The sequence below is a fragment of the Pristiophorus japonicus genome, chromosome 19, assembly GCF_044704955.1.
Source record: "Pristiophorus japonicus isolate sPriJap1 chromosome 19, sPriJap1.hap1, whole genome shotgun sequence".
NCBI classification, from domain to species: domain Eukaryota; kingdom Metazoa; phylum Chordata; class Chondrichthyes; family Pristiophoridae; genus Pristiophorus; species Pristiophorus japonicus.
In genome coordinates, this window is record NC_091995.1 from 41,372,309 (window position 1) to 41,444,397 (window position 72,089).

Below are 72,089 nucleotides of genomic sequence, written 5' to 3' on the forward strand. Positions count from 1 at the left end.
ATACCATCACTGACCGCTCATATCCCATGGAATACCATCACTGACCGCTCATATACCATGGAATACCATCACTGACCGCTCATATACCATGGAGACCATTACTGACCGCTGATATACCATGGAATAACATCACTGACCACTCATATACCAGGGATACCATCACTGACCGCTCATATACCAGAGAATACCATCACTGACCACTCATATACCGGGGAATACCATCTCGGACCTCTCATATACCAGGGAATACCATCACTGACCATTCATATACCGGGGAATACCATCACTGACCGCTCATATACCGGGGAATACCATCACTGACCATTCATATACCATGGAATACCATCACTGACCACTCATATACCGGGGAATACCATCACTTATCACTCATATACCATGGAATACCATCACTGACCACTCATATACCATGGAATACCATCACTGACCGTTGATATACCATGCAATACCATCACTGACCGCTCATATACCATGGAATACCATCACTGACCACTCATATACCACGGAATACCTTCACTGACTGCTCATATACCGGGGAATACGGTCACTGACCGCTCATATACCATGAAATACCATCTCTGACCACTGATATAACATGGAATACCATCACTGACCACTCATATACCGGGGAATACCATCACTGACTGCACATATACCGGGGAATACCATCACTGACCGCTCATATACCGGGGAATACCATCACTGACCGCTCATATACCATGGAATTGCATCAATGACCACTCATATACCGGGGAATACCATTACTGACCACTCATATACCGTGGAATACCATCACTGACCGCTCATATACCATGGAATACCATCACTGACTGCTCATATACCAGAACGAGGCCATTCAGCCCATCATGCCTGTGCCAGATCTTTGAAAGAGCTACCCACTGCCCTGCTTTTTCTCCTTAGCCCAACAAATATTCCCTTTTCAAGTATTTTTCCCATTTCCTTTTGAAAGTTGCTGTTGAATCTGTTTCCATTGCCCTTTCAGACAGTGCGTTCCAGATCATAACGACACGGTACGTTAAAATAAGTTCTCCTTGTCTCCCCTTTGTTTCTTTTGTCACTGATCTTAAATCTGTGTCCTCTGGTTACCGACCCTCCCTGCCAGTGGAAATGGTTTATCTCTAACTACTCTATCAAAATTCCTCATGATTTTGAAACTGAACCCCCGGTTGCATGCAGTTTTTCTGCGTTAGTGTGAGTTTACCAGGGTGAGAGGCCTCATATTGTGCTGGGGCTTGTGCGCAAAGGCCTGTCGGCCCGTGTGCTAAACCACACACTGTGGTGCTTTTTAGCAAGAGATCAGATATCCTGCTCGCACCCTTCTGACATTGTGATGTCAGTTCGAAAAAAGAAAGACTTGCATTTATATAGCGCCTTTCACAACCACCAGACATCACAAAGCACTTTACGGCCAATTAAGTATTTTTGAAGTGTAGTCACTGTTGTAATGTAGGAAACGCGGCAGCCAATTTGCGCTCAGCAAGCTCCCACAAACAGCAACGTGATAATGACCAGATAATCTGTTTTGTGTTCTGTTGATTGAGGGATAAATATTGGCCCCAGGACACCGTGGATAACTCTCCTGTTCTTCTTTGAAATAGTGCCATGGGATCTTTTACGTCCATCTGAGAGAGCGATGGGGCCTCGGTTTAACGTCTTATCTGAAAGATAGCTCCTCCAACAGTACAGCGCTCCCACAGCACTGCACTGGGAGCGTCAGCCTAGATTTATGCGCTCAAGTCTCTGGAGCGGAACTTGAACCCACAAGCTTCTGATGCAGAGGTGAGTGTGCTGTCCACTGAGCCACGGCTGACACTGGAGTCTGGCATACCCTGCTCCCATTGGCCACAATATGACATGTCTTCCGTAGTATGTCTTGTAGTGTCGGCTGAGCTAAGCAGTCTACAGACCGGCAACACGGGACAACAGTGGCCAAAGAGAAAAATGTATTCAAAGAAAAATTCAAGTAAGAGGTTTCTCTTTGGGGGATCTCCACTGCGCGCTGTGTTTAATGAAATCATAAACCTATTTATCAAGCGAGAACAGGATAATTTTACTGCACGTAACTACACAGGAATCCTTCTCCTCTGTTCCCTCTAGCGGGAATATCATTGTTGACAGGACTCACTCATAAAAGATCTGGATGTAAAAGATCCCAGGCCACTTTTTCAAAGAAGAGCTGGGGAATTCTCCCCAGTGTCCTGGGGACCAACATTTATCCCTCAATCAACATCACTAAAAAAGAACATATTATCTGGTCATTATCACATTGCAGTTTGTGGGAGCTTGCTGTGCGCAAATTGGCTGCCGCGTTTCCTACATTACAACAGTGACTGCACTCCAAAAGCACATCATTGGCTGTAAAGTGCTTTGCGGCGTCCTGAGGTCACGGAAGGTGCTATAGAAATGCAAGTCCTTTCTTTTCTTTCATACAATCTTCTTTGAAAGAAAGGATACAGCAGATGTGATTATTACATAGAACGCAGCACAGAAACAGGCCATTGGGCCCCAACAGGTCCGTGCCGGTGTTTATGCTCCACACGAACCTCCTCCCACCCTACTTCATCTCAGCCTATCGGCATTCCCTTCTATTCCTTTCTCCCACCTGTTTATCAAGCCTCCCTTTAAATACATCTATACTATTCGCCTCAACCACTCCCTGTGGTAGCGAGTTCCACATTCTCACCACTCACTGGATAAAGAAATTTCCCCTGAATTCCCTATTGGATCTATTAGTGACTTTCTTTTACTTATGGCCCCTGAGTTCTGGTCTCCCCCACAAGTGGAAATATCTTCTCTACATCTGCCCTATCAAACCCTTTCATAATTTTAAAGCCCTCAATCAGGTCACTCCTCAGTCTTCTCCTTTATAGAGAAATGAGCCCCAGACTGTTCAGTCTTTCCTGATCGATGTAACCTCTCCGTGCTGGTATAACTCTTGTGAATCTTTTTTTCACCTTCTCCAGTGCCTCCATAGCCTTTTTGTAATATGGAGCCCAGAACTGTGCAAACTTACTCCAAGTGTGGTCCGACCAAGGTTTTATACAAAAGACTTGCATTTATATAGCGCCTTTCACAATCACCGGATGTCTCAAAGCGCTTTACAGTACTTTTAGAGTGCAGTCACTGTTGTAATGTAGCCAACAGCAGCCTACTTGCGCACAGCAAGCTCCCACAAACAGCAATGTGATAATGACCAGATAATCTGTTTTTTTGTTTGTTGATTGAGGGATAAATATTGGCCCCAGGACACCGGGGATAACTCCCCTGCTCTTCTTTGAAATAGTGCCATGGGATCGTTTACATCCGCCTGAGAGAGCAGACAGATAAGTTTAACATAACTCCTCTGCTTTTCAATTCTATCTCTCTAGAAATGAGCCTCAGTGCCTTTGTTTGCTTATTTTTATGGCCTTATTAACCTACGTCACTCATTTAAATGATTTGTGTATCTGTATCACTAGAGCCCTCTGCTCCTCTTCCCCATTTAGATTCTTATTTCCCAGGGTCGAAATGGCCTCTTTATTCTTCCAACCAAATCATCGGCACATTACTCATCGCAGGATATATATATATTTGCCTCCCTTCACTAATCCTAGCGTGCAGCTCACGCCAGTGAACAGAGGAAGACTTGGCTCTCATGTCGTCCGACTGCCTCTGCTCACACCCCGTTGTGAAGTGTCAGTGGCCCCTTTAAGGATGCCAACGAGCCTCCTGTCAGTTGGAGCCCGCACAAAGCGTGCACTCTTGCGAAAGTGTCAGCACTCAGAGTGACCCTTCCCTCCCCTTAAGGACAGCGGTTCCTGGGAGTGGGCGGGAGGTCAGTACTACACACCCGCTGTCAGTGACCCGTGTAAAGGACTGCATTGCATCCCCTGCCTACGGGGTCTTTGTGTCGTCTCGCTCCTCCCTCTGTCTCGGTGTCGCAGCGTCAAGGACCATTTCGCAGCCAGGAGGATGGATGGCCGTGAAGGTGACCTGGTCCCACACTTCTGCCAGTGACATGTTTAGTTGATTCCTGCCCCACGCAGTTTTCTTCCTTCTTCTCATCTGCTGAAGACAGCTGATGTACTGGCTGGGGGAATCGTTTCATCGCCTCGGAGTTCCTTCAACACCTTTGTGTGAGGCTGGGGAGTGAGTATTTAACGAAAAACAACTTGTATTTATTCAGCACCTTTCACAACCTCAGGATGCCCCAAAGCGCTTTACAACCAATAAAGTACTTTTGAAGTGCAGTCACCGTTGTAATGTGGGGAAACGTGCAGCCAATATGCGCACAGCAAGCTCCCACGAATAGCACTGTGACAACGCCCCAGATATTCTGTTTAAGTCATGGTGCCTGTGGGATAAATATTGGTCCCGGGACACCGGGCAGAGCTCCTTTGCTCTTCTTCGAAATAGTGCCGTGGGATCTTTCATCCCCACCCGAGAAGGCAGACTCGGTTTATTGTCTCACCCGAAAGACAGCAGCTCCGACAGTGCGGCGCTCCCTCAGTGCTGCACTGAGAGTGCCGGCTCAGATTGTGTGCTCAAGTCTCTGGAGCAAGCTGTTCAACTGTGGTGGGCGCACATCCAACCCCAATTCTTGCCTCGCATGCACTTTCAGCAGCGGCTGCTGGATCGTGATCAGTCGCAGGAAGGCTGATCAATGCCACGTTCCCAACCCCGGCGCGCTGAAGCTAATTACTGTGCTCTTGCTCCTGCCCCAGGTGAGATCATTTAACTGAGTACAGATCAGGGATGTGAATATGGTTTCCATGGCTCAGAGATAGGAGACTTTGTGGGAAGAGATTGGGTGCACTTGCGCCTCTCGTTAGCGCCCCTAGGTGGTGCTAACGGGGCGCAACTGTGTTAAGGACCGGGAGCGGTGCTGTTAACAACTCCCACCATATTGGGCGGGAGTTTAGCGGGGGCGCTACAGTTCTCCTGCGTCCGGAGAGCGTGAGGTCATCGCCGTGCACATGGCCCCGGCCCTAAAATGGACTTTCTTCCTCCGCAGCCGCGCCGGGCGATAACAGCGGCAGCTGCAGGGGGAGGTGTGTCGGGCGGTCGGCCATTACCGGGGCGGAAATTAACGGCGAGGTGTCCGATGGAAATTGAAAAATAAATGACCTTCTTGCTTCTCCTGATGCAGTTTCTTGGCCGGGATCTGGCCGCGATCGCTCAGCCCGGAGCTCTGCTCGAGTGTCGGGCTGATGGCGTGGGTCTGTCGCTCCATGGTGGTCCAGCTAGGTCACTTTTTCATTTGCAGAGTTGGCAACATGGGCCCTTCCCTTTAAGTGAGACAGGGGCCCGCTGACACGGCAGTGCTATACGGCCCAGTGACCACCCCGTTAGAGCCCCAGGAAGGACGTGGAATGCTTGGTTTCGTGCTCCACTTCCTTCCGGGGCCTGTCACCCAAATTTCTGGAGAGGGCCGAGACTTCAGCGCCTGGGGCTAAGTCTCGCGTCTCCCGACTGGTACCGCACCTCAAAGGGGCAACACCGAATTTCTCCCTCTTTACCTCTGAGCCATTGCGACGGCTGTAATAATGGTTTTAATGGAGCCGCCGGTAGGTGAACGCCAGTGGACCACGGCAGCTCAACCTTCAAATCGGCATCATTCCCGCGGAGAGTCGACAGCGCAGAGCAACAGCAGACCGGGAATACAATGCAGAGGAAGTGCAGCTTATGAATACTGGGCCAAAGTAACGGCAAGTTTAATGGCGCTTGCCATTATTAATGTGTAAATCGTCCTGCTACTTGTGGCGAGGAAGAGATCCCGTGTGAATTGTAAATCGCCTCAAATTGCCGGCTGATTTGCACTCTCCACCGTTAGCCTCGTGAAAATGGCAGCTTATTTTCAGTTTCAAGAAGTTGCTGCATTGGCGCATTAATTGCCAATTAAACTCGCCGCAGAAAGTTAGGACTGGTAATTAACAGCGTAAGTACCTTTTTGATGACGAGATTTATGTTCCACAACAATAACTTACATTTATATAATGTCTTTCAACGTAGTAAAACGTCCCAAGGTGCTTCACGGGAATAATTATTAAACAGATTCTGACACTGAGCCACATAAGGAAAAATTAGGACAGGTTGACCAACAGCTTGGACAAAGGGGTAGGTTTTAAGAAGCGTCTTAAAGGAGGAGAGAGAGGCAGAGAGGCTGAGGCTTGGGGAGGGAATTCCAGATTTCAGGGCCTCGACATCTGAAAGCACGGCCTCCAATGGTGGAGCGATTAAAATAGGGGCTGCGCAAGAGGCCAGAATCGGAGCAATCCAAAGATCTCGGGGTGTTGTAGGCCTGAAGAAGATTAGAGACAGGGAGGGGCGAGGCCATGACACAATTTGAAAACAAGGATGAGAATTTTGAAATCCAGGCGTTGCTTAACTGGGAGCCAATATAGGTCAGTGAGCACAGGGGTGACAGGTGAGCTGGACTTGGTGCGAGTTAGGACACAGGCAGCCGAGTTTTGGATCAGCTCTAGTTTACGTAGGGTAGAATGTGTGAGGCCAGCCAGGAGTGTATTAGAATAGTCAAGTCTAGCGATAACAAAGGCATGGATGAGGGCTTCAGCAGTGGATGAGCTGAGGTAGGGGTGGAGTCAGACGATGTTACTGAGGTAGCATTCAAAACTGCACACAAGATTCTAACTACTGCGTGACCAATGATTTGCATAGGTTTAGAACTACCTCTTCACTTTGTAGTCGATACCTCTATTTAAAAAATGCCTTGGATCCAAACTGCTTTTTTGTAACTCAACTTGTTAACCTACTTATGTGTATGTGTCTTCAAGTCCCCGCTTCAGAGACTTAAGCATATAAATCTAGGCTGACACTCCAGGGCAGTGCTGAGGGAGCGCTGCACTGTCGGAGGTGCCGTCTTTCAGATGAGAAGTTAAACCGAGGCCCTGCCTGCCCTCTCAGATGAACGTAAAAGATCCCACAGCCACTATTTCAAAGAAGAGCAATGGAGTTCTCCCCAGTGTCCTGGCCAATATTCATCTCTCAATCAACATCATTAAAACAGATTAACTGGTCATTATCGCATTGCTATGAGCTTGCTGTGCGCAAATTGGCTGCCCCGTTTCCTACATCACAACAATGATTGGAGTACAAAAGTAATTCATTGGCTGTAAAGCACTTGGAGACTATTGTGTTCCTCACACAGAAGAGGCTGCACACAGGGAAGTTAAAGTAACAGTGACCTCAGTCTTTAATAAGACACTCCAGAGTGAGGAACAGTCCTTAGGGGCTGGCTTAGATACAGTGCTCCCAAGGGATGAGCTCCCTGGTGGCAGAACATGGGAGTGCATGCTTTACAGCTACACAAGAGACGTCCGGTGGTCGTGAAAGGCGCTATATAAATGCAAGTCCTTTTTAAAAAAAAAGTACAATTGCAGCCAAAACATCCACTGAGCCCATTTCAAAAGAGTCAGCTGAACATAAATACGCGTCACCCTATTTGTCAGTGCGGGAGCAAGAATCCCTCAGACAGCGAACTGAACACCCCAGAAACTATCAAAACCCAGATCGCAAAAACAAAAATCACGATCGGGGATTTAAAGGTGTGCACCATTAAATCGAAGAACTGGTTATTGTTTTTTTTAAAAAGGCAGGGGATTACATTTAACAAAATACGTTTCCAAGTGGTCAGTAGTGAACATTAACACACACTGTAGTTGTAGCAGTATTAGCAAAGGTTTAACAATCACACCACGCATCACCAGTTCAACTATTTTAGTTGTGCACTTTAAACAAATGCCCTCTCGTCGTCATCAACATAGGCAGCCCCTCGGAATCGAGGAGGACTTGCTTCCACTCCCAAAGTGAGTTCTTTGAAGGCTGAACAGTGCGATATGAGCCAAAGGAGGGCAGTGGAAACGTTATCAGGCCCCTACAAAGGGGAAGTGGGGGGGGCACACTCCATCTTTTTCCAGTGTCCCTTTTTTTGGGGTGGGGGAGAGGAAGGTTTAGGGCACTAAAAACAGAAATTATATAAAAGGGAGTGGGGGGAACTAAAACCGGCAAATTAAACTTAAATGATCAACTCCCACCCCGACTTTTGCGGGGCAGGTGCCGCTTTAAGGTTGTGGCCCAGGCCACGTGACGGAGCGGCCACCCGAGCCGGAAGTGGAAGTGACGCTGTTGGGGAAAAGTAGGGGGGGTGGGGGGAGCGGGAGAGAAAGGGTCTGTTTGTCGTTGTTGTGGCTGCGCCAGAGGAGAGCAGAGGGGGTGGGGGGGAAGGAAATAATAAAGCGAGCGAAGAAAAACAAGAAGGAGGCGGAATAAAACTAAGGTGAGGAAGGGCAAGAGGGAGAGGCGTGGACTAACAGACGGTAAGAGCCGGCGGCGCTGCGTGAGAGAGAGAGAGAGATATATATATAAACGATATATTTGAAAGAACAGCGGGGAGTGCGAGGACGGGAGAAGCCTGGGGCCTAGCAACCTGAGGGCAGGTGAGCAGCTCGAGCTGCCAGCCGGAGCGAGCCTGCCTGCGTGCGTGCGCGTGCGAGATAATGGGATTTTGGGGGGGGGGGGGGGGGAAGAGCGCCGCGTGACCAGGTAACAATGGTGCGTGCGCTCGCTCGCGGCGCCTTGATCGAAGCCATCCCTGTGTAAACATAAGGTGAGGAGAGAAAGCAGAGTGCGCCTGCGCGACTTGACCAGGTAACAATGGAGCGCCCTGCCCGCCCGTATTGTCTCGATTGACGCGCGATCCCTGTGTAAACATAAGGGGGTTGAAGAGTGCGCTTGCGCCGCGTGACCAGGTAACAATGGCGCGCCCGCCCGCGTTGCCTCGATTGACCCGGGATCCCTGTGTAAACATAAGGGGGAGTGAGGAGTGCGCCTGCGCCGCTTGACCAGGTAACAGTGATTGACTGAAGCGACCCGTGTGCACATCAGAAATTATTTTGGCGCTGCCTCCGCAAGGTCCTTGCAAATCCACTGGTAGGATAGACACACCAACGTCAAGTGTTCTTGCTCAGGCCAACATTATCATCACAGGCAGTCCCTCGAAAACATAGAAAATAGGTGCAGGAGCAGGCCATTCGGCCCTTCGAGCCTGCACCACCATTCAATATGATCATGGCTGATCATTCACCTCAGTATCCCTTATCGACTCTAAAAGTGAGTTCTCTGTGACTGAAAAGTCCAATACAGGAATTACAGTCTCTGTCATAGGTGGGACAGACAGTGGTTGAAGGAAAGGGTGGGTGGAGAGTCTGGTTTGTTGCATGCTCCTTCCGCTGCCTGCGCTTGTTTTCTGCATGCTCTCGGCGATGAGACTCGAGGTGCTCAGCGCCCTCCCGGATGCATCCCCAGCATCGAAGCGCTGACCACGCTCGACCAGCTCCGTTGGGTGGGCCGCATCGTCCGCATGCCCGACATGAGACATCCCAAAGCAAGCGCTCTACTCGGAACTCCTAAACGGCAAGTGAGCCCCAGGGGGACAGAGGAAACGTTTCAAGGGCACCCGCAAAGCCTCCTTGATAAAATGCAACATCTCCACTGACACCTGGGAGTCTCTGGCCAAAGACTGCCCTAAGTGGAAGAGCATCCGGGAGGGCGCTGAGCACCTCAAGTCTCGTCGCCGAGAGCATGCAGAAACCAAGCGCAGGCAGCGGAAGGAGCGTACGGCAAACCAGACTCCCCACCCACCCTTTCCTTTAACCACTGTCTGTCCCACCTGTGACCGAGACTGTGATTCCCGTATTGGACTGCACATTCACCTGAGAACTCACTGTTAGAGTGGAAGCAAGTCTTCCTCGATTTCGAGGGACTGCCTATGATGATGACGTCAGAAAGACTCACTTGCATTTATATAGCGCCTTTCACGACCTCGGGACATCCCAGAGTACTTTGCAGCCAAATGAAGCACTTTTTTCGGAAGATGTAGTCTCTGTGACTCAGTGGGCAGCACACTCGCCTCTGATTTAGAAGGTTGTGGGTTCAAGTCCCACTCCAGGGACTTGAGCAAAAAAATCTAGGCTGACACTCCCAGTGCAGTGCTGAAAGAGTGCTGCACTGTCAGATGCCGTTTTTCGGATGAGATGTTAAACCGAGATCCCGTCTGCTCAAGTGGACGTAAAAAATCCCACGGCACTATTTCGAAGATGAGCAGGAGAGTTATCCCTGGTGTCCTGGGGCCAATATTTATCCTCAATTAACATAACAAAAACAGATCATCTGGCCATCATCACATTGCTGTTTGTGGGAGCTTGCTGTGCACAATTACCGTGGTGCTTACATTACAATAGTGACTACACTCGCAAAAGTACTTAATTGGCTGTGAAGCACTTTTTTGAAGTGTATTCTCTGTGTGTCAGCCAGTGGCTCAGTGGGCAGCACTCTTGTCTCTGGAGTCAGAAGGTCGTGGGTTCAAGCCTCACTGCAGAGACTTGAGCACATAAATCTAGGCTGACACTCCAGCTGTTGGTGCCAGCCTGCTGTTTGCAAATTGGCTGACTCGTTTCCTACATTACAAGAAAGAAAAGAAAACTTGCATTTGTATCGCGCCTTTGACGACCACCGGACATCCCAAAGCGCTTTAAACCAGTGAAGTATTTTTGAAGTGTTGTCGCTGTTGTAATGTAAGAAATGCGGCAGCCAATTTGCGCACAGCTAGCCCCCACAAACAGCAATTTAATAATGATCAGATAATCTGTTTTAATTATGTTGATTAAGGGCCCAGGACTGTGGATAATTCCTCTGCTCTTCTTCGAAATAGTGCCATGAGATCTTTTACGTCTACCTGAGAGCAGGCGGGGCGTCGGTTTAATGGAACGGGTAGCAATGGTGCTTGCCCGTAGTGCCTGATTGAAGTGATCCTGTGTAAACATAATGGGGAAGGGGCAGAGTGCGCCTGCACTGTGCCAACAGGTAACAACGGTGCGCACACACCGTGTCTGATTGAAGCAATCCTGTGTAAACGTATCAGGGTGGGGGAGGAAAGAGTGCACCTGTGTCGCTTGAACAGGTAACCATGGTGTGTGCAGTGTCTGATTGAAGCGGGAGCGATCTCGTGTACAGCCAATGAAGTACGTGTTTTGAAATGTAGGAAATGCAGCAGTCTGTTTGCATGCAGCAATAATGACCCAGATAATCTTTTTAGTGATGATTGAGGGATAAATATAAACTCCTCTGCTCTTCAAAATAGTGGTCACAGGATCTTTCACTTTTTTTTGTTAGAACAGGGAATATTAAGGAGTGATCTGATAACTGATTTAAAATTCTGAAGAGGTGCGACAGAGTGTGAAGAAAGAGACTGTTTACAGTGACTGAGGGGGTCTGTAATGAGGGGACATTGATACAACATTAAATGCAATAGATTTAAGAGAGCAGGATAAACTTTTTTTACATAGAGGGTGGTGATTGATTGAAGCAGAGACCGTGTTAACATTTAAAAATGGGTTGGATCGGTGGTTGACGGGGATTAGGACTACTGGAGGATAAACAGCAACTCGGACTGGTTAGAATGAATGGCCTGTTTCCATGTTGTAATTTCTGTGTAACTGGATGAAAACCTTTCCATTTGCTGAAGGAGTGAGGTGTATATCAGTTAACTGTTATTGACCCACCACACCCTGGCAAGAAGTACGTTAATACCCATCATTTATTCTATATGGTGCCAGCACATTCGATAATGATAGGTAAGTGTGTGTCTATCAAAGTGCAGATAATTTTCTGCAATGCAGATGAGTTGAAGGGCATCTATTAATACTTGCCTGGAGTTATGGGAGGAGAGAGGAGGTCTGTGCATCTATTGGACCAGAGTTACTCAACACCCTCAGCGCACAATATAGATGTAAAAATACAGAATATAAACTGGAACAGAAAGCTTGTAAGGGATGTATGTGATGGGGTGGGGGAAGGCTGAAAACAAACTGTGGTTTAAGCAAAAAAAAAATAGGAACTCTGTAATACAACTAGAAATGCAGAAAGAACTGAATAACAAGATCAGATACTGGTAATTGGGATCTAGCAAATGTACAGTGTCACTGGGCTTCATTAGTGTTTTGATATTTGGAAGCTATAATCTTTCAACCTATACTTCAGTTTTGTCTGATGTTTGCTCTCATCACTGACAGACCTGTAATCATCAGTACTTTATGTTGGTGTCGTTCAGCTCAAAATGATCGCTCCTGGTAAATTGCTGGGTGTTTTGCAGTTTGTGTGGTCTTAAGTAGAAGGATTTCATGCACCCAAAATTGTACTTGGGCTGGAATCCTTGTGGAAATGTTTTTTAAAAAAATGCCCGTTTAACTGAAAATGTCTTGCACTTACCATTTTTTTTACTGAAATTTTAGTGGCATCACAATAGTACAATGTATTTAATGCAACTAGAAATGTGGGCGGGAGGACACTGAGGGGTTTACAACCAAGGAGCAGCTAACTTGGGCAAAAAGTAAAACATTCATTAATGTAGACTGTGGTAAAATGGGTTAGACACTGTTCCTTGGATGTGCCTAGCCCCAGTTGATGGGAAGAAAGCTATCTCACCTGGCATTAAGGGCCTTGTGTGAAATAAATTGATTCCAAAGCATGCAGCTGAAAAGTGCCCATAGTTTGGTATTAATTGGCAGTCTTGTTCAGAGAAGCCACAGGGTGACTGTTGTGGGAAATAACACATATTGGGTCTAGTAGCAGGAGTTCAATTTAAAACAAAGGGTTGTGAATCTAGAATACACTGGCCCAGAAGGTCAGAGATGCAAAGTTAACTGAGATATTTCATAAGAATGAAGAGCTGAGGGAGGCCATTTGGCCTCTCGAGCCTGCTCCGCCATTCAATAAGATCATGGCTGATCATCTACCTCAACTCTCTTTTCCTGCACAATCCCCATATCCCTTGATTCCCTTAATAATCAAAAATCTATTGGTCTCTGTCTTGAATATACTCAAAGACTGAGCATCTGCATCCCTCTGGGGTAGAGAATTCCAAAGATTCACCACCCTCTGCATGAAGTGCGGGTGGTGGGTCCGGATTTCGGATGATCTTCCCCCCCCCCCCCCCCCCCCAATGGATCGGTCCAGATTCCGGAATATTCAGAATCGGGATTTCAGGCGCTCAACCTGTACAGGCTATTTCCTAACTTCGCTCCTGCAAGGCCTGACTCTAATTTTTAGACTATTTCCCCTAGTCCAAGACTCCCCAACCAGCGGAAATAGTTTCTGTCTACCCTATTGGTTCTCAATATCTTAAATGTCAATCAAATCATCCCTTAATTTTCTAAATGCCAGTGAATGCAACCTTACAATAGGATATACAGCACAGAAACAGGCCATTTGGCCCAGCCAGTCCATGTCGGTGTTTATGCTCCACTCGAGCCTCCTCCTGTCTTTCCTCATCTAAATCTTATCAGCATAACCCTCTATTCCCTTCTCCCTCATATAGTTGTCTAACCTCCCCTTAAATACATCTATACTATTCAATTCAACCACTCCCTGTGGCAGCGAGTTCCACATTCTCACCACTCTCTGGGTAAAGAAGTTTCTTCTGAATTCCCTATTGGATTTCTTGGTGACTATCTTATTATGATGGCCTCTAGTTATGCTCTTCCCCACAAGTGGAAACATTCTGTATAATTTTAAAAACCTCTATTAGGTCACCCCTCAGTATTTTTTCAAGAGGAAAGAGACCCAGCCTGTTCATCCTTTCCTGATCATGTATACCCTCGCATTTCTGGTATCATCCTTGTAAATCGTTTCCGCACCCTCTCCAGTGCCTCTATATCCTTTTTATAATATGGGGACCAGAACTGTACGCAGTACTCCCAGTGTGGTCTAACCAAGGTTCGATACAGGTTTAGCATAAGTTCCCTACTTTTCAATTCTGACCTCTAGAAATAAACGCTCGTGCTTCGTTTTCTTTATAGCCCCAACTTTGTGATTTGTGTACTTGTACTGCGAGATCCCTTTGTTGCTACAAGCAACAATGAAGAAATGTTTTAAACATGGCATACAAAGAGATCTGATAGGAATAAAAGAGATATCTACAGGGAATACAGAGAGATTGTATAGCAGAGGGGATGTGTACGGGAAGTGTAGAAAGATCTATAGAGTGATCTGATTTGAAGGAATCAGTACAGGGAGTATAGTGAAATCAGATAGAACTGTACAGGAATTACAAAGATGTAATGAAACATGGCTATCTGGTAGAATAGAGAATTTGTAGAGAGGACAAAGAATGGAATTTGATGGAACTTGTGAGCTGTGTGAGTAGCAAAGAGGGAAAGATCTTGTAAGGTATCTTTAAAGAGGACTACAGAAAGAGACTAGTGAGCATCACCTGCCGATTGAGATCAAGCACACACTGTTGGGGCCATGGGGATTTCACATTGTACCAGCCACCGCCTGTATTCGAGCATTATATGTGGCCTTGGCCTGCACAATGTAGAATGATGGCAAGATTACAATCATGCACATTATGGCGCACACATTATGCCTGGTAAATATTTCTGCTTGGCCTAACTATCTTGGAATATGGTTTTCTGGTTTGTGCACAGGGTACACAGGAAGGAAATGATTACCTGGCCTCCTTCACTTCATTATATGTTTGTTTGCCATATATACACTGAAAGCTCAGCTATTTCACATTGCAGGTTCCTAGAACTTTTAGCTCATTCATTTCAGAAAGGTTAACTCCTCTTTCTATGGGATATCTTTAAGGTGACGGCTTCGCTCTTTTTAATCTTGAGGCATACCATACTTGTTACCTGTTGCTATTGCAGCAGGATTCTTCTCACTGTATTGGCTGAGCAGTGTATGCTGCTGGACAATGTAGACCACAACTTCCATTGCAATCACTGACTGGTGGCTTTCTTTATACCAAATCTTTTCTATGCTATCTTAATGGCTCTCCTGGTTTTGGAATCAGCACTTCCTTCCGATAGAGTTGGCGAGCCCCAGTTATTGTGTAACCCACTGAACCTGATATTTTCAGCTGTCGGCACTTCATTTGCATGCACACCTGTAGAGTGGTCAGTAAATGTGCAATAGCCACCATCACTACTGTTCCTCTGGTCTCCACGACTGTTTCATTGGCTGCAGCCACTATTACCATGAATAGTAGGGCTATTAAGACCTAACTAGATACCGAACATCCCCTGCACTGATATTCCCCGCCTTGACCTGCACAAGGAGTTAAATTAAGATCCTGTGGAGAACTCCCGGACTGCATTGGCACTTGCTAATTATTTGCCTATTGGTGACATCAGCAGCATCACTACCAGGAGGAGGGCAGGAGTTCATGCTGAATAGAATAGAAGGTCTATATGGGAGGGGAAGAGATGAGCATAAAGTCATCTGACCGAATAGGGGAAGTATAGAAAAAAGATCTTGCAGGCTATGTGTGCGAAAAACGCAGAGATGTGAGGTAATCTGAAGAGTATAGGAGATGGAATAGAGGATCTGTATGAGGAGTACAGAGATGGACTTCTGGTAGAATAGGGGAACTGCTTGTAAGATTAAATTAATAAAATCTGATGTTCCTGTTGGAGTATTGTCATTGAGGAATTCGAACATTAGACTACAAATTAGCTTATGTGCCCAGAATTATCTTTCCGCATGGCTGTATATTAATGTGATGCAATTGGTCAGGGTTGAATAATGTGGATGGCGGTGGTGTATTGACATGTTTGAGTTTTTAAATTACATATTTTAAGAGGGCTCCTGACATCGATATATCGCGCAGAATTTTCTGAATCCACCAGCTGCCCATTGCCATTAATGGTTGGAAAGTCGCGGACCATATACTCACGATTTTCCAATAAGCCAACTGCTGCATCTGGGACCTTGGAGAATTCAACCCATTTTTTTTCCCCACTGTCTAGTGGTGTCTCCTCTTTTGGTGCTGCTAACCTATGCTGATTTATGGTTAGAAACATAGAAAATAGGTGCAGGAGTAGGCCATTCGGCCCTTCGAGCCCGCACCGCCATTCAACAAGATCATGGCTGATCATCCACTCAGTACTCCTTGCCTGCCTTCTTTCCATACCACTTGATCCCCTTAGCCGTAAGGGCCATATCTAACTCCCTCTTGAACACATCCAACAAACTGGCATCAACAACTCTCTGCGGCAGGGAATTCCACAGGTTAACAACTCGCTGAGTGAAGAAGTTTCTCCTCATCTCAGTCCTTAATGGCCTACCCCTTATCCTAAAACTATGTCCCCTGGTTCTGGACTTCCCCAACATCAGGAACATTCTTCCTGCATTTAACCTGTCCAGTCCTGTCAGAATCTTATACGTTTCTATGAGATCCCCTCTCATCCTTCTAAACTTCAGTGAATAAAGGCCCAGTTGATCCAGTCTCTCCTCATATGACAGTCCAGCCATCCCTGGAATCAGTCTGGTGAACCTTCGCTGCACTCCCTCAATATCAAGAACGTCCTTCCTCAGATTAGGAGACCAAAACTAACACAATATTCCAGGTGAGGCCTCACTAAGGCCCTGTACAACTGCAGTAAGACCTTCCTGCTCCTGTATTCAAATCCCCTAGCTATGAAGGCCAACTTTCATTTGCCGCCTTCACCACCTGCTGTACCTGCATGCCCACTTTCAGTGACTGATGAACCATGACCCCCAGGTCTCGTTGCACCTCCCCTGTTCTTAATCTGCCGCCATTCAGATAATATTCAGCCTTCGTGTTTTTGCCACCAAAGTGGATAACCTCACATTTATCCACATACTACATCTGCCATGTATTTGCCCACTTGCCGAACCTGTCCAATTCATCCTGCACCCTCTTAGTGTCCTCCTCACAGCTCAAACTGCCACCCAGCTTAGTGTCATCTGCAAACTTGGAGATATTACACTCAATTTCATCATCTAATATACATCATTAATATATATTGTAAAGAGCTGGGGTCCCAGCACTGAGCCCTGCGGCACTCCACTAGTCACTGCCTGCCATTCTGAAAAGGACCCGTTTATCCCGACTTTCTGCTTCCTATCTGCCAACCAGTTCTCTATCCATGTCAGTACATTACCCCCAATACCATGTGCTTTGATTTTGCACACCAATCTCTTGTGCGGGACCTTGTCAAAAGCCTTTTGAAAGTCCAAATACACCACATCCACTGATTCTTCCTTGTCCACTCTACTAGTTACAGCCTCAAAAAATTCCAGAAGATTTGTCGAGCATGATTTCCCTTTCATAAATCCATGCTGACTTGAACCAATCCTGTCACTGCTTTCCAAATGCGCTGTTCTTTTATCCTTAATGATTGATTCCAACATTTTCCCCACCACCGATGTCAGGCTAACCGGTCTATAATTACCCGTTTTTTCTCTCCTTTTTTAAGAATTGGTGCTACATTAGCAACCCTCCAGTCCATTGGAACTGATTCAGAGTGCTGGAAAATTATCACCAATGCATCCACTATTTCGAGGACCACTTCCTTTAGTACTCTGGGATGTAGACTATCAGGCCCTGGGGATTTATCAGCCTTCAATCCCGTCAATTTTCCGAACACAATTTCCCGCCTAATAAGGATATCCTTCAGTTTCTCTTTCTCACTAGACCTTCGGTCCCCTAGTACTTCCGGAAGGTTATTTGTGTCTTCCTTTGTGAAGACAGAACCAAAGTACTTGTTCAATTGGTCTGCCATTTCTTTGTTCCCTATTATAAATTCACCCGAATCAGACTGCAAGGGACATATGTTTGTCTTCACTAATCTTTTTCTCTTCACATATCTATAGAAGCTTTTGCAATCAGTTTTTATGTTCCCTGCAAGCTTCCTCTCGTACTCTATTTTCCCCCTCTTAATTAAACCCTTTGTCCTCTTCTGAATTCTAAATTTCTCCCAGTCCTCCGGTTTGCTGCTTTTTGTGGCTAATTTGTATGCCTCTTCCTTGGATTTAACACTATCCTTAATTTCCCTTGTTAGCCACGGTTGAGCCACTTCTCCTGATGCTGGACTTCATCCTATACCTCGCTGAATTGGCCATTCTTCTTCAGTGAGGCTAAGATAAGGGTGTCACTCAGACAAATGGTTGAGGGGGGGGCGGGGAGGTGGTGGGGGTGGTGAAGGAGACAAATGCGCGGATTCTAACCCTGTCTTCAGCTATGCTCACTGGATGCCGAGCAGGATTAATTTTACCTCTCCATATAGTGAGGGGCACTGAAGATAACAGTAACACTTCTACAGCTGTTCTTGGTTAAGAATACCCAGCCTTGCACAGAGTGGATGGGGGTGGGAGAGAACGTGGAATCTTCCACGTATCTGTGGCTTATTTTCCCAATTGGGCATGTGCCAATTGGGCTCGCGGGAGAGTTTGAGTTTTGTTTTCACTTGATTGCTTTTGTTTGAAGTTTCACATCTATTTAATCTTCTCAGAGATGTTTGCCTGTGGCTGTTCACCTGTCAGAGTTGGGGAGTGTTTGTTTATTGCAGACGGTGCAGTTAGTTTTGGGGAAGGATAGAGGACCAGCTCACTGAGCGCCCATATACTTCTGTGTTTTATCTATATTTTGTAATTGATCTCTTTTTAAATCTTTTTGATTAATGCTATCTTTTTGTTTTTTGACTTTTTTTTTCCTCCCAGCTCAGAACGGCGTGCAGAAGCCATTCATTTAAAATAAAACAAACAAACCCACAATAACACTATGGCAGCACCAGTGAATACTCAGAACCCCAGTAAAACCTGGGAGCTCAGCCTCTATGAACTGCACCGGACCCCACAGGTGAGTAAAACCGGTCAGCTCAGCCTCTACGAACTGCACAGGACCCCGCAGGTACGTGTGGAGCAGAGGGAATATCCCTTTGTGAATATCTTGCATGTCTGCATGAGAAATATTCAAATTAATTTTTTTTTAAACACTTTACAATGTTTGAGTTGCTGTAAAATCCGCATTTTTAAATTGCACATGTTTGCTTTTTTTTAAAAATAAAAAAAAATCAGTTTTAAGTTGAATGCACTGTATATGACACTTGGCAATTGATTTTTTTTCGCCATTAAAGATGCTAGGTATTTTTGTCACAACAGTAAGCTTCCAACATGGGCTGACCTGCTATACAGTGCTCCCCCACATCAGTACTTCTTAAAATTAAGTACTGTAGTTGTGTTTCCTTTTCCATTTTATAACTTTTCTTGTTCCCATTGTTCCTTCTATCCTGATCTCCAACACACCTTTCCTTGATTGAGAAAGAGAGTTCAGTGCAGTGCTGGTCCCCTTGGTGCCATTCTACCCAGCTGGGATGATTTGGTGAAAGTCTTCGCACCTGACTCGCCCTCTTGATCATGTCCCTTCCCCACTTGCCTCTCCCACCTGGTCCAAATGATCCAGTTGTGGTAGTGCAGTGTATGGCTGAGCCTGCATCCTGCCATTCCCTGAGAGGCAATGCACAGCTAGGGGTTGTTCTTCTGTGTTTTTTGGAGATGGAATCTTGCTGGTTTTCTGTCTCAAATAAAAAAAAAACAGAAAATGCTGGAAATACTCAGGTGGTCAGTCAGCATCTGTAAAGAGAAAAAAAAAACAGACTATATGTTTCGGGCTAGTCTGATCAGCCCTTAATCTGAGCAAAAGTACCCAACTGAGATATCATGACGTGTTTTTTCTCTTTGCAGAGGTTGACTGGGTTGTTGTGTGTTTCCAGCATTTGCAATTTTTCCCTTTTTTGTTTATTTTCTTGACTTGGACTATTTTATTATTTTGAGAACAAGATACAAGGTTGTATGATTGTTGTAACCTCTGTGGAAACCAATTAATAAGCAGCAGGTTGTAATTTGGGAAATTAAAACAGTGCACTGTTATTGGCAGGATTACATTAAATTTGTGTTCGTGCAGTTGAGGATTCTGCATCTGCAATTAATTTGAACGCTGCAAAAAAAATTAACATCTGATCAGTCTTGCTATCTCCATGTGGGGGATGGGGGGGGTGCGTGGAGGGGGGGATTACATTGAGGTAGAGGCTGCCAGACCTTTGGTAATGGAGACTACTTCCTGTAGAATTGTATAGCACAGAAGGAGGCCATTCGGCCCACCGAACCTGTGTCAACTCTTTGAAAGAGCTGTCCAATTAGTGCCACTCTCACTCTACATTTTTCCTTTTCATGTATGTATCCAATTCCCTATTGAAAGTTACTATTGAATCTGCTTTCACCACCCTTTCAGGCAGTGCATTCCTGATCATAACTCGCAGCATAAAAAAATTCTCCTCATCTCATCTCTCCTGGTTCATGTGCCAATTATCTTGTATGTCCTCTGGATACCAATTCTCCTGCCAGTGTTCTCCTTATTTACTCTATCAAAACCCTCCATAATTTTGAGCGCCTCTCTCAAATCTCCTCTTAATCTTCTCTGCTGTAAAGAGAACAGACCCAGCTTCTCTAGTCTCTCCACATAACTGAAGTTCTTCATCCCTGGTACCAATCCAGTAAATCTCTGCTCCCCCTCTCGGGCCTTAACATCCTTCCTAAAGTGGGGTACCCAGAATTGGCCACAATACCCCAGTTGAGGCCTAACCAGTGATTTTATAAAAGTTTAGCATAACTTTCTTGCTTTTGTACTCTACTCTACGAGCGACTGTTTTTTTTGGGTGAGCTGTGCAACTGAAAGCTTCACCCTAAGAACTTTTATTCATCGCCATGAAGGCCAGCTGATCCGCACTGTATAGTCTCCCTTTGTTAACCTTGTTTGTGTTCCATGACCCTTAAAATTTAGAGCAGATCAAATTCCTGGCCAAAAATGATCTGTAACATTTAAATTGTTAGTTGTTGAAACAAAATGTGCGCGCTCGAGAAAAGGAGCTACCAATTATTTTACAGATAAGGCTGGTGTGAAGTCCATTCCGAAGTGTTAATGGTCCTTTCTTTTCAGGCAGCTGTGGGGAGGTACCAGGGAAAGTGAGGGGGTTGCAGAGTTGGTTTTGATCTGTAAGCACATTAGAGGACATATACTGTGAGCTTGTTTGTGGGAGATCCCCTTTGGCAGCAATTTGTTTTTGTTGCTTATCCTGGCTAGTCACCTGAGCATAGGGCACAAGGCCACCTGAGACAATGTCGTGGCTGAGAGAGTAATCCGTATTGTAGGGGAGGGTTTCAATTAATATGGCACGAGGGAGAGGAAAAACAAGACTGGGAAGCAAAGAGCAAAGATAAACTGGAAAAGGGTGTAGGATAGATGTGGAAAAACAGGAAAGGACTAAAGAACCCACAGAAAGAAAAAGGATTGTAACGAGTAAGATAGTCAAACATAGACTAGCTAGGATAGCCATCAGTGACAGGTTGGGGCTACAAAAGGAGCGGTGTGGAGGCGGCCCAGCACACAGCGTGGCCCCGACTTGCGAGGGAACATGAGTGGCATGGAGGCGGCATGCCACTGCAAGGTACAGCGTGAGCCAGTTCAGGAGGGCGACGACTTGGAGGAGGGCAACTGGATTGGACGTCACCATAATCCAGGTCGCTGATTGGAGCATGGGCGATGGAGCAGCGAGAGTTTGTGGAGCGAGGTGATCGGGGCCCAGGCGAGGCGAGGGCCCAAGGGTGGCGAGGGCTCGGGCAACACGGGCCAGCCCACACTGCGATATGTGTGCGCACTAAGTCCATGCAGCAGAGCTGGTCTCCAGTCGACTTGATTAATCTTTGCCACTGGACCAAGATCTAGCTCTGTGGTGGCTGGTGTGCAACGGTCACCAGATGTTAAAAAAAATCCACACACCGGCATCTTCCACCCTTCAAGATGTAGTTCAGGACCTGGAATATCAGGTCCCTCATTGTAACACCTGTGAACTTTTTGGTGTGGAAGCAAGTCATCCTGAATACGAGGGACCACCTAAGAGAAGAGCCAAACACAGGCAGGTTTAAGCTATAAATGCACTAAATGCATTTTAAATAAAATTATAGTGAGCAAGAGGCACACTATTGGGGGGGTATGATACCAAAGACCTGGATTTCGTTAGGGTAGGACTGGAAGCTACATATTCCTAGTGACAAATGTTTGATGGATACAATAGGAAATAAAGGTGGGATGGTACTAGTTATCAAAGATTCTATTGCAGCACGAGCAGAAAATCTCTTGAATGAGTTCTTGCCTTGCTTTTCAAAGGTGAGTGTGACAAATGAAACGAGTAATTAGAAAAGGTAACTCGATAATAGTGGTGCAGAAGAAGTTTGTTGAACTCCAAGTGGGACAGGCACGAGGCCCTGTTGACATGCAACCTAGAATGTTTCAAGAATTGAGAAGCTTTGACCACATTCTTTGAAATATCCTTGGATAGGGAAGCTGTGCCACAGGGCTGGAAAGTTGCCATAATCACACTTATGTTTAATGTTGGGAGAAAGGGATTACTGGGTAACTATAGATCAGCCTGCCTAACACTGGTAGTGGGTAACCCGAGAGCATAGTATGGATAGAATTCATCAAAGAAATGGGCCAGTTATGAGCAGCCAGAATGGATTTGTAAAAAGATTCTTTTGAGGAATTAACTGAGTGTGTTGATAAAGGGAATATTGTGGCTATTGCATTTTCAAAAGGCGTTTGATAGTGCTGCACTGTAAATGCCTTGATAAGATTGATGTACGTGGTATTAAAGCAGTGTGGCAGCATTGATGGGATGTTTGCTACAGGGCAAGACTATCACTGGCTAATGGATATCTTTTGGACTGGAGGGATGTAAATTAAAGTGTCCCTTGTTTAGTATTAGGACCATTTCTCTTAGAATAAATAAATATATTAAATATGAATTAGAAGGCGTGGGGAGGGGGGGGGGGGGCGGGGTGGGTGATATCAAAACTTGCAGACAATGCAACAAAAGGGACGGTGAATAACCTACAGAGAACTGAGAAATTTTAGGAGGATACAGAGATTGGTAGATTTGCTGGATGTTGGATGGAATTTATGCAGAGGAAATTAGATGAATTTGGGGAGGAAGAATAAGGAAAGAATGCATACACAATGATAAAACTATAAAAGGAGTTGGAAGACTGTAGGAAGTTAGGGATGCACAGTAATAAATTGATAAAGTTTTAAAGAGAAATGTATATAGGATCATGGGTTTTAAAAATGGGAGCGTAAAAGTATGAGAGCAGGAGTAATGCCAATAGTTGGTTAGACTGCTGTTGAAATATTGTTTCCTGTTTTGGGCACCCTACTTTAGGAAGGATATTAAGACCAGTGAGTCGATACAGAAGAGATTTACTAAGACCAGGGATGAGAAGCTTTATGAGGAGAGATTAGGCACTATAACACAGAAGGTTAAGAGGTGCTAAGAAGGATTTGATCAGGTGAATTGCGAAAAACGATTTCAATGAATTGGTGATTGGGCATAAATGCAATGTAAGCACACGAGAGAGGCAAGGGCAAGTTTGTTTATGGAGGGGGTTCTTGTGACATGTAAAGTCCTATCAGAAATTGTGGAAGCAGAAGCTACAATAGCTTTTAAAAGGGACGCAGATAAATATTTGACTAAAAGATTTGAAAGGATAGTGGAATGGGACTAAGTGGATAGTTCCTTGGGTGCCTCCACAGGTGCAGTAGCCTCTTTGTGCTCTAAAATTATTTGATTCAGGGTAATTGTTCTACTTTCCCCTTGTTAATCGCAGCTTATGAATGATCTGCTGGCTGTACACCTTTATAACTCCTTCCCAAATATACAATCTGCTTCCCGCACAAATATTTATATAAATGTAAGGTTTCTGCAGATGCTGGTAATTTGAAGCAAAAACAAAGTGGTGTAATTGCATGGCAGGTTAATCAGCATTTGAAAGAGAAAGGTAGGCTACCGATCTGGGTGTGACTCTCCATCTCGGTTCTGAAGCTTTAACTTGACTTTCCCTTTGAGCCGCTGACTGACCTGTGCATTTGCACCACTTTCTGCTTTTGCTTTAGGTTGAGGCTGTAATTTTGTCACAGGAGTCTTGCGGCCCTCGAAAGCTTATCCCATCATTTTTTATTACCTTATTTCTCTAAATCGGAACTGCTAGGTGCAAAATGAAGTCTGCAAAACTACTCGTTGGTGGAAGCAGTGTCCAACAAATGTTAGCACTTTGAAATTTAAAACCATATTCTCACTGCACCTCAAACGGCTCTGCAGGAGAGTATTGGGTTTCGGTAGTGTAGTCGTTGTGATACTGGGCTAGCAATCCACAGGTCGTGGCAAGTTGTGAAATTGAATTTAAAAATCTGGTCATTTATCCACTAGCTGTAGAAAGATGACTACGAAATTGTCAAAATCCAACTAGATCACCTATCTAGATCACGGACACGTGGCTAGTCCAGTTACCCTCTGTGAAGTTACTCAGTTGTACGAACAATTGCCTTGAAGAAGGCCCACCACTACTTTCTCAGGGCAACCAGAGGTGGTCAATATATACAGCCTTGCCAGTGCTGTCCAGGTCCAAAGAACAAATGAAGAAAAATAGTTTTCATGCAGTGCATTTATAACTTGAGGTAAGCTTTGATCGATCAGTGGTCTTTAGCAAAACTCTACAGACAAAATTACAGCCACGTGGACCCAAATTCCAATAATTCACCTGATGCGTCTCTCGTCTTTTTGTTTGCAGATATAATGATCGCGGAACTTTGGCCTCCTGTTAGTGACCCTCTCGTCTTTTCTTTCAGGAGGCAATTATGGATGGGACGGAGATCGCAGTGTCGCCCCGGAGCTTGCACAGCGAGCTGATGTGCCCCATCTGCCTGGACATGTTAAAGAACACCATGACGACGAAGGAGTGCTTGCACCGCTTCTGCTCGGACTGTATTGTCACCGCACTCCGCAGCGGGTAGGGCACAGTTGGGCGCTGCAAGCTTTGGATTTTTTTACCACTTGTACACACATGGGTGTGTGTGAGATCAATGTATATAAGCTCTCTGGTAGCTGAGTGGTCACATGCATCGTTGTCAGATGTCTACAGAGACTCCGAGTCCCATTTGCCAACTATGTGTGCCAGGTGTTCTATCAATGGGGATTAGTGAGCTGCTAACCAGTGGGGTGTTACAGATTTCGGGTCTGAACCCTCTGCTTCCGTGCTACTGGTCACTCCTGTAAATGGACCCTTGGAAGAGGACCTCTACTATCCAATATCTAGTTATACCATAGAATCATAGAATGGTTATAGCACAGAAGGAGGCCATTCCGCCCGCTGAGCCCGTTCCAGCTCTCTGCAAGAGCACTCCAGCTAGTCCCACTCCCCCCACCCTTTCCCTGTAGCCATGCACACTTTTCTCCTTCAAGTAATTATGCAATTCTCTTTTGAAAGCCACGATTGAATCTGCCTCCACCACCCTTTCAGGCAGTGCGTTACAGATCCTAACCACTCGCTGTGTAAAAAGGTTTTTCCTCATGTCACCTTTGGTTCTTTTGCCAATCACCTTAAATCTGTGTCCTCTGGTTTTTGACCCTTCTCACAATGGGAACAGTTTCTCTCTCTTCACTCTGTCCAGACCCCCCCCCATGGTTTTGAACACCTCCATCAAATTTCCTCCCACCCTTCTCCATCAAGAGAACAACCCCAGCTTCTCCAGTCTATCCATGTAACTGAAGTCCCTCATCCCTGGAAGGCCTTCGCATCCTTGCTAAAGTGCAGTTCCCAGAATTGGACACAGTACTTCAGTTGAGGCCAAACTAGTGTTTTATAAAGGTTCATCATAACTCCCTTGCTTTTGTGCTCTATGCCACTAAGCCTGGTAATCCTGTATGCTTTTTTAAACTGCTTTCCCAACCTGCCCTGCCACCTTCAATGATTTGTGCACAGATACCCCCAGGTCTCTCTGCTCACGCAGCCCCTTTAGAATTGTACCCTTTAGTTTATGTTGCTCCTCTTCGTTCTTCCTACCAAAATGTATCATGTTGTACTTTTCTACATTAAATTCGATCTGCCACATGTCTGCCCATTTCACCAGCCTGTCTACATCATCACTCACCTTCTCACTGTTCACTATACTTCCGAGATTAGAGCAACAAGCTGGTTTTATTTTACACTGCCAATCAGGCTTCCTGAGAATCTGCATTCTCATGCTACAGCAAGTCACTTTGGTGTGTTGCAGAGTCCCAGCGGTTCAAACTGTAACAGTCTGCGATATATTTCAGTAGGAGTTACAGCACCACCCAGGCTTGGGGATCAGCTATTACAGCAATTGTTGTTTACAAATAGAAAGCGAGAAAGAAATTGAGCGACTAACTTGGACAGTATTATAGTATGGTGCCTTTCACATCCTAAAGATGTTCCAAAGCACTTTACAGCTAATACTTTTAAAGTATAGTCACTCATGTTATTTAGTCAATTTGTGCATTGCAAGGTCCGAGAGACAGAAATGAGGTAAATGAGCAGTTAATCTGCTTTGATGTTGGCTGAGGGATAATGGTTATCTAGGGCAGTGGGCGAACACCCTGCACTTGATCAAGTAATGCCAATCGATCATTTCATGTCTCAAAGCCAGGCAGGGTCTCTGTTCAAGGTCTTATCTGAACATCAGCACCTCTGGCATTGCAGTACTGCACTGAAGTGTCAGCCTAGATTGTGCCTGGAGTGAGGCCCTGATCTTCTGGCTCAAGTGAAATTGCTATCAATTGAGCCAAGTTAACATGAGGAAAGTTTTAAAATTATGCTTGTAGAATTGGTCTCTGAACTAGAGGGGAGTAATCAGCTAGGGCCCCTGTGCAGATTGCTGTTGAGTGACACTTGCTTGAATGTTAGCGTGGGTGGACATTCAATGAGGATGGGATCAGACTGTGCTATGATGCCTCGACAGTGAAAATAGTCATGCCATCACTCACTAGGCTCATGTGAAGAATTGTCCTTTGAGAAAGACACCAGATGGCTGCTGGTGCCTGTTGCGAGCTCGGGAGCAGAGAGGGGAAGAGTGAAAATGAGCAATTTCTAAAGCAAGTAGAGAACAGGCAAGAAACTGGCTCAGACACTTAGAAAATCATTGCACTTCTTGTGACTTTGAAAGCCACTGGTGTTGAAGTCAGTGCGCCAGTAACTCAAAGCAAACCGATGACCCTAAATGTAGCACTTTCCCTCAGAGCTGACAAACTTTCCAAGTAGTTAACCAAAGGCTGTGATCCATTAGTACTCTACTTCAGATGCGACTGCGCTGACGTAAGTTTGATAACTATGTGGTGTGATAGGGCAACTTTCTAGACGATGAGTTTCCATTTCAAGGAGTTAATATGTTTTATATATTGGAAGTTATCTTGAACCGAAGTGTACTGTGCTCTTTTTTTTTTCCTCTTGAGGGATTTTGTTTATGGTGCTCCTGTGCAGCTCCAACACGGTGAGCTTTGCTTGTTGCAGGTCAGCTGGCGAGACAGCAACTCATGATTTATTATCACACTTGTCAGGCTCTCATCACTACCTCAGGAATGAGGTGAGATTACATTTAAAACAGAAGTTCCACAAATTATTTTTTTTTAAATAGGTGCACTTTTTTTTTTGCAACGATCAGACAGTTAGTAGAGAAGTACTGCTCCTTTTTTAAAGTGACTGTGTACCTACTAGTCCTATGTCCCTTCACAATGGTACACCTAGAATCATACAGCACAGCGGGAGGCCCATTGGCCCGTGCCGGCTCTATGAAAGAGCAATTGAATTAGTCCAACTCCCCTACTCTTTCCCCAAAGCTCTGCAATTTTCTCCACTTCAAGTATTTATCCAATTCCCTTTTGAAAGTTGTTATTCCAGCTGCTTCCGCCACCCTATCAGAAAGTGCTTTCCAAATTGTACTTCCCTGTGTAAAAACATTTTTCCTCATCTCCCCTCTGGCTCTTTTACCAATTACCTTAAACATGTCTCCACTGGTTACTGACCCTCCTGCCATTGGAAACAGTTTCTCCTTATTCTCAAAACCCCTCATGACTTTGATCACCTCTATTACATCTCCCATTAACCTTCTCTGCTCTAAGGAGAATACCAGCTTCTCCAGTCTTTCCACATAACTGCTGTTTCTCATCCCTGGAACCATTCTAATAAATCTCTTCTGCCCCCTCTCCAAGGCCTTGACATCCTTCCTAAATTGTGGTGCCCAGAATTGGCTATAATACTCTAGCTGGGACATGAACAGTGATTTATAAAAGTTCAGCAAAACCTCCTTGCTTTTGTACTCTCTGCCTCTATTTATAAAGCCCAGGATCTTGTGCCTTTTTAACAGCCTTCTCAACTTGTCCTGCTACCTTCAGAGATTTGTATACATACACTCTGAGAATCATGGATTGGAAGAAATAACTTGAGACCAAAAAACCTCTTCAGACTGGTGTTCGAATTGAATGATTCATTTCACGGTACAATAGGTAAAGTGACTTGATCTGCGTGAACATAAATAAGTGATAACAGGCAGCTCCAAACATCTGAAGGTGAAGAATGGCCTGTCTGACTCCAACCCTGGGACGATGTAAAGAGGAGGGTTTCACCCACGAGTTGAGACAAAGAACCCGACATATCATAGATTCAATGGTTCTGTCCATATCTTGCACCAGGCCCGCCCCTAAAAGGAGAATAAAAGAAAAACCCAGAAGGCGTTTCAAGGCAGACGGTGAAGATAAGAACTGTTTGTACTACCAGCCGTCTGTCCGATCGGGACTAATAACAGCTATTTGTCACGGTCGTATGTCAATCCTGATTGTGTTGTGTTTGACTATATTTGAACTATCGCTCCCTTAATAAATGCTTTATTACTCCTAAGACCGTTTGGGTATCTGTGTGTGACCTGTGATCCTGAATCTTGCAACTCCCAGGTCTCTCTCTTCCTGTACCCCCGTTAAAATTGTACCACTTAGTTTATAATGCCTTTCCTCCTCCTTCCTACCAGAATGCATCACTTCACACTTCCGCATTAAATTTCATCTGCCACGTGTCTGCCAATATTCCCTCTAATTTGTATTAACGGGCTGTACGGCCCATTCAAAATTACATGCATGTGCAGTTTTCCCATTTAAAAGCCAGTGAGCCGGCTGTGTTCGACCTCCAGATTGATGCGGCTTCAAGGGAACATTGTTGTTTGCTCATTTCACACGTCTGTGTCCTCCTGAGGTCTGTTACTGTCCTCCTCACCGACAACACATCTAAAATTGGAATGATAGAGAAGATTAGCATGGCACTCAAAACATGGTCTTGGGAACCATTCGTGGCACGGGGAAGGCTTGCTGCTTCCTGTTACACTCTGCTTCCAATTATGGCCTGCCTGGCTGAGAAATTTCGATCGGTTTGGGATTTGGTGCTGTTGTGTCTTTTTCTTCTTTAGGAAAAGGAGGCAAGAAGCTGCTGTTTAAAACCGACCAGTGACAGATCGCATTAAATATAGATATTTTGGTTCCATAGTTTTTTTCCGTCTCTAACTGGCTTCCACTTAGCAGCTGTCCCAAAGTGACACGATGCAAATCAGGAGCTCACTGTGTGGGGCAATTGAAAGCATAGACCCCACTTCTCATTACTCTGCAGTGCAGCGTTTTCCAAAGTAGCCCATGACTTTTTTTTTTGAAAAATACTTCTGTCCTGTATCAGATGCGTTATAGCTGTGTCGCTGCTGCTTTCAGAATTTTCCATTAAGTTTCACATGGAACATGCTGTGCTCTGACCTTTTACAGAGTTTAATTTAGTGAATTTGGTGCTCCAGATCGGGGGGTGGTGTTGCTGGGGAATGGAGCACTTTCCATTCTCTATTTTCTCAATTAAAATTTTTCTCCCTGCTGTCCTGAACTTACCAACACATGGAACCTCGCCCAATTGGCAGTTTTCCATCTGTGAGCCCGGCCAGTGAATCTCAAAAAACTATTTAATGGTGGAAGGTATCACACCCGTGCCTGATTCTGTGTGTGGTGTCTGAGTCAAGCACTCTTGGGTCATGTACATGGTGATGAAATATAGTGTAAATCATCCCCTACTATGTCCCAACAATGTGCCTCAACCACAGACGGGGACTCCTTACAGCAACACTGTGCCATTATTCCATTTCCTACACTGGCCATCCTGTAATCTGTGAGTGAGATTGTCGGGTGGAAGCAGGCTTATGTTATGGACCCATTCCCACCAAGAACCAGAATTGAGACTTGACTAAACTCATTTTGTGTTGGGTCCTTTCCATAGTCTGGGTCTGGATTATGGTCCATGTATGAGGCCAATGCCTAACTCATCGTGCCGTTTACCTTCCTGACCTACATGTGTTTAAACATTCAGTTTTCTCTGGTCACATTTATTTTCAAGTGACTTCCCCCATCCCCCATTTTAGGTTCTCCTGCGATTATGAACCCAACAGATAACTAAGTTGGTGACAAGTGTCTGTTTACTTACATTCTGCTTGTTGCTAAGGGATCACCTTAACCTGGGATCTCTGCTTCTGAGAAGCTCTGCTGCAGCTAAAATGCTGTTCTTCAAGGCTGGCCTATATCACTTGCCCTTAACTGAAGAACTCGGACTAAGACCTGCTCTAATGCTGTGTCCCTGATATGTGGCTATCTGCTGAACTAACAAGTTGGCTACTGTTTTTTTAGGAACAAAGAATGTCCCACGTGTCGAAAGAAGCTGGTTTCTAAGCGATCGCTCCGACCAGATCCAAATTTCGATGCGCTGATCTGTAAGATCTATCCGAGCAGGGATGAGTACGAGGCACATCAAGATCGTGTGCTGGCACGATTGAGCAGGCTCCATAACCAACAGGCCCTCAGCAGCAGCATTGAAGAGGGACTGAAAATGCAGGCAATGCACAGGTAAGAGGAACTTGACCTGAATGCCAAACCGTTCCTTATCTGTCTCTCAACACCTCCAATCAGTTTTCTGCCCCTGCCACACTATTGAAACAGCCCGTATCAATTTAACGAATGACATCTTGTGTGACTGAACATGGTAACTATATCCCTCCTCATCCTTCTCCACCTGCCTGCAGCCTTTGACTTGGTTGACCACACCATCCTCCTCCAAACGCCTCTCCTCCGCTGGGTAGGTCTGTCCTTGTTTGGCTCCATTGCTATTCGTCCAGTTATAGCCAGAGAATCTCCTGCAATGTCTTCTCCCTGGTCCCGCACAGTTACTTCTGAAGCCCCCCCCCCCCCCCCCCACCAAGGATCTATTCTTGGCCTCCTCGTATTGCTCATCTACATGCTGCCCCTCGGCGACATCGTCCGGAAACACATCAGGTTCCACATGGTATAATGATGACGTCCAGCTCTACCTTTCTTGAGCCCTCCACTGCCTCTGATTAGTCACGTTGCTTGTCCGACATCCCGTATTGGATGAGCAGAATTTTCTCCCAGTTAAATTTTGGGAAGACCAAAGGCAATGGCCACAAACTCCGTTCCCTAGCCACCCACTTCATCCCTCTCCCTGGCCACTGCCTGAGGCTGGGCTAGACCATTCACAACCTCTCCATCACCAAGATGACCACCTTCCATCTCCGTAACATCGCCCGTCTCTACCTGTGTCTCAGCCCATCTGCTGCTGAAACCCACGCCCATGCTTTTGTTACCTCCAAACATGCCTATTTAAATGCTCTCCTGGCTGGCCTTGTACCTACCACCCTTTATAAACTTAATACAAAACTCTGCTGCCTGTGTCCTAACTCGTTCACCCATCACCCCTGTGCTCGCTGAACTACATTGGCTCCTGGTCTGGCAACATACCAAATTTAAAATTTAAAGATACCGCGCAGCAAATTTAAAGGGACTGCGCACCAAAAAAATTGAGGAAACATTGCCTTCAACCCTACCAAATCTCTGCACCCCTCCAATTCAGGCCTTTTGTTTCCATTGCCCCACCATTGGTGGCTGTTGCTTCAGCTGCCTAAGCTCTGAATTTCTTCCTCCAAACCTCTTTGCCTCTCTCTCTATTTAAGACGCTCCTTAAAACCTAGCTCTGTGACCAAGCCTTTGGTCACCTGTCCTAATATCTCCTTATGTGGCTTGGTGTCAAATTTTGTCTGATGACACTCCAGTGTGAAGCGCCTTGGGATGTTTTACTAAGTGAAAGATGCTATATAAATGCAAGTTGTTGCTAGGGCTGAAGAGGGCCTTGCATTCCAGGACGTTCAAATGGTGAAAGGAAGAAGCCAAGAGTCATTCTGTTCGGAGAGAGTTGTGAAACGCAGGATATTTGCAGTTTGCAGAAAGGGTAAAAAAACGCACTAGGATATGAATGTGCTGGAGGCTTGGATTGAAATCTGAAAATTTAAGAGGTTCACCTTTTTGAAGGATATTAAAACGAGGCTTGCAAGTAGATGTGAGGAGATGGATATGTAAACAGGACAGTTTGCAATATAGGAGATTCTGAACTGCACTGCCTATTACAATCCAGTATTTTGATCGAGGGGTTTCAGAAAGTATCTCCCAGTTTGAATTACTGTCTTAGTCACTGAATAGTATCTTGTTTAGGAGATTTTTTGCAGCCGGTGTTCATTTTTCTGTTGTGGTTTATAATGACACGTGGGCCTTGAAATTCCATCCTTGGGTATTTGTGCAAGAATGCTAATTTGGTGGTCTGAAATTCCCTGTGTCTGCTATTTCCGTGGAGGTGCTAATCCTTCTTTTAAACCTGTTAACACATTGTAAAAATGGAAGGGTGTTTCTGACACTTAAGTGCTTGACGGCTAGTATCTCGCCGTGTAATTTCACATCCGTAGCATTTTCAGTGGTCATGATTTTTGGTGACCTAGGATCTACAGTGTTAATTTCCCCATCTCTCTTGAAGACGGGTGACTCTTGCTACCCTACAGTACCTTGGCCAAGTGACCGGTCTCGCTTGACAGACAGTCAGGGTTAGTGGGATTATTCAATCTGTTGATCTTTAGCCAGTGTCCGCATCTGCATTTTCCAGCTAGAGTTGCTGGATAGTGATCGGGTGTGGAGGCCCCTGGCTGTGTCTGTCTTCTGCCTACCCCAGTTGTAATGCCTCTACTATCCTGACTGAGATAAGCTAATCCAGTACGTTGACCAAACCCGGAGTTTTACTGGACAGCATGGCTTAGTTCTCCACTCTACAAGTCAATTTACTGACGGCAACTGTGATGGGACCTTACCAGGTTACGTTTGACAGATAATGCAGATGCTTGATTGTAGGATTTTAGAGCACTGTTCTCGTGCTGGCTGTATCCACCCTTTTTATGCAGCTGGAAGCACAGATAGATTTTAAACATGCTCCCCCCTCCCATTTTCCCCTCCATAGAGCTCAACGAGTGAGGAAGGCGCAGCACGAGTCGGACAATACCACTTTCAGTGGCGGGGAGGACAACTGTGACAGTCGCTCTCACGTCAGCAACGTGTCTACGCACAGCAACCAGGAGGCTGGTCCCAGCCGCAAGCGCTCCAAAGCTTCGGACGACTCCTGTCCCGATCTCGATAACTCACGGGAGGGGGCCGGGAGCCCAGATGTTGGGGTGGACTCCTGCAGTGAAATCGAGCTGGTCTTCAGACCTCATCCAGTGTTGGTGGAAAAAGATGAATATTCACAAACCAGGTATGGGGAGCGGCCTTTGCAGATAAAATTCAAAGTTAAGTGTTTTTAAAAAAAAAACTCCCAAAGATGTTTTATAAATACATTAAGAGCAAGAGGATAACTAAAGAAGGGGGTCTATTAGAGACCATGAGGGTAATCTGTGTGTGGAGGCGGGTAATGTGGGTATGGTTCTTAATGAATACTTTGCGTCTATTTTGACAAGAGAGGGGCAATGCAGACACTGCTATCGGGAAGGAGGAGTGTGAAATATTGGATGAAATAAATATAGTGAGGGAGGAAATATTAAGGGGTTTAACAGCTTTGAAAGTTGATAAGTCCCCAGGCCTGGATGAAATGCATCCCAAGCTGTTAAGCGAAGCAAAAAAGGAAATAGCAGAGGCGTTGACCATCATTTTCCAATCCTCTGTCTTCAGGTGTGGTACCAGAGGACTGCTAATCTGGTACCTTTGTTTAAGAAGGGAGAAAGGGATAGACCGAGTAATTACAGACCACTCAGCCTAACCTCGGTGGTGGGAAAATTATTGGAAAAAATTCTGAAGGACAGGATAAATCTTCATTTAGAAAGACACAGATTAATCAAGGACAGTCAGCATGGATTTGTTAAGGGAAGGTCGTGCCTGACTAACTTGATTGATCCTCCTTGTTACTGCCTCAAAAAATTCAATGTGGATAGTACGTATGATGTAGTGTATTAGGATTTCAGCAAGGCTTTTGATAAGGTCCCATATGGCAGACTGGTTGCGTAAATAAAAGATCATGGGATCCAGGGCAAAGTGACAAGTTGGATCCAAAATCGGCTCAAAGGCAGGAGGCAAAGGGTGATGGGTGTTTTTGTGAATGGAAGGCTGCTTCCAGTGGGGTTCTGCAGGATCAGTACTAGGTCCCTTGCTTTTGTGGTATACATCAATGATCTAGACTTGAAGATATGATTAAGAAGTTTGCAGATGATACTAAAATGAAGAATAATATCTTTGAGTTTATAGCTATCAGTTGGGCAGAACAGTGGAATTTAATCCGGAGAAGTGAGAGGTAATGCATTTGGGGAGGGCTAACAAGGAAAGGAAATGCACATTAAATGGTAGGACATTCTGAAGTGTAGAGGAACAAAGGGACCTTGGAGTGCAATTCCACAGATCCCTGATGGTAGCATGCCAGATAGATAAGATGGTTAAGAAGGCATACAGAATGCTTGCCTTTATTAGCCGAGGCATAGAATACAAAAGCAGGGGGGGTTATGCTTGAACTGTATAGAACACTCGTTAGGCCACAGCTGGAGTACTGCGTGCAGTTCTCGTCACCGTATTACATTTAGGATGTGATTGTACAGGAGAGGGTACACAGGAGGTTTACGAGGATGTTGCAATGAGTGGAGAATCTTAGCTATGAGGCAAGATTGGATAGGTTGGGTTTGTCTTCCTTGGAACAGAGGAGGCTGAGGGGCGACTGCATTGAGGTGTATAAAATTATGAGGAGCCTAGATATATGGATAGAAAGGTCCTATTTTCCTTAGCAGAGGGGTCAACAACCAGGGGCATGAATTTAAAGTAAATGGTAGAAGGTTTAGAAGGGATTTGAAGGGAATTTCTTCACACACACGGTTGTAGGCGTCTGGTACTCAGCCTGAAAGGGTGGTTGAGGCAGAAACCCTCACTACATTTTAAAAAGTGCTTGGATGTGCACCTGAAGTGCCGTTACAGGATTATGGACCTGGAGCTGGTAAGTGGGATTAGGCTGGATAGCCTCTTGTCGGCCTGCACGAACACGATGGGATGAAATGGCCTCCTTCGGTGCTCTAAATTTCTATGATTCTATGATGCGTGAAGTATTGCAGCAATCTCCAGCAGGTTGTTTTGGACCGAATGTGCCGGTGTGACGACTTCTGCCCCAACTCATAAGAACAAAAGAAATAGGAGCAGGTTATTTGGCCCCTCGAGACTGCTCCGCCATTCAATAAGATCATGGCTGATCTGATCGTGGCTTCAGCTCCACTTCCCCACCCGCTCCCCATAGCCCTTCACTCCCTTATCATTCAAAAATCTGTCTATGTCCATCTTAAATATATTCAATGACCCAGCCTCCACAGTTCTCTAGGGTAGGAAATTCCAAAGACCCTCTGAGAGAAGAAATTCCTCCTCATTTCCGTTTTAAATTGGTGACCCCTTATTCTGAAAGTATGCCCCCTAATTCTAGATTCCCCCACGAGGGGAAACATCCTCACTGCATCTACCCTGTCAAATTCAAGCAGTGCGAGTTGCAGCCTGCTGTTTCCGACCTGGCTGTGTTATATCAGTCAAAATGATCATTGTGCGTACTCTTCCTTACTGAAGGTGAAGCTACTTCACGAGGTCTTGGGATATCTTTTTCATATTAAGGAGGGTGAGGAAACATGAATGTCATTTTAGCTGGTGTAACTTTGCTGGAGAACAAGATAGACAAGAGAAGGAACTCTCATCATGTGGCATCCTTCATGGCCTCGAGCTATCCGAATACGCTTCACAGCCAATTAGTTACTATCACTTGTGTAGGCAGATTTGCCAATCCATTTTTGCACAGCAAGGTTCACAAACAGCAATGAGATAAATGCCCAGTTAATCCGGCTTGGGTGTTGATTGACGGTGGGAGGGGGCGGGAATTTTGGCCGAGGCACCAGGAGAGCTCCCTGATTGTCTCCGATGTGACATGGAATCTTTTCTGTTTCCTTTGCCTTTGAATGCCTGGTCCTGAAAGCTGGCACCTGGGAACTGCTCGTGTCCTGGAGTGGAACTCAAACCCATAGCCTTCTGACTCCACAGCTAGAGCGCTGCCACTGAGCTGAGCTGAGTTTCTTCCATCAATCCAGTTTCCCCACTCTGTTCCTGCTGTGTTGGAAGCTCTTTGGCCCTTGTAAAAGTCCATCGTGCCTTTGGGAGAGTGCGTTGTGAAATTTGACCAGGATTGTGTTTCTTGGCACGGTGGAACTCGCCGTTCCCTTTTGGCTGTTTTCTAACTTGCAGGATTTCTTCAACTGGTCTGCACAGTGGGGCAGGTGGTTCTTGTGGGGTTTTTTTGTTAAAAATGTTTGTTCCCATTAGGGAAAGTCACTTTTGCATCTCTGCTGCTGATCAATCTGTTTGGGAGGGGAGAAGGGGGAAATCCTGCTTCTGAGCTGCATACTGGGAGCAGTTAGAGTGGAATGAATATGGAAACACGGCCGAAAAATGGACTGATTATTCCAATGTCTGCGTGATGGAAAATACTTCACACACACAATTTATATATAAATTTTATATATAAATATAAATAAATATGTTGGGTTTTGCACAAAGTGATTAAGCAGTGTGCAAATCTCTCCCTCTTTGCCCCCCCAGCCATCACTATTGTTATCTTGGTCCCCATTTAGATTATCGGCCTCCACCCTCCCTCAAGCATGCACTCTTTCAAAATGGCAGCTTGAAAGCAAGACTTGCATTTCTATAGCGTTTTTCACAACCTCAGGACGTCCCAAAGCACTTTATAGCCAATGACTTACCTTTTTTGAAGTGTAGTCACTGTTGTATTGTAACAAATGCTGCAGCCAATTTGCACACAGCAAGCTCCTGCAAACAACAGTGAGGTAAATGGCCAGATAATATCTGTTTTTGTGATGTTGGTTGAGGGCTGTTAGTAATCGAAGTGATGAATAAGTCCAGTTTAGTATTTTCAAAATATCTCCTGGTTACTCTGCCATATAAAATGAATGACAATTCTACTGAGCTTCCTAAAGTCTTGGAAGAAAATGGCTTCTGAGTTTTTTTTATTTTTGCATTTCTTTTTCTCCTTCCTACCCCATTCTGAAATCGTGATGTGTGCTGATGGCTCAGATATGTGAAGACCACTGCAAATGCCACTGTGGACCATTTGTCCAAGTACCTGGCACTGAGGATTGCCTTGGAGGAACAGCAGAAAAGCATTGGGAACAACGCTGTCAGTCTGGAGGAAGTCAGTGAGAAGCAATACACGATCTACATCACTACCTCGGGGGGCCAGTTTACGGTAGGTGCAGACTCTCCATGTTGTGACCTGTTCCACGCAGCCAAGTTGAAAGGTTCTTTCATCTTTCTCTGATATTTCTGTTTCTCTTGGGTTCCACTTTTGTCGATCTATATGTCTTTCCTGTATCATCACTGTAGAAATGGACTTTCATCATGCTGTGTCCTGCTCTAACTTGTTCTTTCCCTGACCCTCATCTTTTCCTTTCCCTTCTACCGTCTTTGCCTCACCACCACTACTTTGTTTATCTTGGCGTCTCTCTTCTACCTTGGTGATGTCCTGCACTGTGGGCCTTGGCCTTTCATCGAGGTTTCCCAATTAATAAATGCACTCCTGGGTGGCCTCCCACATTCAACCCACGTAAACAAGAAGTGATCCTAAACTCGGCTGCCCGTGTCCTAACTCGCACCAAGTCCCGCTCACCCATTACGCCTTCTGTTGCCTAGGCCCCAAGCTCTGGAACTTCCTCCCTAAACTTGCCCGTCTCTACCTCCTCCTCCAAGGTGCTCCTTAAACCATACCTCTTTGACCAAGCTTTTGATCAGCTGTGCTAATTTCTAATTATGCGGCTCGGTGTCAAATGTTTTTCTCATAATCCTCCTGTGAAGCGCCTTGAGATGTTTCACTGTTAAAGGCGCTATATTAATACAAGTTGTTGTTAGGATTTGCTACAATGATGTCCATTCTGCCCCACCTGTAGGAGAGAGAAGTACCAGTGTTCACATGGTTGTCAGCACCAACCCATCCAGGGAACAGCATTGTATTTGACGTGACTATGACTGTGTACGTGTGTTGAGAGCAGCGCCCTCAGTAGGGACAGGATTATAACACATGCATGCTGCACAGCTGCTTCTCTTTAAATTTTCTTTCCTCTTTCTCTGCTCCCTCCTCTCTTCAAAAGGTGTTTATTGGCCTCTGCTGCTTAGCCCAACTGCCTATTCTTCAGTTATGAGCTGACCTGGTGAATTTGGCAGGTGACTTAAGAGCTCAATTTAAAAATTCTCATCCGTGTTTTTAAATCCCTCCATGGCCTCGCCCCTCCCTATCTTTGTAACCTCCTCCAGCCTTACAAACCCCACTCCCCGGAGATCTCTGCACTCCTCCAATCCTGGCCTCTTGAGCATCCCTGATTGTAATTGCTGTGCCTTCAGCCATCTAGGCCGTAGGCTCTGGAATTGCCTTCCTAAAACTCTCTACCCCTCTCCCCTCCTTAAAACCTATTTCTTGTCACCTGTCTCCTTGTGTGGCTCAGTGTCAATTATTGTTTGATTCTGTTCCAGTGAGACTCCTTGGGATGTTTTGCTATGTTAAAGGCGCTATAATCAATGCAAGTTGTTATGTCAGAACCGGATAGGATCATGATCTTGACCAGATGCACTGAGTCCCTGGCAATAGGTCGGGATTCGGCACAATGACTCTCTTCTCCAGCCCCTAGCCTCGGGTTAATTGTAACATCCGAGGGTGAGATTTGCCAACTCAGCCCCGAATGAACCTCTGACCTTACTGTGCTGTTTTGATTCACTGCCACAATCGGCAGCCTATTCAAACAACCTGCCATGTTATTCCCCGGGAAAGCTTCTCGATGGGCAGTATCTTTGTTTAATTATATCTTTGAATTTTTGTGCAGACACTGAATGGATCACTGACGTTGGAATTGGTGAACGAGAAATACTGGAAGGTCAGCAAGCCTCTTGAGCTGTACTACGCCCCCACCAAGGAACAGAAGTAATGAGCGAGGGGGAAAGGACCAAAAAAAAATTGTTATCTGCTTGCTTATTCCTTCCATCTATTCGCCACAATAAGACTGCCACAGCTTTTTGGCTTTGAAGAGTGCGGAAGGGATTGTGCTGAATCTCGGGAGAGAAGGACTGGCTGGAAATTGTTGGGGCCTTGATGCAAGGCCAATGAGAGGACATTATTTCACTTTGGGTATGGGGGAATAGAATAAATCTGAACTGTTACATACCATTGCTTCTGTGTCCTCTAGTGCTGGGTGCGATTGTGTGTTTAAGTTCAGGATCACACTTTGAGATTTGGCCTTGCTTCTGCTGTGATCAGCTGACCATCTCCATTAATACGAGTGGATGTTGCGGGGGGCGGGGGGGGTCTTGTGGCTGTAGTGCTCGTTCCCTTAGTTAGAGACACGCTGATGCGTTTAACACATACGGTGAGCATCATCCAGTAACTGAGGCTGCACAGTATGGAGTGCGTGTTCCCTTCTCCTAGCAACTGTTGGGTGGGGGCAAACAAGGTACCCGATTATTTTGATGACAACCATTTACGATCCCCAAAGTAATTTTCTTGCCAAGTTTTGATTGTAAATTTTTTCCCCTCTAGTCTTTAAAATAATTTCCCTCCTCCCCCTTCTGCTTTTTGTTTGACAGCTGATGTCATTTTAATCCCTTCACTGAGAATAAACCTGGACTTGTGGGTTTGAATAAAGTGCCTGTGCCACTCGGCCGAAACATTTGATTCCCGTTATGCACCTGCCTCTTTTTTTTCTGTTTCGTCCCCATTTTAAAATGTTGTATTTGGAGAGGAGTATGTTGGAGAACAAAAGTTAGCTGTGTTACATAACGTGTTTTGAGGATTGGTAGGACGAAGGTTCAGACGTCATGTGCAGAGACTGAATTTCAACCATTCTTGTCAGGTCACCCAATTTGCCATGGTTGCAGTTGAGGCAATGTACTCTCACTCATCCCTGTTAAATTGAAATGAAAAACCTACTTATTAGTGAGCTTTCTTGCCTGTCACTGGTGGGGGGGCGGGGGGCATTTTTAACGTTGCTACCATTATGGGCTGAGTCACGTGAGTTTAATATTGTGTGATGGGAGGAGTGGTATTTTTTTTAATGCGGAAGACAAAATCTGTTGGGTGAATTCATTCTCCTGTGTATCATTTGAATGTTTTTTTGTTCCCTTCTGAAGCCATTGACTCAGTATCCCATCGTTTTTTGATAACTCACCCAAGTCGTTCACGTGTGGACCTTGATCACCAGTGTTGGCAGACTACTTGACTGCACAAGCATTGCAGCTGAACCCAAACCCTTCCATGCTTGCACACACCCATGCAGCAAAGGAGAGTGATCAAGAGCTAATTCTCCCTCTTCCTAACCCAAGGCCACTGGCCAATCGCAGGCTCATTACTGTCTTCCCGGTAGAGATTTGATCGAGTCATAGAGAACAAAGGTCGAGGCTGGCTTTGTTACTGAATAAACTTGCTGATCCATATACTTTATTTTTATTGGAAGATTGTGACTTGTCGTGCATATTGTGATACCACTTTGCTTCACCCAGAATAGTTACTCGCCTTCATTTATTTGTTTAATAGATGTACTACAAGCAATAGATGGAGTTGGACTGTGGTACAAGATACCGGATTGGGTTTGGATGACATGAATTAATGCTATGATTCATAAGGTTGAAACTTTGAGAGATGTTGCGTCTTTGAAACATACTTTACATAGTTCAGATTATGTACAACTACATATGGTTGGCGGTGTTTAATTGGTTGAATAAGAGACCTAATACAGGCAGTTAGTGAGCGCAGACTTGCGGACTTTACAGTGGCATCTTGAAACGACACGATGTGAATTGTACCAGCGTATTCAGCGGTCCAATTGTAGATTGCAACCCACTTGGCTCCTCAATTCATTTTGTCCAATGTCCATGCACGCAGATGCTGCACAAACCGGTATACCACAGGTTGGAATTGAGATCTTGCAGTAGTACCTCTGATCATGGAGAGGCAAAACTACAATAAGGCATTCCATGTTGCATCAATAAATTGTACAGGAGTATAATGTACCTTGTATCAATTAGTCAGGCACCCCCTTTTTGGTAGCATCCTGCTGACTACCATTTATCGACTAGGAATATTTTGTTTGGTATGGTTATGCAGTGTAGTAATTGATGGGGGGGGGGGGGGGGGGCGCCATACTGGATCCACAGTTTCAGTTGCATGGTCAGAGAGCCTGCTCTCCAGGATGGCTGGCATGGCTGTGGATAGCTCGGAAGGAGCAGTGTAGTTATAGCAGACCGGACGAGCTTATTTGCTGGATCGCAGTATTGTCCTTTCGTCTCGGAAACCTTGGCTCCAGCCTCATCCCAGATCCATGGGATGAAACACCGTACACATTGAATCCAGTCTGTGCATTGTTAAATGAGGTGCATTCGGGATGTGAATCCACAGCACCAAAGTGCTCATTCAAGAGACCACAGGAACCCAATCAAATCCTTTTGGAGCCGGCTGAAAGAGGAAAAGGAGGAGCTACAATATTTGAGAACAATCGGCACCCATCTCTGACTGCTCAGTTTTCTACTTATGGAACAAACTGTAGATAGTCTGTGGGCCCATTCAGTCCAGTAAGGCCGAGAATTGGTTCCTTGTGGGAATGTTGAATGGCGGGTGTTATTCGAATCCCAGGAGGTGGAGCGTGGTCTGGCCTGGAATCTCCTCTGCACCTTCTCCGAGGCTTTGACATCCTTTTTAAACTATGGTGCCCAAATTTGAACACCGTACTCCAACTGGGACCTCACCAGCGATTTATAAAGGTTCAGCATGATTTCCTTGTTTTGGGTCCTCTATGCCTCTGTTTATAAAGCTCAGGATACCATGTGCTTTTCCAACAGACTTGGTCTGCCACCATCAAAAGATTTGTGCATGTGAACCACCAGGTCTCTGTGTTCCTAATGACCTGCATTTTGGGGGTTTTGGCTTTACACACCAAGGTTTTTTTTCTGTAATTTAAAAAACCAAAAATCCTTAAGTCCTGGGCCCATTTTATCAGAATCTCAACATTGGGTGCAGCTCATGATTTCAGTATTTGAATGTTTACTAAATGTGCTTGTTATGTCTTGCTGGAGGATTGGCACGACACCATCCAATATTTATTATCTTAATGGGCTGCCTATTGAGGGTACTTTGGGTTTTTTAATATGGTGTCTTGAAATTTCTACCATCCATCCTATGTTTGAACACTGGGTTAAATCTGCCATAAACGGGCAAGTGATGTTTGGAGAGGAGAGAAGTGGCCACTCAACTGGAATGTCAGCCTTCACCAAAGACTCTGTACAATTCCCCAAACTGGCACTGAATATTGTTGCCTGCTTGCTACATCTGGACTAAAAATCACACTGTCAAAGAGTTCCTTTGTTGCTGTGGTAGTGATTTTTTTTCCAAATTCCAGTGGTCTTTTGAAAGTTTTGTGTGTATGTGTGGTGAATGAATTTATAGGAAAGGATTGTGATTGGTTCCGCCAGTTTTGCGGAGAGACCACATTGATCAAAGCTCTTGTTGAAACACATGACTGAGTAGTCATCGAAGCTATGCAAGCAAGTATGTTTTAAAAGAAAAAAATTGTGCTGGAGACATCATGGAGTTTTGAGACCATTAAATGTAACATTGGTAAATTTATGTTCATTATCTCGTTCTGTGAGTATTGATATGTGTCTTTGTTCTGTGAGTATTGATATGTCAGTTGGTCACACATATCTTTAATCATGAGCACACTGGATCAAATAGGTTCCGATGAGCACTTTAATTACACTTGAGTCAGTATAATGAGTACCCAGTATGAAGCTCCCACAGTAAATGGTTCTTTGTTAAAGGGAGTTGGGACAGGGTATTTCAGAAAATCCCAAATCATGGCAGTATAGCCGCCTTCAAAAGCTCCGAAGTCAGTGTAATTTAGTCAGTTTGTGTATCCTTAAATCATTATAGATTTTAGCCTTTGGGCACTGCCATTGGGTTCCTTGTGTGTTAGTACGTGAGCCGATATCTCAATGTGCACTACTTTTATTCCCCGTCAAGTATGTAGGCGATGGACCCACACCCATCCTTTGCTTTTGATGTATTCTGGTTCAACAGTATGCTGGGGCAAGGTTTGGCTTTATGCCCTTGCTTCTTCATGAGCCGAGTATACATCATGCCATCAAGGATGGGCTTTCTTAGTAGAGCACACTTAGTAGTGCTTTTATTCCTAGGATGTTTGGGAAAGGGAGGGGTGTTGCAGAAGAACTGGAGGTGAGCATCCCCGGTATGTTGTGTGCTAGCTAGTAGCTAGATCAACAATGTAGGTTTATGATTGGGGAGTTTTATCTGTCCTATTCACCAAAGGGCGCCTTTGTTTAGCACTCCTATCCCTTCAACCTTGAACAAGACTGATGAAAGGATTGCCTTTTCTCAAGGGATGCTGTCAATCCTGTGTTAAATGGTGGAAGAGTACTGAAACTTGTTATAAAGACTCTCTTCTGACACTTTAGCTCTGGTCAATTAAAACATGTTGCTTCCTTCCACAGCTGTAGGATACGACTGGCATGTGATGAGCAATAATGCAGTTTAGTTCTAATAGAGTCAAGTTTCGATTGGCTGAATGCCAAGATTGGATTACTGTCTTTTAATCCTCAGAAGACAGAGACTCTGGTCAGTCGACGTGGTGAGCGATGGCTGGTGTTGGATCTTGGGAAAGGATGGAGCTCAGATTACCATTGCCCAAACATCCACTTATGCAACTTTACAACAGGGATCGTGGGATAGCAATCTGTCTTGTGTGGAACTGAGTCCGAGGGAAACACAGAGCAGGCCAATTAGTGTGATTCAGAGTGATTTGTGCATTAATTACAGAGTGCCTCATGAACTAGCTGTTAATTTTCCAGCAAGGTTTGGGCCCATGAACAGGAGGCACTGCTGATGTGTTTATATATTTGCACCAATGTGTGCATCTGACTCTATAAAGAATATCATGGGGAAGTTTCCAGTGCTGAACAAGAAAACAAGTGCTCAAAATTCAGGGAGTCACTGCAGCAATAGGGTAAAATAAGACGATAAAATGTCTGCTTCCAGACCATCTCCAATCACTTGTTCAACACGGTGACAGATGTAACTGAGAACCGTCAGTAATAGTTATATTTCTTCAGAGCAGGCCAATCAGCATCAGGGGAAACACAGCAAGCCAATCCGCATCAGTCAGAGGAAGCTGACCAGCTGCTGAGTGTTTATCATAGAATGGTTACAGCACGCAAGAAGGCCATTCGGCACCTGCTGGCTCTCTGCAAGAGTGCTTCAGCTAATGCCCTTCTCCGTAGCCCTGCAAATGTTTTTCTTTCAAGTACTTATCCAACTCTTTTGAATGCAGTGATTGAGTCTGCCTCCACCACCATTTCAGGCAGTGCATTCCAGATCCTAACCACTTGCTGTGTTTATAAAAAAAAATTCTTCCATCGCCTTTGTTTTTTTTTGCCAATCACCTTAAATCTGTGTCCTCTAGTTTTCGACCCTCTTGCCAATGGGAACAGTTTCTCTCGATCTACTCTGTCCAGATCCCTCATGATTTTGAACACCTCGATCAAATCTCCCTTCAATCTTCGCTGCTCCAAGGAGAACAACCCCAGCTTCTCCAGTCTATCCACATAACTGAAGTCCCTCATCCCTGGAATCATTCTCGTAAATCTTTCCTGCACCCTCTCTAAGGCTTTCACATCCTTCCTGAAGTGCGGTGCCCAGAATTGGACACTACTCCAGTTGAGGCCGAACCAGTGTTTTATACAGATTCTTCATAACTCCCTGGCTTTTGTACTCTATACCTCTATTTATTGAGCCCAGGATCCCGTAAGCTTTTTAACTGCTTTCTCAACCTGCCTTGCCACCTTCAACGATTTGTGCACATGTACCCCTAGGTCTCTCTGTTCATGCACCCCCTCAGGGTGTCCTTGGAGATGGAGCACGCGGTGTCCACCGGTACGCTCGCGGCCTTCCGCGAGAGGTGGGCACCGGAGGGACTGGAGTGCATCATCACGCCCGGCAACCAAATTTTAATTTGATTTTACGTTTTAAAGTTTAATTTGTTTTAATTGCCGGTGCTTTTAGTGTCCCCCTCTCCTTTTATAGGGGGCACTGGAAAAAGGAAAAATTTGATTTTAGTGCCCCAAAAAAAAAAAACCACAAAAAAAATAAATAAAAAAGGGGCCTTGTAAATGTCTTGTGTGTGTCATCCAGGTCGGGTGGCACGGATACATGTTTTATGTTTTTGCAGTTTAACTCAAAAGAGTTTCATGCACCCCCTTTAGGATTGTAACCTTTAGTTTATATTGCCTCCCTGTTCTTCCTATCAAAACGTATCACTTCCACTTTTCTGCATTAAATTTCATCTGCCACATGTCCTCTTGAAGTCTATCACTATCCTCACTGCTCATTATACTTCCAAGTTTTGTTTCATCTGCACATTTTGGAATTGTGCCCTGTTTACCCACATCCAAGTCATTAATATATATCCAAGAAAAACAGTGGTCCTAGAACCGACCCCTGGGAGAACACTTCTGTATACCGTCCTCCAATCCGATAAACAACCGTTCACCATTACTCTGTTTCCTGTCACTTAGCCAATTCGTATCCATGCTGCTACTTTTCCTTTTATTCCATGGGCTTCAACTTTGCTGGCGAACCTAGTATCTGGTACTTTGTCAAATGCCTTTCGGAAATCCATGTACACCACATCAACCGCATTGCCCTCATCAATCCTCTGTTATCTGGACAGAGTAGATCATCAAAAAACTCGATCAAGTTGATTAAACACGATTTGCCTTTAACAAATCTGTGCTGGCTTTCCTTAATTGTCCAAGTGACTGTTAATTTTGTCCCTGATTATTGTTTCTAAAAACTTCCCCACTACCAATGTTAAACTGACCGGCCTATAGTTGTTGGGTTTATCTTTACACCCTTTTTTAAACAAAGGGTGTAACATTTGCAATTCTTCAGTCCCCTGTTTCTAAGGAGGATTGGAAAATTATGGCCAGTACCTCCACGATTTCTTCCTTCACTTCCCTCAGTGTCCGAGGCTGCATTTCATCTGGTCCTGGTGACTTACCGACTTGTACAGCCAGCCTTTCTAGTAGCTCCTCCATCAATTCTCTATCCTCTTCCTTTACTATGTCTATGGCAGCATTTTCTTCCTTGGTGAAGACCGATGCAAAATACTAATTTAGTACCTCAGCCATGCCCTCTACCTCCATGCGTAGCTCTCCTTTTTGGTCCCTAATCAGGCCTATCCCTCCTGCTCTTACCTGTTTACTATTTATATGCCGAAAGAAGACTTTTAGATTACATTTTATGTTAGCTTCCATTCTATTCTCACACCCTCTCTTTGCCCCTGAACAAGGGTTAAACATATGCAATTGTCCAGTTTTCTGGCACCATCCCTGTGTAAGGAGGCTTGGAAGATTCTTCATCATCGTTCATAAGCAGTACCTCGAATTGAGGATGATTTGCTTCCACGCAGAAAAGGGATGAGTTCACAGGTGTTTCAATGAAGGACATAATATTCCAGATCCCGATCTACATCATGAAGGGTGGAAGATGCCTGTGCGTGGATTTTTTAAACGTGTGGTGGCCGTTGCACACCAGCCACCACACGGGCTTGACGGAGCTAGGTCTTGGTCCAGGGGCAAAGATTGACCAAGACGACTGCAGACCAGCTCTGCTGCACGGACCTAGTGCGCACACATATCGCAGTGTGGGCTGGCCCGTGCTGCCCCTGGGACCTCGCTTCTTCTGGGCCCTGAGTGGAAGATTATGGCCAGCACTTCACTGTTTCCACCATCTTGCACCCTATTACAGAGAATGTACAGCACAGAAACAGGCCATGCGGCCCAACAGGTTCACACTGCTGTTTATGCCCCACATGAGTCTTCATCTAACCCGATCAGTATAACCCTCTCTTTTCTCCCTCATATTTATCAAGCTTCTCCTTAAATGCATCTATTCTATTTGCCTCAACTACTCCTTGGAGGAGCAAGTTCCACATTCTCACCACTCTCTGAGTAAAGAGATTTCTCCAAAATTCCCTATTGGATTTATAAGTGACTATCATATTGATGGCCCCTTGTTCTGGTTTTCCCCACAAATGGAAACATTTATCCTTCATAATCTTAAAGACCTCTATCTGGTTTCCCCCTCTGCTGTTTTTTTTCTAGAGAAAAGAGCCCCAGTCTGCTCCAACCGACACACACTATCAACTCCATCCATTTAAATCCACCCACCTCCCTTGCAGTCTAATACAAGAGGCAAAAAAAAAATCAATGGCACCCCAATTGGCTCAAATTACATTCATTTGACTGCAACAAATCACAGCAGATGAGATAGGGGATTACTTTCTGTTTTTCTTTCAGATTTCCAGCACTTGCGGTTTTCTCCAATATTGTTTTGATGTTTCTACATACTAACACACCAAGTTCTGAGATATAATTCTTTAAAGTGTTGCAACTGTCTCTTTAACTTTCAGCTAATCCAATTCTCCACCCTCCCCGAGTGAATTCTGTTTTTAAAAAGGAAGCTTTTCCCTTCTGACGTGAGAATCTGAAAAAAAATTAAGTTAGTGTCCACGTTGCTTTTTCTCCACATTGTTGTTTCCCTGCCTCTCTCCATCTTTCCATCCCAATCTCTGTCATCTCAATACTCAAAGTTGCTTTATTGCAGTATTGACCCACAGAACAATATGTACAATAGGCCTCCACAAACGAATGATGCAACATCTCGCCTCTTAACTGCTTATCCTTGATAATAAGCACTTTGGGAAATTTTCTTACATGAAGGACACGATGCAAATGTAAACGTGAAAGAGTATCGAGTATAATATAGGGACATCTCACCTCTTCACATCCTCGATAATATAGGTACATCCCACACTTCACATCTGGGATAATATAGGGACATCTCACCCATCACATCCTGGATAATAGAGGGACATCTCACCCCTTCACATCCTGGATAATATAGGGACATCTCACCTCTTCACATCCTGGATAATATAGGGACATCTCACCTTCACATCCTGGATAATATAGGGACATCTCACCCATTCACATCCTGGATAATATAGGGACATCTCACCCTTCTCATCCTGGATAATATAGGGATATCTCACCCCTTCACATCCTGGATAATATAGGGACATCTCACCCCTTCACATCCTGGATAATATAGGGACATCCCCATTCACATCCTGGATAATATAGGAACATCTCACCCTTCACATCCTGGATAATATCGGGACATCCCCCTTCACATCCTGGATAATATAGGGACATCTCACCCCTTCACATCCTGGATAATATCGGGACATCCCCCTTCACATCCTGGATAATATAGGGACATCTCACCCTTTCACATTCTCGATAATATAGGGACATCTCACCCCTTCACATTCTCGATAATACAGGGACATCTCACCCCTTCACATCCTGGATAATATAGGGACATCTCATCCTTCACATCCTGGATAATATAGAGACATCTCACCCCTTCACATCGTGGATAATCTAGGGACATCTCACCCTTCACATCCTCGATAATATAGGAACATCTTATCCCTTCACATCCTGGATAAAATAGGGACATCTCACCCCTTCACATCCAGGATAATATAGGGACATCTCACCATTCACATCCTGGATAATATAGGAACATCTCACCCCTTCACATCGTGGATAAGAAAGGGACATCTCACCCTTCACATCATGAATCATATAGGAACATCTCACCCCTTCACATCCTGGATAATATAGGGACATCTCATCCTTCACATCCTGGATAATATCGGGACATCACCCTTCACATCCTGAATAATATAGTGTCATCTCTCCCCTTCACATGTTGGATAATATAGGGAGATCTCACCCCTTCACATCTGGATAATTTTGGGACATCTCACCCCTTCACATCCTGGATAATATAGAGACATTGTACCCCTTCTCATCCTGGATAATATAGGGACATCTCACCCCTTCACATCCTGGATAATACAGGGACATCCCCCTTTACATCCTGGATAATATAGGGACATCTGACCCCTTCACATCCTGGATAATATCGGGACATATCACCCTTCACATCCTGGATAATATAGGGACATCTCACCCCTTCACATCCTGGATAATATAGGGACATCTCATCCCTTGACATTCCGGAAAATATAGGGTTATCTCACCTTCACATCCTGGATAATATAGGGACATCTTACCCCTTCACATCCTGGATAATATAGAGACATCTCACCCTTCACATCCTGGATAAGATAGGGACATCTCACCTTCACATACTGGATAATATGGGAAATCCTACCCCTTCACATCCTGGATAATATTGGGACATCTCACCCGTCACATCCTGGATAATATAGGGACATCTCACCCCTTCACATCCTGGATAATATAGGGACATCTCACCCCTTCACATCCAGGATAATATTGGGACATCTCACTTTCACATCCTGGATAATATTGGGACATCTCACCCATTCACATCCTGGATAATATCGGGACATCTCACCTTCACATCTTCAATAATATAAGGAACATCTCACCCCTTCACATCCTGGATAATATAAGGATATCTCACCCCATCACATCCTGGATAATATAGGGACATCCCCATTCACATCCTGGATAATATAGGAACATCTCACCCTTAACATCCTGGAAAATATCGGGACATCTCCCTTCACATGCTGGATAATACAGGGACATCTCACCCATTCACATCCTGGAAAATATAGGGGCATCTCACCATTCACATCCTGGATAATACAGGGACATCTTACCTTCATATCCTAGATAATATAGGGACATCTCACCCCTTCACATCGTGGATAAGAAAGGGACATCTCACCCTTCACATCATGAATCATATAGGAACATCTCACCCCTTCACATCCTGGATAATATAGGGACATCTCATCCTTCACATCCTGGATAATATAGAGACATCTCACCCCTTCACATCGTGGATAATATAGGGATATCTCACCCTTCACATCCTCGATAATATAGGAACATCTCATCCCTTCACATCCTGGATAATATAGGGACATCTCACCCTTCACATCCTGGATAATATAGGGACATCCCCCTTCACATCCTAGATAATACAGGGACATCTCACCCATCACATCCTGGATAAAATAGGGACATCTCACCCCTTCACATCCTGGTTAATATAGGGACATCTCACCTTCATATCCTGGATAATATTGGGACGTCTCACCCATTCACATCCTGGATAATATAGGGACATCTCACCCCTTCTCATCCTGGATAATATAGGGGCATCTCACCATTCACATCCTGGATAATATAGGGACATCTTACCTTCACATCCTGGATAATATAGGGACATCGCACCCTTCTCATCCTGGATAATATAGGGACATATGCTTTCACATTCTCGATAATAAAGGGACAAATCACCCCTTCGCATCCTGGATAATATCGGGACATCCCCCTTCACATCCTGGATAAAATAGGGACATCTTACCTTCACATCCTTGATAATATAGTGACATCTCACCCCTTCACAACCTGGATAATATCGGGACATCTAACCCCTTCACATCCAGGATAATATAGGGACATCTCACCATTCACATCCTGGATAATATAGGAACATCTCACCCCTTCACATCCTGGATAATATAGAGACATCTCACCCTTCACATCCTGGATAATATAGAGACATCTCACCCCATCACATCGTGGATAAGAAAGGGACATCTCACCCTTCACATCCTGAATCATATAGGAACATCTCACCCCTTCACATTCTGGATAATATAGGGACATCTCACCCCTTCACATCCTGAATAATATAGGGACATCTCACCCCTTCACATCCTGGATAATATAGGGACATCTTACCCTTCACATCCTGGATAATATAGGGACATCTCACCCTTCACATCCTGGATAATATCGGGACATCTCACCCTTCACAGACTGGATATAATCGGGACATCTCACCCCTTCACATCCTGGATAATATAGGGACATCTCACCCTTCACATCCTGGATAATATAGGGACATCCCCCTTCACATCCTGGATAATACAGGGACATCTCACCCATCACATCCTGGATAAAATAGGGACATCTCACCCCTTCACATCCTGGTTAATATAGGGACATCTCACCTTCATATCCTGGATAATATTGGGATGTCTCACCCATTCACATCCTGGATAATATAGGGACATCTCACCCCTTCTCATCCTGGATAATGTAGGGGCATCTCACCATTCACATCCTGGATAATATAGGGACATCTTACCTTCACATCCTGGATAATATAGGGACATCGCACCCTTCTCATCCTGGATAATATAGGGACATATGCTTTCACATTCTCGATAATAAAGGGACAAATCACCCCTTCACATCCTGGATAATATCGGGACATCCCCCTTCACATCCTGGATAATATAGGGACATCTCACCCCTTCACATCCTGGATAATGTAGGGACATCTCACCCCTTCACATCCTGGGTAATATAGGGATATCTCACCCCTTCATATCCTGGGTATTATAGGGATATTCGCATTCACATCCAGGATAATATAGGAACATCTCACCCTTCACATCCTGGATAATATAGGGACATCTCACTCTTCACATCATGGATAATATAGGGACATTTCACCCCTGCACATCCTGGATAATATAGGGACATCTCACCCCTTCACATCCTGGATAATGTAGGGACATCTCACCCCTTCACATCCTCGGTAATGTAGGGACATTTCAACGCTTCACATCCTGGATAATAAAGGGACATCTCACCCCTTCACATCCTGGATAATATAGGGACATCTCACCCCTTCACATCCTGGATAATATAGGGACATCTCACCCCTTCACATCCTGGATAATATAGGGGCATCTCACCCTTCACATCCTGGATAATATAGGGAGATCTCACATCATCACACCCTGGATAATATAGGGACATCCCCCTTTACATCCTGGATAATATAGGGACATCTCACCCTTCACATCCTGGATAATTTTGGAACATCTCACCCCTTCACATCCTGGATAATATAGGGACATCTCACCCTTTCACATCGTGGATAATGTCGGAACATCTCACCCCTTCACATCCTCGGTACTATAGGGTCATCTCAACGCTTCACATCCTGGATAAAATAGGGACATCTCACCCCTTCACATTCTCGATAATATAGGGACATCTCACCCCTTCACATTCTCGATAATATAGGGACATCCCCCTTTACATCCTGGATAATATAGTGACATCTCACCCCTTCACATTCTCGATAATATAGTGACATCTCACCCCTTCACATCCTGAATAATATCGAGACATCTCACCCGTCACATCCTGAATAATAGAGGGACATCTCACCTCTTCACATCCTGGATAATATCGGGACATCTCACCCCTTCACATCCTGGATTATATTGGGACATCTCACCCATTCACATCCTGGATAAAATCGGGACATCTCACCTTCACATCTTCAATAATATAAGGAACATCTCACCCCTTCACATCCTGGATAATATAGCGACATCCCCATTCACATCCTGGATAATTTAGGAACATCTCACCCTTCACATGCTGGATAATATCGGGACATCCCCCTTCACATCCTGGATAATATAGGGACATCTCACCCATTCACATCCTGGAAAATATAGGGGCATCTCACCATTCACATCCTGGATCATATAGGGACATCTTACCTTCACAACCTGGATAATACAGGGACATCTCACCCCTTCACATCCTGGATAATATAGGGACATTTTATCCTTCACATACTGGATAAAATCGAGACATCTCACCCCTTCACATCGTAAATAATAGAGGGACATCTCACCCTTCACATCCTGGATCATATTGGAACATCTCACCCCTTCACATTCTGGATAATATTGGGACATCTCACCCTTCACATCCTGGATAATATAGGAACATCTCATCCCTTCACACCTTGGATAATATAGGGACATCTCACACCTTCATATCCTGGATAATATTGGGACATCTCACCCCTTCATATCCTGGATAATATAGGGACATCTCACCCTTTACATCCTGGATAATATCGGGACATCTCACCCCTTCACATCCTGGATAATGTGGGTCATCTCACCCTTCACATCCTTGATAATATAGGGACATCTCACACTTTACATCCTGGATAATATAGGGACATCTCACCCCTTAACATCCTGGATAATATAGGGACATCTCAATTCTTCACATCCTGGATAATATAGGGACATCTCATCCTTCACATCCAGGATAATATAGGGACATCTCACCCTTCACATCCTGGATAATATCGGGTCAACTCGCCCCTTCACATCCTGGATAATATACGGACATCTCACCCTTTACATCCTGGATAATATCGGGACATCTCGCCCCTTCACATCCTGGATAATATCGGGATATCTCACCCCTTCACCACCGGGATAATATAGGGACATATCACCCTTCACATCCTCCATAATAGAGGGACATCTCACCACTGCACATCTGGATAATATCGGGACATCTCACCGCTTCACATTGGATAATATCGGTATATCTCACCCCCTCACATCCTGGAGAATATCGGGACATCTCTCCCCTTCACATCCTGAATAATATAGGGACATCTCACCCTTCACATCCTGGATAATATCGGGACATCACCCTTCACATCCTGAATAATATAGTGTCATCTCTCCCCTTCACATGTTGGATAATATAGGGAGATCTCACCCCTTCACATCTGGATAATTTTGGGACATCTCACCCCTTCACATCCTGGATAATATAGAGACATTGTACCCCTTCTCATCCTGGATAATATAGGGACATCTCACCCCTTCACATCCTGGATACATAGGGACATCTCACCCCTTCACATCCTGGATAATATAGGGACATCTGACCCCTTCACATCCTGGATAATATAGGGACATTATCACCCTTCACATCCTGGATAATATAGGGACATCTCATCCCTTGACATTCCGGAAAATATAGGGTTATCTCACCTTCACATCCTGGATAATATAGGGACATCTTACCCCTTCACATCCTGGTTAATATAGAGACATCTCACCCTTCACATCCTGGATAAGATAGGGACATCTCACCTTCACATACTGGATAATATGGGAAATCCTACCCCTTCACATCCTGGATAATATTGGGACATCTCACCCGTCACATCCTGAATAATATAGGGACATCTCACCCCTTCACATCCTGGATAATATAGGGACATCTCACCCCTTCACATCCAGGATAATATTGGGACATCTCACTTTCACATCCTGGATAATATTGGGACATCTCACCCATTCACATCCTGGATAATATCGGGACATCTCACCTTCACATCTTCAATAATATAAGGAACATCTCACCCCTTCACATCCTGGATAATATAAGGATATCTCACCCCATCACATCCTGGATAATATAGGGACATCCCCATTCACATCCTGGATAATATAGGAACATCTCACCCTTAACATCCTGGATAATATCGGGACATCTCCCTTCACATGCTGGATAATATAGGGACATCTCACCCATTCACATCCTGGAAAATATAGGGGCATCTCACCATTCACATCCTGGATAATACAGGGACATCTCACCATTCACATCCTGGATAATACAGGGACATCTTACCTTCATATCCTGGATAATATAGGGACATCTCACCCCTTAACATCGTGGATAAGAAAGGGACATCTCACCCTTCACATCATGAATCATATAGGAACATCTCACCCCTTTACATCCTGGATAATATAGGGACATCTCATCCTTCACATCCTGGATAATATAGAGACATCTCACCCCTTCACATCGTGGATAATATAGGGATATCTCACCCTTCACATCCTCGATAATATAGGAACATCTCATCCCTTCACATCCTGGATAATATAGGGACATCTCACCCTACACATCCTGGATAATATAGGGACATCCCCCTTCACATCCTAGATAATACAGGGACATCTCACCCATCACATCCTGGATAAAATAGGGACATCTCACCCCTTCACATCCTGGTTAATATAGGGACATCTCACCTTCATATCCTGGATAATATTGGGACGTCTCACCCATTCACATCCTGGATAATATAGGGACATCTCACCCCTTCTCATCCTGGATAATATAGGGGCATCTCACCATTCACATCCTGGATAATATAGGGACATCTTACCTTCACATCCTGGATAATATAGGGACATCGCACCCTTCTCATCCTGGATAATATAGGGACATATGCTTTCACATTCTCGATAATAAAGGGACAAATCACCCCTTCGCATCCTGGATAATATCGAGACATCCCCCTTCACATCCTGGATAAAATAGGGACATCTTACCTTCACATCCTTGATAATATAGTGACATCTCACCCCTTCACAACCTGGATAATATCGGGACATCTAACCCCTTCACATCCAGGATAATATAGGGACATCTCACCATTCACATCCTGGATAATATAGGAACATCTCACCCCTTCACATCCTGGATAATATAGAGACATCTCACCCTTCACATCCTGGATAATATAGAGACATCTCACCCCATCACATCGTGGATAAGAAAGGGACATCTCACCCTTCACATCCTGAATCATATAGGAACATCTCACCCCTTCACATTCTGGATAATATAGGGACATCTCACCCCTTCATATCCTGAATAATATAGGGACATCTCACCCCTTCACATCCTGAATAATATAGGGACATCTCACCCCTTCACATCCTGGATAATATACGGACATCTTACCCTTCACATCCTGGATAATATAGGGACATCTCACCCTTCACATCCTGGATAATATCAGGACATCTCACCCTTCACAGACTGGATATAATCGGGACATCTCACCCCTTCACATCCTGGATAATATAGGGACATCTCACCCTTCACATCCTGGATAATATAGGGACATCCCCCTTCACATCCTGGATAATACAGGGACATCTCACCCATCACATCCTGGATAAAATAGGGACATCTCACCCCTTCACATCCTGGTTAATATAGGGACATCTCACCTTCATATCCTGGATAATATTGGGATGTCTCACCCATTCACATCCTGGATAATATACGGACATCTCACTCCTTCTCATCCTGGATAATATAGGGGCATCTCACCATTCACATCCTGGATAATATAGGGACATCTTACCTTCACATCCTGGATAATATAGGGACATCGCACCCTTCTCATCCTGGATAATATAGGGACATATGCTTTCAGATTCTCGATAATAAAGGGACAAATCACCCCTTCACATCCTGGATAATATCGGGACATCCCCCTTCACATCCTGGATAATATAGGGACATCTCACCCCTTCATATCCTGAATAATATAGGGACATCTCACCCCTTCACATCCTGAATAATATAGGGACATCTCACCCCTTCACATCCTGGATAATATAGGGACATCTTACCCTTCACATCCTGGATAATATAGGGACATCTCACCCTTCACATCCTGGATAATATCGGGACATCTCACCCTTCACAGACTGGATATAATCGGGACATCTCACCCCTTCACATCCTGGATAATACAGTGTCATCTCACCCCTTCACATCCTGGATAATATAGGGACATCTCACCTTCATATACTGGATAATATAGGGAGATCTCACCCTTCACATCCTGGATAATATAGGGACATCTCACCCCTTCACATCCTGGATAATATAGGGATATCTCACCCTTCACATTCTGGATAATATAGGGACATCTCACCCTTCACATCCTGGATAATATAGGGACATCTCAGCAATTCACATCCTGGAAAATATAGGGGCATCTCACCATTCACATCCTGGATAATATTGGAACATCTCACCCCTTCACATCCTGGATAATATAGGGACATCTCACCCCTTCACATCCTGGATAATGTAGGGACATCTCACCCCTTCACATCCTGGGTAATATTGGGATATCTCACCCCTTCATATCCTGGGTAATATAGGGATATTCGCATTCACATCCAGGATAATATAGGAACATCTCACCCTTCACATCCTGGATAATATAGGGACATCTCACCCCTTCACATCCTCGGTAATGTAGGGACATTTCAACGCTTCACATCCTGGATAATATAGGGACATCTCACCCCTTCACATCCTGGATAATGTAGGGACATCTCACCCCTTCACATCCTCGGTAATGTAGGGACATTTCAACGCTTCACATACTGGATAATATGGGAAATCCTACCCCTTCACATCCTGGATAATATTGGGACATCTCACCCGTCACATCCTGAATAATATAGGGACATCTCACCCCTTCACATCCTGGATAATATAGGGACATCTCACCCCTTCACATCCAGGATAATATTGGGACATCTCACTTTCACATCCTGGATAATATTGGGACATCTCACCCATTCACATCCTGGATAATATCGGGACATCTCACCTTCACATCTTCAATAATATAAGGAACAACTCACCCCTTCACATCCTGGATAATATAAGGATATCTCACCCCATCACATCCTGGATAATATAGGGACATCCCCATTCACATCCTGGATAATATAGGAACATCTCACCCTTAACATCCTGGATAATATCGGGACATCTCCCTTCACATGCTGGATAATATAGGGACATCTCACCCATTCACATCCTGGAAAATATAGGGGCATCTCACCATTCACATCCTGGATAATACAGGGACATCTTACCTTCATATCCTGGATAATATAGGGACATCTCACCCCTTCACATTGTGGATAATATAGGGATATCTCACCCTTCACATCCTCGATAATATAGGGACATCCCCCTTCACATCCTAGATAATACAGGGACATCTCACCCATCACATCCTGGATAAAATAGGGACATCTCACCCCTTCACATCCTGGTTAATATAGGGACATCTCACCTTCATATCCTGGATAATATTGGGACGTCTCACCCATTCACATCCTGGATAATATAGGGATATCTCACCCCTTCTCATCCTGGATAATATAGGGACATCTCACCTTCATATCCTGGATAATATTGGGACGTCTCACCCATTCACATCCTGGATAATATAGGGATATCTCACCCCTTCTCATCCTGGATAATATAGGGGCATCTCACCATTCACATCCTGGATAATATAGGGACATCTTACCTTCACATCCTGGATAATATAGGGACATCGCACCCTTCTCATCCTGGATAATATAGGGACATATGCTTTCACATTCTCGATAATAAAGGGACAAATCACCGCTTCGCATCCTGGATAATATCGGGACATCCCCCTTCACATCCTGGATAAAATAGGGACATCTTACCTTCATATCCTTGATAATATAGTGACATCTCACCCCTTCACAACCTGGATAATATCGGGACATCTAACCCCTTCACATCCAGGATAATATAGGGACATCTCACCATTCACATCCTGGATAATATAGGAACATCTCACCCCTTCACATCCTGGATAATATAGAGACATCTCACCCTTCACATCCTGGATAATATAGAGACATCTCACCCCATCACATCGTGGATAAGAAAGGGACATATCACCCTTCACATCCTGGATAATATAGAGACATCTCACCCTTCACATCCTGGATAATATAGAGACATCTCACCCTTCACATCCTGGATAATATAGGAACATCTCACCCCTTCACATTCTGGATAATATGGGAACATCTCACCCCTTCATATCCTGAATAATATAGGGACATCTCACCCCTTCACATCCTGAATAATATAGGGACATCTCACCCCTTCACATCCTGGATAATATAGGGATATCTTACCCTTCACATCCTGGATAATATAGGGACATCTCACCCTTCACATCCTGGATAATATCGGGACATCTCACCCTTCACAGACTGGATATAATCGTGACACCTCACCCCTTCACATCCTGGATAATATAGGGACATCTCACCCTTCACATCCTGGATAATATAGGGACATCCCCCTTCACATCCTGGATAATACAGGGACATCTCACCCATCACATCCTGGATAAAATAGGGACATCTCACCCCTTCACATCCTGGTTAATACAGGGAAATCTCACCTTCATATCCTGGATAATATTGGGATGTCTCACCCATTCACATCCTGGATAATATAGCGACATCTCACCCCTTCTCATCCTGGATAATATAGGGGCATCTCACCATTCACATCCTGGATAATATAGGGACATCTTACCTTCACATCCTGGATAATATAGGGACATCGCACCCTTCTCATCCTGGATAATATAGGGACATATGCTTTCACATTCTCGATAATAAAGGGACAAATCACCCCTTCACATTCTGGATAATATAGGGACATCTCACCCCTTCATATCCTGAATAATATAGGGACATCTCACCCCTTCACATCCTGAATAATATAGGGACATCTCACCCCTTCACATCCTGGATAATATAGGGACATCTTACCCTTCACATCCTGGATAATATAGGGACATCTCACCCTTCACATCCTGGATAATATCGGGACATCTCACCCTTCACAGACTGGATATAATCGGGACATCTCACCCCTTCACATCCTGGATAATATAGGGACATCTCACCCTTCACATCCTGGATAATATAGGGACATCCCCCTTCACATCCTGGATAATATAGGGACATCTCACCCCTTCATATCCTGAATAATATAGGGACATCTCACCCCTTCACATCCTGAATAATATAGGGACATCTCATCCCTTCACATCCTGGATAATATAGGGACATCTTACCCTTCACATCCTGGATAATATAGGGACATCTCACCCTTCACATCCTGGATAATATCGGGACATCTCACCCTTCACAGACTGGATATAATCGGGACATCTCACCCCTTCACATCCTGGATAATATAGGGACATCTCACCTTCATATACTGGATAATATAGGGAGATCTCATCTTCACATCCTGGATAATATAGGGACATCTCACCCCTTCACATCCTGGATAATGTAGGGATATCTCACCCTTCACATTCTGGATAATATAGGGACATCTCACCCTTCACATCCTGGATAATATAGGGACATCTCAGCAATTCACATCCTGGAAAATATTGGGGCATCTCACCATTCACATCCTGGATAATATTGGAACATCTCACCCCTTCACATCCTGGATAATATAGGGACATCTCACCCCTTCACATCCTGGATAATATAGGGGCATCTCACCCTTCACATCCTGGATAATATAGGGAGATCTCACATCATCACACCCTGGATAATATAGGGACATCCCCCTTTACATCCTGGATAATATAGGGACATCTCACCCTTCACATCCTGGATAATTTTGGAACATCTCACCCCTTCACATCCTGGATAATATAGGGACATCTCACCCTTTCACATCCTGGATAATGTCGGAACATCTCACCCCTTCACATCCTCGGTACTATAGGGTCATCTCAACGCTTCACATCCTGGATAAAATAGGGACATCTCACCCCTTCACATTCTCGATAATATAGGGACATCTCACCCCTTCACATTCTTGATAATATAGGGACATCCCTCTTTACATCCTGGATAATATAGTGACATCTCACCCCTTCACATTCTCGATAATATAAGGACATCCCCCTTTACATCCTGGATAATATAGTGACATCTCATCCCTTCACATCCTGGATAATATAGGGACATCTCACCCTTCACATCCTGGATAATATAGGGACATCCCCCTTCACATCCTAGATAATACAGGGACATCTCACCCATCACATCCTGGATAAAATAGGGACATCTCACCCGTCACATCCTGAATAATAGAGGGACATCTCACCTCTTCACATCCTGGATAATATCGGGACATCTCACCCCTTCACATCCTGGATTATATTGGGACATCTCACCCATTCACATCCTGGATAAAATCGGGACATCTCACCTTCACATCTTCAATAATATAAGGAACATCTCACCCCTTCACATCCTGGATAATATAGCGAAATCCCCATTCACATCCTGGATAATTTAGGAACATCTCACCCTTCACATGCTGGATAATATCGGGACATCCCCCTTCACATCCTGGATAATATAGGGACATCTCACCCATTCACATCCTGGAAAATATAGGGGCATCTCACCATTCACATCCTGGATCATATAGGGACATCTTACCTTCACAACCTGGATAATACAGGGACATCTCACCCCTTCACATCCTGGATAATATAGGGACATTTTATCCTTCACATACTGGATAAAATCGAGACATCTCACCCCTTCACATCGTAAATAATAGAGGGACATCTCACCCTTCACATCCTGGATCATATTGGAACATCTCACCCCTTCACATTCTGGATAATATTGGGACATCTCACCCTTCACATCCTGGATAATATAGGAACATCTCATCCCTTCACACCTTGGATAATATAGGGACATCTCACACCTTCATATCCTGGATAATATTGGGACATCTCACCACTTCATATCCTGGATAATATAGGGACATCTCACCCTTTACATCCTGGATAATATCGGGACATCTCGCCCCTTCACATCCTGGATAATGTGGGTCATCTCACCCTTCACATCCTTGATAATATAGGGACATCTCACACTTTACATCCTGGATAATATAGGGACATCTCACCCCTTTACATCCTGGATAATATAGGGACATCTCAATTCTTCACATCCTGGATAATATAGGGACATCTCATCCTTCACATCCAGGATAATATAGGGACATCTCACCCTTCACATCCTGGATAATATCGGGTCAACTCGCCCCTTCACATCCTGGATAATATACGGACATCTCACCCTTTACATCCTGGATAATATCGGGACATCTCGCCCCTTCACATCCTGGATAATATCGGGATATCTCACCCCTTCACCACCGGGATAATATAGGGACATATCACCCTTCACATCCTCCATAATAGAGGGACATCTCACCACTGCACATCTGGATAATATCGGGACATCTCACCGCTTCACATTGGATAATATCGGTATATCTCACCCCCTCACATCCTGGAGAATATCGGGACATCACCCTTCACATCCTTAATAATATAGTGTCATCTCTCCCCTTCACATGTTGGATAATATAGGGAGATCTCACCCCTTCACATCTGGATAATTTTGGGACATCTCACCCCTTCACATCCTGGATAATATAGGGACATTGTACCCCTTCTCATCCTAGATAATATAGGGACATCTCACCCCTTCACATCCTGGATAATACAGGGACATCCCCCTTCACATCCTGGATACATAGGGACATCTCACCCCTTCACATCCTGGATAATATAGGGACATCTGACCCCTTCACATATTGGATAATATAGGGACATATCACCCTTCACATCCTGGATAATATAGGGACATCTCACCCCTTCACATCCTGGATAATATAGGGACATCTCATCCCTTGACATCCCGGAAAATATAGGGTTATCTCACCTTCACATCCTGGATAATATAGGGACATCTTACCCCTTCACATCCTGGATAATATAGAGACATCTCACCCTTCACATCCTGGATAAGATAGGGATATCTCACCATCACATACTGGATAATATGGGAAATCCTACCCCTTCACATCCTGGATAATATTGGGACATCTCACCCGTCACATCCTGAATAATATAGGGACATCTCACCCCTTCACATCCTGGATAATATAGGGACATCTCACCCCTTCACATCCAGGATAATATTGGGACATCTCACTTTCACATCCTGGATAATATTGGGACATCTCACCCATTCACATCCTGGATCATATCGGGACATCTCACCTTCACATCTTCAATAATATAAGGAACATCTCACCCCTTCACATCCTGGATAATATAAGGATATCTCACCCTTAACATCCTGGATAATATCGGGACATCTCCCTTCACATGCTGGATAATATAGGGACATCTCACCCATTCACACCCTGGAAAATATAGGGGCATCTCACCATTCACATCCTGGATAATACAGGGACATCTTACCTTCATATCCTGGATAATATAGGGACATCTCACCCCTTCACATCCTGGATAATATAGGGACATTTCATCCTTCACATCCTGGATAATATAGAGACATCTCACCCCTTCACATCGTGGATAATAGAGGGACATCTCACCCTTCACATCCTGGATCATAAAGGGACATCTCACCCTTCACATCCTGGATAACATAGGAACATCTGATCCCTTCACATCCTGGATAATATAGGGACATCTCACCCCTTCACATCCTGGATAATATAGGAACATCTCACCCCTTCATATCCTGGATAATATAGGGTCATCTCACCCTTCACATCCTTGATAATAAAGGGACATCTCACCTTCACATCCTGGATAATATAGGGACATCTCACCCTTTACATCCTGGATAATATAGGGGCATCTCACCCCTTTACATCCTGGATAATATAGGGACATCTCAATCGTTCACATCCTGGATAATATAGGGACATCTCATCCTTCACATCCAGGATAATATAGGGACAGCTCACCCTTCACATCCTGGATAATATCGGGTCAAATCGCCCCTTCACTATCTGGATAAGAAAGGGACATCTCACCTTCACATCTTCAATAATATAAGGAACATCTCACCCCTTCACATCCTGGATAACATAAGGATATCTCACCACATCACATCCTGGATAACATAGGGACATCTCACCCCTTCACATCCTGGATAATATAGGAACATTTCATCCTTCACATCCTGGATAATATAGTGTCATCTCTCCCCTTCACATGGTGGATAATAGAGGGACATCTCACCCCTTCACATCTGGATAATTTTGGGACATCTCACCCCTTCACATCCTGGATAATATAGGGACATTGTACCCCTTCTCATCCTGGATAATATCGGGACATCTCACCCCTTCACATCCTGGATAATATAGGGACATCCCCCTTCACATCCTGGATACATAGGGACATCTCACCCCTTCACATCCTGGATAATATAGGGACATCTGACCCCTTCACATCCTGGATAATATAGGGACATATCACCCTTCAAATTCTGGATAATATAGGGACATCTCACCCCTTCACATCCTGGATAATATAGGGACATCTCATCCCTTGACATCCTGGATAATATAGGGAGATCTCACATCATCACACCCTGGATAATATAGGGACATCCCCCTTTACATCCTGGATAATATAGTGACATCTCACCACTTCACATCCTGGACAACATCGGGACATCTCACCCCTTCACATCCTGGATCATATAGGGACATCTCACCCTTCACATCCTGGATAACATAGGGACATCTCATCCCTTCACATCCTGGATAATATAGGGACATCTCACCCATTCACCTCCTGGATAATATAGGGAAATCTCACCCATTCATATCCTGGATAATATAGGGACATCTCACCCTTTACATCCTGGATAATGTGGGTCATCTCACCCTTCAGATCCTTGATAATATAGGGACATCTCACTTTCACATCCTGGATAATATAGGGACATCTCACCCTTTACATCCTGGATAACATAGGGACATCTCACCCCTTTACATCCTGGATAATATAGGGACATCTCATTCGTTCACATCCTGGATAATATAGGGACATCTCATCCTTCACATCCAGGATAATATAGGGACATCTCACCCTTCACATCCTGGATAATATCGGGTCAACTCGCCCCTTCACATCCTGGATAAGAAAGGGACATCTCACCCTTCACATCCTCGATAATGTAGGGACATCTCACCCTTTACATCCTCGATAAGAAAGGGACATCGCACCACTTCACATCTGGATAATATAGGGACATCTCACCGCTTCACATCCTGGATAATATAGGTATATATCACCCCCTCACATCCTGGAGAATATCGGGACATCTCTCACCTTCACATGCTGGATGATATAGGGACATCTCACCCTTCACATCCTGGATAATATCGGGACATCACCCTTCACATCTTGGATAATATAGTGTCATCTCTCCCCTTCACATGCTGGATAATAGAGGGACATCTCACCCCTTCACATCTGGATAATTTTGGGACTTCTCACCCCTTCACATCTTGGATAATATAGGGACATTGTACCCCTTCTCATCCTGGATAATATAGGGACATCTCACCCCTTCACATCCTGGATAATATAGGGACATCCCCCTTCACATCCTGGATACATAGGGACATCTCACCCCTTCACATCCTGGATAATATAGGGACATCTGACCCCTTCACACCCTGGATAATATAGGGACATATCACCCTTCACATCCTGGATAATATAGGGACATCTCACGCCTTCACATCCTGGATAATATAGGGACATCTCATCCCTTGACATCCTGGAAAATATAGGGTTATCTCACCTTCACATCCTGGATAATATAGGGACATCTCACCCCTTCACATCCTCGATAATATAGGGACATCTAACTCTTCACATCCTGGGTAATATAGGGACATCTCACGTTCACATACTGGTTAATATGAGAAATCCTACCCCTTCACATCCTGGAAAATAAAGGGACATCTCACCCTTCACATCCTGGATAATATAGGGAAATCTCACTCTTCGCATCCTCGATAATATAGCGATATGTCACCCCTTCACATGCTGGATAATATCGGGACATCTCATCCCTTCACATCCTGGATAATATAGGGCCATGCTTCACCTCTTCGATAATATAGGGACATCTAGCCCCTTAACATCCTGGATAATATAGGGACATCTCACCCTTCACATCCTGGATAATAGAGGGACATCACTCTTCACATCCTGGATAATATAGTGTCATCTCTCCCCTTCACATCCAGGATAATATCTGGACATCTCACCCCTTCACATCCTGGATAATATAGGGACATTGTAACCCTTCTCATCCTGGATAATATAGGGAAATCTCTCCTTCACATCCTGCATAATATGGGGACATCCCCCTTTACATCCTGGGTAATATAGAGACATCTTTCCCCTTCACATCCTGGATAACAGAGGGACATCACTCTTCACATCCTGGATAATATAGGGACATCCCCCTTCACATCCTGGATAATATAGGGACATCTCATCCTTCACATCCAGGATAATATAGGGACATCTCACCCTTCACATCCTGGATAATTTCGGGTCAACTCGCCACTTCACATCCTGGATAAGAAAGGGACATCTCACCCTTCACATCCTGGATAATATAGGGACATCTCATCCATCACATCCTGGATAATATAGGGATATCTCACCCCTTCACAACCGGGATAATATAGGGACATGTCACCCTTCACATTCTTGATAATGTAGGGACATCTCACCCTTTACATCCTCGATAATATAGGGACATCTCACCCCTTCACATCCTGGATAATATAGGGACATTGTATCCCTTCTCATCCTGGATAATATAGGGACATCTCACCCCTTCACATCCAGGATAATATATTGACATCCCCCTTCACATCCTGGATACATAGGGACATCTCACCACTTCACATCCTGGATAATATAGGAACATCTGACCCCTTCACATCCTGGATAATATAGGGACATATCACGCTTCACATCCTGAATAATATAGGGACATCTCACCCCTTCACATCCTGGATAATATAAGGATATCTCACCCCACCACATCCTGGATAATATAGGGACATCCCCATTCACATCCTGGATAATATAGGAACATCTCACCCTTAACATCCTGGATAATATCGGGGCATCCCCCTTCACATCCTGGATAATATAGAGACATCTCACCCCTTCATATCGTGGATAATAGAGGGACATCTCACCCTTCACATCCTGGATAATATAGAGACATCTCACCCCTTCACATCGTGGATAATAGAGGGACATCTCACTCTTCACATCCTGGGTAATATAGGGACATCTCACGTTCACATACTGGATAATATGAGAAATCCTACCACTTCACATCCTGGAAAATAAAGGGACATCTCACCCTTCACATCCTGGATAATATAGGGAAATCTCACTCTTCGCATCCTCGATAATATAGCGATATCTCACCCCTTCACATGCTGGATAATATCGGGACATCTCATCCCTTCACATCCTTGATAATATAGGGTCATGCTTCACCTCTTCGATAATATAGGGACATCTAGCCCCTTAACATCCTGGATAATATAGGGACATCTCACCCATTCACATCCTGGATAATATAGAGACATCTCACCCTTCACATCCTGGGTAAGATAGGGACATCTCACCTTCACATACTGGATAATATGGGAAATCCTACCCCCCTTCACATCCTGGATAATATTGGGACATCTCACCCGTCACATCCTGAATAATATAGGGACATCTCACCCCTTCACATCCTGGATAATATAGGGACATCTCACCCCTTCACATCCAGGATAATATTGGGACATCTCACTTTCACATCCTGGATAATATTGGGACATCTCACCCATTCACATCCTGGATAATATCGGGACATCTCACCTTCACATCTTCAATAATATAAGAAACATCTCACCCCTTCACATCCTGGATAATATAAGGATATCTCACCCCACCACATCCTGGATAATATAGGGACATCCCCATTCACATCCTGGATAATATAGGAACATCTCACCCTTAACATCCTGGATAATATCGGGGCATCCCCCTTCACATGCTGGATAATATAGGGACATCTCACCCATTCACATCCTGGAAAATATAGGGGCATCTCACCATTCACATCCTGGATAATACAGGGACATCTTACCTTCATATCCTGGATAATATAGGGACATCTCACCCCTTCACATCCTGGATAATATAGGGACATTTCATCCTTCACATCCTGGATAATATAGAGACATCTCACCCCTTCACATCGTGGATAATAGAGGGACATCTCACCCTTCACATCCTGGATCATAAAGGGACATCTCACCCTTCACATCCTGATTAACATAGGAACATCTGATCCCTTCACATCCTGGATAATATAGGGACATCTCACCCCTTCACATCCTGGATAATATAAGGACATCTCACCCCTTCATATCCTGGATAATATAGGGTCATCTCACCCTTCACATCCTTGATAATATAGGGACATCTCACCTTCACATCCTGGATAATATAGGGACATCTCACCCTTTACATCCTGGCTAATATAGGGGCATCTCACCCCTTTACATCCTGGATAATATAGGGACACCTCAATCATTCACATCCTGGATAATATAGGGACATCTCATCCTTCACATCCAGGATAATATAGGGACAGCTCACCCTTCACATCCTGGATAATATCGGGTCAACTCGCCCCTTCACATTCTGGATAAGAAAGGGACATCTCACCTTCACATCTTCAATAATATAAGGAACATCTCACCCCTTCACATCCTGGATAACATAAGGATATCTCACCCCATCACATCCTGGATAATATAGGGACATCTCACCCTTTCACATCCTGGATAATGTAGGGACATCTCACCCCTTCACATCCTCGGTAATATAGGGTCATCTCAACGCTTCACATCCTGGATAATATAGGAACATCTCACCCCTTCACATCCTTGATAATATAGGGACATCTCACCCCTTCACATCCTGGATAATACAGTGCCATCTCACCCCTTCACATCCTGGATAATATATGGACATCTCACCCCTTCACATTCTCGATAATATAGGGACATCCCCCTTTACATCCTGGATAATATAGTGACATCTCACCCTTTACATCCTGGTTAATATAAGGACATCTCACCCTTCACATCCTGGATAATATTGGGACATCTCACCCGTCACATCCTGAATAATATAGGGACATCTCACCCCTTCACATCCTGGATAATATAGGGACATCTCACCCCTTCACATCCAGGATAATATCGGGACATCTCACTTTCACATCCTGGATAATATTGGGACATCTCACCCATTCACATCCTGGAAAATATCGGGACAACTCACATCCACATCTTCAATAATATAAGGAACATCTCACCGCTTCACATCCTGGATAATATAAGGATATCTCACCCCATCACATCCTAGATAATATAGGGACATCCCCATTCACATCCTGGATAATATATGAACATCTCACCCTTCACATCCTGGATAATATTGGGACATCCCCCTTCACATTCTGGATAATATAGGGTAATCTCACCCATTCACATCCTGGAAAATATAGGGGCATCTCACCATTCACATCCTGGATAATATAGGGACATCATACCTTCACATCCTGGATAATATACGGACATCTCACCCCTTCACATCCTGGATAATATAGGGTCAACTCGCCCCTTCACATTCTGGATAAGAAAGGGACATCTCACCTTCACATCTTCAATAATATAAGGAACATCTCACCCCTTCACATCCTGGATAACATAAGGATATCTCACCCCATCACATCCTGGATAACATAGGGACATCTCACCCCTTCACATCCTGGATAATATAGGAACATTTCATCCTTCACATCCTGGATAATATAGTGTCATCTCTCCCCTTCACATGCTGGATAATATAGGGACATCTCACCCCTTCACATCTGGATAATTTTGGGACATCTCACCCCTTCACATCCTGGATAATATAGGGACATTGTACCCCTTCTCATCCTGGATAATATAGGGACATCTGACCCCTTCACATCCTGGATAATATAGGGACATATCACCCTTCACATCCTGGATAATATAGGGACATCTCATCCCTTGACATCCTGGATAATATAGGGAGATCTCACATCATCACACCCTGGATAATATAGGGACATCCCCCTTTACATCCTGGATAATATAGTGACATCTCACCACTTCACATCCTGGATAACATAGGGACATCTCACCCCTTCACATCCTGGATAATACAGGGACATTTCATCCTTCACATCCTGGATAATATAGAGACCTCTCAGCCCTTCACATCGTGGATAATAGAGGGACATCTCACCCTTCACATCCTGGATCATATAGGGACATCTCACCCTTCACATCCTGGATAACATAGGAACATCTCATCCCTTCACATCTTGGATAATATAGGGACATCTCACCCCTTCACCTCCTGGATAATATAGGGAAATCTCACCCCTTCATATCCTAGATAATATAGGGACATCTCACCCTTTACATCCTGGATAATATCGGGACATCTCGCCCCTTCACATCCTGGATAATGTGGGTCATCTCACCCTTCAGATCCTTGATAATATAGGGACATCTCACCTTCACATCCTGGATAATATAGGGACATCTCACCCCTTTACATCCTGGATAATATAGGGACATCTCATTCGTTCACATCCTGGATAATATAGGGACATCTCACCCTTCACATCCTGGATAATATCGGGTCAACTCGCCCCTTCACATCCTGGATAAGAAAGGGACATCGCACCACTTCACATCTGGATAATATAGGGACATCTCACCGCTTCACATCCTGGATAATATAGGTATATATCACCCCCTCACATCCTGGAGAATATCGGGACATCTCTCACCTTCACATGCTGGATAATATAGGGACATCTCACCCTTCACATCCTGGATAATATCGGGACATCACCCTTCACATCCTGGATAATATAGTGTCATCTCTCCCCTTCACATGCTGGATAATATCGGGACATCTCATCCCTTCACATCCTTGATAATATAGGGCCATGCTTCACCTCTTCGATAATATAGGGACATCTAGCCCCTTAACATCCTGGATAATATAGGGACATCTCACCCTTCACATCCTGGATAATAGAGGGACATCACTCTTCACATCCTGGATAATATAGTGTCATCTCTCCCCTTCACATCCAGGATAATATCTAGACATCTCACCCCTTCACATCCTGGATAATATAGGGACATTGTAATCCTTCTCATCCTGGATAATATAGGGAAATCTCTCCTTCACATCCTGCATAATATGGGGACATCCCCCTTCACATCCTGTATAATATCGGGACATCTCACCCCTTCACATCCTGGATAATACAGTGCCATCTCACCCCTTCACATCCTGGATAATATATGGACATCTCACCCCTTCACATTCTCGATAATATAGGGACATCCCCCTTTACATCCTGGATAATATAGTGACATCTCACCCTTTACATCCTGGTTAATATAAGGACATCTCACCCTTCACATCCTGGATAATATTGGGACATCTCACCCGTCACATCCTGAATAATATAGGGACATCTCACCCCTTCACATCCTGGATAATATAGGGACATCTCACCCCTTCACATCCAGGATAATATCGGGACATCTCACTTTCACATCCTGGATAATATTGGGACATCTCACCCATTCACATCCTGGATAATATCGGGACATCTCACATTCACATCTTCAATAATATAAGGGACATCTCACCCCTTCACATCCTGGATAATACAGGGACATTTCATCCTTCACATCCTGGATAATATAGAGACCTCTCAGCCCTTCACATCGTGGATAATAGAGGGACATCTCACCCTTCACATCCTGGATCATATAGGGACATCTCACCCTTCACATCCTGGATAACATAGGAACATCTCATCCCTTCACATCCTGGATAATATAGGGACATCTCACCCCTTCACCTCCTGGATAATATAGGGAAATCTCACCCCTTCATATCCTGGATAATATAGGGACATCTCACCCTTTACATCCTGGATAATATCGGGACATCTCGCTCCTTCACATCCTGGATAATGTGGGTCATCTCACCCTTCAGATCCTTGATAATATAGGGACATCTCACCTTCACATCCTGGATAATATAGGGACATCTCACCCCTTTACATCCTGGATAATATAGGGACA

At 44.5% G+C, this 72,089-nt stretch overlaps 1 protein-coding gene across 4 annotated transcripts; it reads left to right on the forward strand.

The window, feature by feature from the left end:
• Window positions 1–8,199: 8,199 nt before the first annotated feature.
• Window positions 8,200–40,637, forward strand: LOC139229838 (E3 ubiquitin-protein ligase RING2-A-like). Of its 4 annotated transcripts, none has more exons than XM_070861442.1 (7): window positions 8,200–8,314; window positions 18,565–18,703; window positions 24,581–24,741; window positions 30,447–30,662; window positions 33,109–33,399; window positions 37,239–37,410; window positions 39,035–40,637. In XM_070861442.1, the coding sequence occupies exons 2-7, from the start codon at window positions 18,626–18,628 to the stop codon at window positions 39,134–39,136; spliced, it is 1,020 nt and encodes a 339-aa protein (XP_070717543.1). In that variant the 5' UTR covers window positions 8,200–8,314; window positions 18,565–18,625; the 3' UTR covers window positions 39,137–40,637. The 4 variants fall into 4 exon arrangements, with proteins under 4 accessions (XP_070717543.1, XP_070717541.1, XP_070717542.1 ...); XM_070861440.1 differs by having other exon boundaries at window positions 8,201–8,314; window positions 18,565–18,754; XM_070861441.1 differs by having other exon boundaries at window positions 8,201–8,314; window positions 18,570–18,754.
• Window positions 40,638–72,089: the final 31,452 nt, after the last annotated feature.

Coding starts and splice junctions, on each gene's coding strand:
- LOC139229838 (XM_070861440.1), top strand. CDS start 18,626: ATGGCAGCACCAGTGAATACTCAGAACCCCAGTAAAACCTGGGAGCTC. Junction 24,742..30,446: donor GTCACCGCACTCCGCAGCGG/GTAGGGCACAGT, acceptor CTGTTTTTTTAG/GAACAAAGAATGTCCCACGT. Junction 30,663..33,108: donor AAAATGCAGGCAATGCACAG/GTAAGAGGAACT, acceptor TCCCCTCCATAG/AGCTCAACGAGTGAGGAAGG.